The 67954-nt window shown below is 38.7% G+C and overlaps 1 protein-coding gene across 2 annotated transcripts; it reads left to right on the top strand.

Moving 5' to 3' along the window:
• The first annotated feature begins 36719 nt into the window (after positions 1-36719).
• Positions 36720-66235, top strand: LOC122228420 (monocarboxylate transporter 1-like). 2 transcript variants are annotated; one of them, XR_006206577.1, is made up of 6 exons: positions 36720-36799; positions 56609-56869; positions 57917-58060; positions 60969-61835; positions 64613-64975; positions 65640-66235. XR_006206577.1 is itself a non-coding variant. In XM_042953462.1 (5 exons), exons 2-5 carry the CDS (start codon positions 56653-56655, stop codon positions 64816-64818), a joined length of 1434 nt encoding a protein of 477 aa, XP_042809396.1. In that variant the 5' UTR covers positions 36720-36799; positions 56609-56652; the 3' UTR covers positions 64819-66235. The 2 variants fall into 2 exon arrangements, 1 of the variants encoding a protein (XP_042809396.1); XM_042953462.1 differs by having other exon boundaries at positions 64613-66235.
• Positions 66236-67954: the final 1719 nt, after the last annotated feature.

Raw genomic sequence — 67954 nt, 5'->3', positions numbered from 1 at the left:
TGCTCATGAGTGTTCATAACAATACTACCATAATAGCCAAAAAGCATTAACAACCCAACTGATGTTCATCAACTGATAATGGATAAACAAAATGTGGTATATCGATACAATGAAATATTACTCAACAATAAAAAGGAATGAACAATTAATATATACCATATGGGTGAATCTCAAAAGAATTATGCTGATTGAAAGAAGTCAGACAGAAAAGGCACATGATGTATGATTCCACTTATGTAAAACATCCTGAAAAGGCACATGCATAGAGACAGATAGTAGATTAGTGGTTTCCAGGGGCTGGGGACAGCAAGACTAGGAGTGGCTATAATAGGTACAGAGTTTCTTTGGGGGGATAATGAAGACATTCTGCGATTAGAGAGGGATGGTGATGATTGTATATATAACCTTGTGAATATTCTAAAAATCACTGAACCACATACTTTATAAAGATGATTTTTATAGTATGTAAATTATATATCGATTTTTTTTTAAATGTTTAGTGAGAAGTTGGAGTTCTGACAATAAGGCTTTTCCCATTCCAAGTTTTGCTTGTATCCTAAATCCTCCATTTCTAGCCTAAAGCCATTAACAGAAGGTGAGGAGAGAGCTAGAGTCATATCTGCCTCCAACTTTGTTCCAGAGTGCTCTCTAAAGGTATTAAGGAGCCTATTCCTACCATCTTCTTTGGACTCACCCTTCCTTTGCTTGCAGTATTGAATTAGACTTCAGTCTGTTCTCATAGGAAAAACTTTGGGGATGGCTTCCAAAAAATCTTGTGCAATATCTCCAGTTTTTTTTCAAACCTTTCTGGTTTCCTATACAAGTTCTGGTCTCTTAGAGTCTACTCACTCTGACTTTCCCATCCAATAGTTTTGCATGTGGAGTGCCTACTAACGTATGAACCAATTGATATAGATCTGTCATCTTGGATTATATGTTCCTGGAACTACTCTAAATTTGTTGCTAAATTTCTGTTTATTTTCTCTAGGCTTTGGAAAGTCCTTGGCAATGATTCACAGTTGTGTTTGTAATTCATCTCTTAACTTTCATTTTGTAAGATTCGCCAGGAAAAGGGGCCAAACAGAATCCTGGTAGAGTTGCTCCCAAAGCTTTTATGCAGCCAGTGGATGTAAGAGATAGAAAGGGTGGATGAAGAGATGAGTCCTCCTCCTCCAGAACTGATGTGCTCCTTTGCCCAGCTGCCAAGAGAGTTAAAGGCTGACAGATTTCAAGTAAGTCCCTCTCTGGGAATTGCCCTCAGCTGAAGAAGTCTACCTCACCTGACAACATGTCCGTCTCGGTGGCAGCCTGCACCACCACTGAAATAGTATAAACCTCCTTCCCAGCCTCAGTCTGGGACATTTCTGACAGTCCGGCTCTAAAGTTTTCACCAAGGGATTGCCCGAGGCCTTTGCTTTAAGTGCACTGCAGTTCAACTTCCCCTCTGCCCAGTGCAGCCCTTTTTGCTCCCCACAGGCACTGTTCCTGAGACTGTACTCCCCAGCAAACTCCTTGCATACAAATCTCCATCTCAAAGTCCATCGTTTTGAAGAAACTAACCCAGAAAGAGTCAAACATAAACTTGGAACAGAGAGGTCTTTAGGCACTATTAACATACTGACTTTTCTGTTTACTATATGACTCCCACTTGTTGGTTTTCCTTCCTTGTAAAGACTCTTCTTGCCTAGTCTGGGAGAATCATCAATAACAAAGACAGTAATAGCAGCAAAACTGACCGAGTGCTTACTCTGTGCCATGCACTATTCCAGGTTCTTTAGATAAAGTCATTTACTATTCACCACAACCCTCTAAGTTAGTTACTAATAATAGTAATTATAATTAAACTAACATATTTAATAACATATTATATATATGTTAATAATAATAAACTAATAATAATATTGCCCAGAAAAGGACACTAAAGCACAGATAGTGATTTCCCTGGGGTCACACAACGGGAAGTGGAAGTTTAGAACAAAACTGACTCCATTTGTTTCCATAAGCAGCAAAACTGCTAAGACAGAAGGTTGGGAAGAGGGGAGCAGCAGAAGGGGAAGAGGGGAGGGGCAGCCTGTCAAGTGGACAGGCTATGGCTGAACTTGTTGGTACATAAGAAGTTTTGACTGAAGGCAACAGATAGGGAGGATGGAATTTGTCTCATAGCCAGTCAGGTTCACCGATTTTTTTTTTTTTAGTCTAATTATTTTTTTTAATGTTTATTTATTTTTTAGAGAGAGAGAGAAGGAGCATGAGCGGGGGAGGGACAGAGAGAGAGGGAGACAGAGAATCTGAAGCAGGCTTCAGGCTCTGAACTATCAGCGCAAAGCCTGACGTGGGGCTCGAAATCACAAACTGTGAAATTATGACCTGAGCCGAAGTTGGACACTCAACCAAATGAGCCACCCAGGCGCCCCTTTTTTAGTCTAATTAAAGGTTTGCCTGCCTCTCACCCCTGGTTGGTGTTTGTGGCTTTCACTGTGTGTCTAGATGAATGTGACAATGTGAGGTGAACACTATGTAGGGCCATGAACTTAGAAACCATCCCTCTTACTTTTTAAAAACTACCTTTTAAAAATTGTGGTAGAGGGGCGCCTGGGTGGCTCAGTCAGCTGAGCATCCGACTTCAGCTCAGGTCATGATCTCTCAGTTCGTGAGTTCAAGCCCTGCATCAGGCTCTGTGCTGACAGCTCAGAGCCTGGAGCCTGCTTCAGACTCTGTGTTTCCCTCTCTCTCTGCCCGTCCCCTGCTCACGCTCTGTCTGTTCCTCTCTCTCAAAACTAAATAAACATAAAAAAATTAAAAACCATGGTAGAATATACATAACATAAAATTTACCATTTTGACCACTTTTAATTCAATGGCATTTAGTACACTCACAATGTTGTGTAACTATTACTGCTATCTGTTTCCAGAACTTTTTCATGATCCCAAACAGAAACTCTGTACTCATGAAATGATAATCCTTCATTCTTTCCTTCTCCCAGCCCCTGGTAAACCTTATATAAATGGAAGCCAAAGGGACATGCTCTGGCAAGAGTAGGTGACAGACAGACTGCTATCCAAGGTGCACGGGTAATGTTATGCACGACTACAGTAGCCTAGTGTTAAGAGTAGGCACTGTCTTTAGATGATCTGAATTTGAATCCTAACTCCACTGCTTCTTTTTTTTCTAATTAAAAAGAAGTTACAGGGGTGCCTGTGTGGCTCAGTTGGTTAAGCGTCCTACTTTGGCTCAGGTTATGATCTCACCGTTCGTGAGTTCAAGTCCCGCGTCGGGCTCTGTGCTGATGGCTCAGAGCCTGGAGGCTGCTATGGATTCTGTGTCTCCCTCTCTCTCTGCCCCTCCCCTGCTTGTGCTCTGTCTCTCTCTCTCTCAAAAACAAATAAACATTAAAAAAAAGTTTTTAATTATGGTAAAACGCACATAACATTAAATTTACCCTCTTAGTCATTTTTAAGTGTACACTCAGTCGTGTTGAGTACATTTACAGTGTTGTACAACCAATCTCCAAAACTTTGTCTTGCAAAAATGAGACTCTATACCAATTAAGCACTTCCCACTCCCTCCTCCCCCCAGCCACTGGCAACCGCTATACTACTTTCTCTATATATAAAGTTGACTACCCTAGGTACCTCAGATAGGTGACATCCTTTTGTGACTGGCTTATTTCACTTAGCATAATCACCCATGTTGTAGCATGTATCAGAATTTCATTCCAGGGTGCCTGGCTGGCTCAGTCAGTAGAGCATGTGACCCTTGATCTCAGGGTCATGAGTTCAAGTTCCATGTTTGGGGTAGAGCTTACTTAAAAAAAAGAAAGAAAGAATTTCACTCTTTTTTGAGGCTGAATAATATTCCCTTGTATGTACACACCAAAGTTTCTTTATGTTCATCTGTCGACGGACATTTGGGTTGTTCCCACCTTTTGGCTATTGTGAATAATGCTGCTATGAACATGTGCAAAAATCTGAGTCCCTGCTTTCAGTTATTTTGGATATATACCCGCAGTGAGATTGCTAGATCATGTGGTCATTCTGTTGAACTTTGTGAGGAAGTGCCAAACTGTTTTCCATTTTACATTCCCACCAGCAATGTATGAGTGTTCTAATTTTTCCACATGCTTGCTAGTATTTGTGATTTTCCTTTTTTTTTTTTAAAGGTTTATTTATTTATTATTTTTGAGAGAGAGAGCGTGTGTGTGTGTGTGTCCAGGGGGTGGGGTGTGGGGAGGGGAAGAGAGAGAGGGGGAGAGAGAGAGAGAGAATCTCAAGTAGGCTCTGTGCAGTCAGCACAGAGCCCAACTCAGGGCTAGATCTCACAAACTATGAGATCATGACCTGAGCTGAAATCACGAGTTGGACACTTAAACAACTGAGCCACCCAGGCGCCCCTCCTTTTTGTTTTTTGTGTTTTGTGTTTTTTGGTTTTTTTGATAATGGACATCCTAATGGTATAGGTCACGTGAAGTGGTATTTCACTGTGGTTTTGATTTGCATTTCTCTAATGGCTAGCCATATTGAGCATCTTTTCATGAGCCTATTGGCCATTTGTCTATCTTGCTTGAAGAAATGTCAAGTCCTTTGCTCATTTTTGAATTGGATTTTTTTGTTGTTGTTAAGTTGTAGGAGTTCCTTATATATTCTGGATAGTGATTCCTTTCCAAATATATGATTTGCAAGTATCTTTTCCCATTCTGTAGGAGAAAACTCCCACTCACTTTTGCCTTCTCTAAACTCTAAGGTGACGTCTTCAGATACCTTCCCCTAGTTGTGACTGCTCTGTGTTATCATCAAGTAGTTCTGTTTGCACCTCTCGTGATTTTTCAGCTGGCATGGAGACTGTGGCTATGATCTGTGCTTTGCCTGCTCCCTACCCACCTTGTTCCAACAGCACTTAACACAGTTCTGGGATAGGTGGTCCCCAGAGACACAGCCTCTCCGAACTAGAAGGAGTCCTGGGTATCATCTAATCACCCTTCCTCTCTGAGGTTCAGAGACCCACAGCTAGTTGGATGTAGAAACAAGACCTAGTCCCACAACGTGGGGTCCACTTGTCTCTTTCTCCCCTTTTCTCTCCATGTCCTCTCATATTCCACCCTCCAAGCTCACTGAATCGTAGGCAGTTCCACATATGCACCATGTCAGCTCTCTCGGTGGAACATATAGATTCTGGAGCCAGACTGCCTAAGGTCAGTCCGAGCTTTGCCTCTTCCTAGCTGTGTGATCTTGGGCAAGTTACCAAATCTCTCTGTTCCTCAATTTCCATATTTATAAAAATGGTACAATATTAATACCTACCTCATATAATTGTGAGAATTCGTGGAGAATACATAGGCACAGTCCCTGGTCTATAGTAAATACACAATACATGTTAGTTTTTACCATTATTGCCTTTAGGCCTTCAAACTTGCTGTTATCCTTGCTTAGATCAAATTCCCTTATCCTAGATGTTACCTCCTACCCTAAATATCTTTACCTAACTGTATTGTCTCCTCTGGAAAATCTTCCCTGATTCCTCTAGAGTGGATTGTATTAAGTGTACTTTCTCTGTTTTCTTAATATCTCTTGCTAAAATATACATCCTTACCGTATACTAGGTATTGCTATCAGCACTGGGGGGTTACAACAATGGACGAAAAAGGAAAAATATTTCTATCCTCAGGGAGCTATAACTCTAGTGAAGGAAAGGCTCATGATAAGATAATTATAGTATCTTAGTGATAAGTTCACCAAAGACAAATAAAGCAGGAAAAGAGATCTAAATGGTCAGGGGTTGCAATTTTAACTGGGGTTGCCAAGGACCACTAGAGAAGATCACACTGGAGTAAAGATCTGAGGAAGTGTATTAGTCAAGATTCAACCAGAGAAACTCCTAGTTAATGCTTGATTAAATAACTGGAGCCTATATTCTAACCAAGCTGACACATAAAACTGACCACGAGAGGAGGTGAATGAGCTAGGCATGCAAATATTTGGCGGGGGAAGTACTCTAGGTAGAAGAAACCTTGGTGTAAAGCCCGGGGTTAGAAGCACTCAAGGAGTATTCTGAGAACAGAAAATACACGAATGTGTTTGGAATCAGAAAGCAAAGAAGAGAATAGCCAGAAATGAAGTCAGAGAGCTACTGGGGGGGCCAGATCAAGCATAGCTTTATAGCCCATACTTCCGATCTTCTGATCCATGTAGGCCTTTGTGTTTACTGGTCGGTGGTGGTTTTCACTTTCAAAACAGTTTTATTGAGATACAACAGACCATAAACTGCACGTATTTAAAATACAGGGGTACCTGGGTGGCTCAGTCGGTTAAGCATCTGACTTTGGCTCAGGCCATGATCTCACGGTTCGTGGGTTCAAGCCCCACGTCAGGCTCTGTGCTGACAGCTTGGAGCCTGAAGCCTGCTTCAGATTCTGTGTCTCCCTCTCTCTATGCTTGTCCCCTGCTTGCACTCCGTCTCCCTCTCTCAAAAAATAAATAAAAACACTTTTAAACATTTTTAAAAAATAAAGTGTATAAGTTTTGACATATGTATACTCCAACAGAACCATCACCACATTCAAAATAGTGAAAGTATCCATCATGCCCAAAAGTTTCCTTGTGCCTTTTCCTAATCCCTTCTGCTGCTCACCACTGCATTTCTCTTTCCCCAGGCACCTACTGATTAATCTTTCTGTCACTGTAGTTTACATTTTCTAGAATTTCATATAAGCAGAATCATACAGAATGTATGTTTTTGTCTGTCTTCTTTCACTCAGGGTAATTATTTTGAGATTCATACATGTTGTTGTGTATATCAGTAGTTTATTGCTTTCTTAAAAAGTTGAAGTATAATTAACATACCATATTATATCAGTTTCAGGTGTGGAATATAACAATTCAACAATTCTCTCTACATTACTCAGTGCTCATCACGATCACGATGTGTAATCTTAATCTCCTTTATCTGTTTCCCCCTCCCCCGACCCCCCGCCCCCCCTCCATCTTCCCTAGTAGTTCATTGCTTTTTATTCCTGAATGGCATTCCAGTACGGTTATATCGCAATTTGTTTATACATTCACATGATGGAAATTTGTGTTTGTGATGCTTAATTTTATGAGTCAGCTTGACTGGGTTAAAAGATGCCCAATAGCTGGTAAAATGTAAAACTCATTTATTTCCAGCAAACAGTAAAGGGAACCAGGAGAGGGAGGAAAAGAACATAGTGACCAAACTCATTTAAACACTAAGTTTCTTCTCTGCAGAAAATCAAATTGCTTGACAGAGGGAAATGGCTTTCCCTTTTAAGATCAAATTGGGTTGGGGTTTTTCCTTTACAGTAGCTAGCCAGGAAATAGAATAATAAGCCTTTTCCTTGCAATGGAAAAAAGTTCTCAGTCCTGTTGACCTGACTTACATGAGTAAGGAGAGTGCCATCAGTGGAGGTGGGTGATGTAACAGGCACTGTGATAATGGGATGCTACTGGACGGCAACTTGGACAGGATCTCACCCCGTCTTTCTTTCCTGTGGTCTCCACCCCAGTCACTCATCTCTACACTCCCTCTTCTAACAGGATGCACAAAAACCAAATATATATTACTAGAAATATTAATGAATACTATCCCATTCCATTCTCACAATATCCACATGAGGTAGGGGGGTAGGTAGGTAGGCAGTTAGGTAATACTATCTCTATTTTATAGAGGAGGAAAGGGAGAATCAGAGATCACACAGCTAGCACAGGTACTGGGGTCAGGGTTGACACTCTGTCTCCTGACAATGGACCAGACTACCGCTATCCCTCAGCCTTGAAAACTTGGGTTGTTGTTGTCAAATTGATTCAACCGTCATCATTTTCTTCTGATTATCAAAGACATACATGCTTACCAGAAGACAGAAGGGAATACAGAAGGCTATTGAGAAAAATCATTTGCAAAATACAGTGATCTCTATTTTCTTTTTATATTTTCTCTATGACTTTGATAATCAGGGGGAAAACGTAAAACAATTTGATAGTAATAAGCCAAACTGTCCTTCATCCTGGCAACTCCCTCCCAGAACAGACTCTTAAGGAATTTCAACCAGAGAGGAATTGAATTGTGTGCACTTTGCTTCCCTGTGCTGGGAAGTCTTGCCTCTAAGATGTGTGGGATCTTTCATCTCTTTTTATTGTATTGTATTGTATTGTATTGTATTGTATTGTATTGTATTGTATTTATATTTGAGAGGCAGATTGAGACAGAGCGCAAGCAGGGGAGGGGCAGAGAGCGAGGGAGACACAGAATCTGAAGCAGGCTCCAGGCTCTGAGCTGTTAGCACAGAACCCAATGAAGGGCTCAAACCCATGAACCACAAGATCATGACCTGAGCCGGAGTTGGACACTTAACCGACTGAGCCACCCAAGTGCCCCTCATCTCTTCTTACACAGACTGTCCTTATAGATGGCAGAAGGGGTGGTGGTGAACCCACAAAAGTCTCAAGAGAGAAGGTGGAGGAGGTGGGGGCTCACTAAAAATGGATACATATTAAGCCCTGCTTTTAGGTACCTAAATATCACTTGAGGCCATGCAGACAGGGGAAAGCATGGATGACAAGCAGCATGAGTAGTATGTTGCTAAGTTACAATACATGACAGAAAACTCCTCTCAGATAAGCTTGAGCCAAAGAGGGATTTATTGACCCATGTACTCAAAAAGCCCAAAGGCCCCCTAACTTCAGGCAAATAAGTATCAGGGTCTCAAAGCATGTGTCATCCTAACTCACTCTCCCTCCACATCTCATCTCTGATCTCCTCTGTACTGGCTTCATTCTCACTCTGGCTGACTCCGTATAGGGGCAAGTTGGCTGCCAACAGTTCCGGGTTAATATCTTTTTACTTTCATATCTAGAAATCCAGAACTTCTTATCCTAACAGTCCAGTGAAAGTCCGAAAATTGAGTTTCATCGGCTTTGATTGGTCTAACTTGAGTTGCATGCTCATCCTAGAACCAATCACTGCAGCCCAGGAGATATTTTATCAGTTAGAAATGCCTTCGACTACCAGCAACAGAGAACTTGATAAAAGAAAGTGAAGTTCATGTCCCTTATTTAAAAAGCCATGGGGAATGCATAGCTACTGCTGATGATTCTATGGACTAACATCTTTGATAGTTCTTTGGCCTTCACTATTGTAAGAAGGCTAGTGCAGTTCCAAAGAAATAGATCACATCCAGGAAAAAGATGTTAGGAATAGCAAATGACCCTCTTTGAGGAAAGCAAAAGCTTTTCCAAAAGCACCCAGCAGACTTCTGCTCACAACTCATTGGCCACAAATGCTATCTCTACCTTCAAGGGAGGCTGGGCAGCCAAGTATTTTGCTCTTCCAGACTCGAGTGGAGTTAGGCTGGGGAGAAGGGGTGGGGGGTGGGAATTGGAATGGCCAATCAGAGTACTGCCTCTGTGGCAGACTCCATTGATTGGCTAGGCCTCATTTCTATGCCCACCTCTAAAGTTAGGGTGCACTCTTGTCCCCCAGGACCTGTGACCTGAGTATGATAGAGGAAAATTGGGTGCTATAAATATAAAAGGGGTAGTAAGTGCTAGTCAGACAAGAGTAAAAGCTATCCATTATTACATGTGTTTGAGGTTACTTGTGATCTGGCCTCCCCAGGAGGTCACAGTATCACTAGATATACATTGTCTTAGGTGATGTTTCAGGTCCCTTTCAACTCTAAAAGGTGAAATGATAATAGCTACAATTACACAAACACCTCCAATTTATTTGAGGCTCAAAAACTTCCTGCCTCTTTCATCCCTCCATCACTTGAGAGCATCTGCTGGTGCGTTAAAGAATACTTGTTTTATTTAGTGATTGTTTCCAGGTTAAGTAATATATACCAAGAATTAGTGTTAGGTGCTTACGCATGGATTATTTTATGAAGTTCTCTCCACAGCAATCCATTTACCGATGTGGGATGAGGATATTGTGGTTAGGTGACTTGTTCAAGGTCACTTTATAGTACGTTCCAAGCTCTAAGTCTCCTTACTCAGAAAATAGTATTCTTCTTGCCATAGCACAACCATAGCACGCTTCTTCAGAACAGACTGGGCCCATTCAAGTGACATCAAGTCAGTTTCTGAGTATTCCAGAAACTTTCCTTTCCTCCTTGTAAAAGTGAATGAAATGGCAATCACTCTTGGACTGAAGGCCCCGAGCTTGTTCAAGGCCCTCTGCCTTAATTAAGTGCAGTTATTTAAAATACCATGCATGGGTTTTGTGACTTTTTTCAGCTGGAGGCTCCAAGGGGTTCCAGCTGGCCTTGTGCTCTGAGGGCTATAAGTCTGCCTGGTGACTGGGGCAATGGCTCCCCAGGCCGCTGACAGTCCTCAGGGCAGTGGTGCCCTCTGCTATGTGCAGAGCTGGGGAGTTGGCTTTCCGCCACCACCACAGATAGCAACTGAGCAGGGTGTTCCTAGGGAGGAATTAGAAAGGCTAATCTGTCAAGCCTGTCGGGCCTAGCTGCCAGGGGCTTCCTCCACGTTCCTGTGTGGAGTTGTAGGTCATCTGAGTGCAATTTTCTGACTCCTCCCTTGACAGAAACAGATCTCTGAATGCAGCTTCTCCTGCCCTTGCTGTGCACTCACTATGAACTTTTTAGTGTGAGGGTGACCAGGAAGGTGTTAACTCTTTTTTAAAAATCCAGATTACAAAACTGTACAGGTGAGGAGGTAACAATGGCACATTCAGTAAAGCACTCTATAAAACGCACAAGGTTTACCTATTTGGAGCAAATTTTCTTTACATTGCATTGATCATTTGTGCAATAATCAGTGAACACTTATAGACTCTTCTAGCATTTATTGTTTGTTGGGGTAAGTTATGTCTATTACATATATGAAAAGGAATCTGAACTCATTTAAAAAAATTTTTTTAATGTTTATTTATTTTTGAGACAGAGAGAGACAGAGCATGAACAGGGGAGGGGCAGAGAGAGAGGGAGACACAGAATCTGAAACAGGCTCCAGGCTCTGAGCCGTCAGCACACAGCCCGATAAGGGGCTCGAACTCACGGACCGCGAGATCACGACCTGAGCCGAAGTTGGACGCTTAACCGACTGAGCCACCCAGGTGCCCCAGGAATCTGAACTCTTAATAGATACTAGTTTTATACCAATATAGACAGAAAAATCTCTACTACACTTCCTTCAAGCTTTGGAATTAATGTAATTGAAGAGTGACCTAAATTATAATGTGAGCTATTTTAAAATGGGCTAACAGGGCACCTGGGTGGCTCAGTCGGTTAAGCATCCAACTCCTGATTTTGGCTCAGGTTATGATCTCATGGTTCATGAGTTCAAACCCCACATCAGGCTCTGAGCTGACAGTGCAGAGCCTGCTTAGGATTCTCTCTCTCTCCCTCTCACTCTACCCCTCCCCTGCTCATGCGCATGCTCACCTCTCAGTTTCTCTCTCAAAATAAATAAACTTAAAAAATAAGTAAATAAATAAATAAAATGGGCTACGATTTGTGACTACTTATTTTGATCCTCAACCAGCAATCATTTCAATACCATGCAAACAAAATAAAATGTAGAAATGAATTATTATACAACATGCCAATTTTAAAATTTTCTATTTATAATGATCAAAAGTTTGTTCTGGTAAAGTCACTGACCTTAATATTAATAAGGTGATGTTATGAATTACAACCTATAAAATATATTTATTTAAATTTTCCTGTAAAGAAAAAATACTATCAACAAATATGGAACTCTAGTTAATGATACCTATGCTGAAGTATTTAGAGGGAAGTATATGAATGTTTGCAATTTCCTCTGAAATTCATCAGTAAAATAAGATGTATTAATAGATGGGTGATGAAGCAAGCATGGTACAATTTCGTGGTAGAATCTAGGTGGTGGGTATACAGGTGTTCAAAGTAAAACTCTTTCAACTTTGATGTATGTTAAAAAGTTTTTAGGGTGCCTGCATGGCTCAGTTGGTTGAGTGTCCAACTGTGACTCAGGTCATAATCTCATGGTTCATGAGTTTGAGCCCAGTGTCAGCTCAGGTCATGATCTCATGGTTCATGGGTTCAAACCCCATGTTGGGCTCTGTGCTGACAGCTCAGAGCCCAAAGACTGCTTCAGATTCTGTGTCTCCCTCTCTCTCTGCCCCTCCCTTACTCACACTCTATGTGTGTGTCTCTCTCTCTCAAAAAGTATAATAAACATTAAAAACATAATAACTTCATAACAATAATTTTAAAAGACACCATTACAGGGGCGCCTGGGTGGCTCAGTTGGTTGAGCGTCCGACTTCGGCTCAGGTCATGATCTCGCGGTCCGTGAGTTCAAGCCCCGCGTCGGGCTCTGTGCTGACAGCTCAGAGCCTGGAGCCTGTTTCAGATTCTGTGTCTCCCTCTCTCTCTGACCCTTCCCCGTTCATGCTCTGTCTCTCTCTGTCTCAAAAATAAATAAACGTTAAAAAAAAAAATTAAAAAAAAAAAAAAGGCACCATTACAAAAAGTAGTACACAATACAGACTGGGAAAGGTATTCTTAACAAATGTATCTGGAAAAGGACATAAATGCAAAAATAAATAACTACAAATCAACAATAAAAAATGAATAATCTTTTTTTTTTTCCAATGGGTAAAAGACAACAGAGAGGAAGACAAATCATAAGAGACTTAAATACAGAGAACAAACTGAGGGTTGCTGGAGGGGTTGTGGGTGGGGGGATGGGCTAAATGGGCAAGGGGCATTAAGGAGGATACTTGTTGGTATGAGCACTGGTGTTATAAGTAAGTGATGAATCACTAAATTCTATGCCTGAAATCACTTTTATACCATATGTTAACTAACTTGGATTTATATTTTAAAAAGTGGATAAAAGACATTTCATAAAAGAATATATATGAATGTTAAATAAATACATAAAAAGGTACTAAACATCATTGGTCATCAAGAACATTTACATTAAAACAACAATTAGAGACAATTTCCTATCCATCTGAAAGGCCAAAGTAAAATAGCCTAACAATGTTAAATGTTAGCAAGAATACAAAATAACTGGAACTCTCATAGACTGCCGGTAAAAATGCCGGTACATTTTCTTTGGAGAACTTAGTGGTTTCTTTTCTCCTCTTTTCTTTTCTTTTTTAATGTTTATTTATTTTTGAGAGCGAAAGCATGAGCAGGGGAAGGGGCAGAGACCTAGGGGGAACAGAGGATCCAAAGTGGGCTCTGAGCTGACAGCAGTGAGCCCCGTGTGGGGCTTGAACTCACAAACTGTGAGATCATGACCTAAGCTGAAGTTGGAGTCTCAACTGACCCAGCCACCCAGGCACCCCAAGAACTTAGTAGTTTGTAATGAACTTAAACATGCCTATACCCTATGACCTAACAATTCCACTTTTAGGTACCTACCAAAGAGAACTAAAACCATGTGTCTACACAAAGATTGGCACATAAATAGTCATAGCTGTGTGAATTACAAGAGCCTCAAATTGTAAACAGCCTAAAAAGTACATCAATAGAAGAGTGGGTTTAAAAATGTAATAAAATCCATGAAAGAAATAATGAATAAGCTGTACTTTATTAAAATTCAAATTCTATGCTCTGAGAAAGACAATATCAAGAAATTGGAAGACAAACTACAGACTAGAAGAAAATATTTTCAAAAGACACATCCTGACAAAGGACATACTGTTACCCAAAAGATACAAAGAACTCTAAACACCTGTGGCACCTGGGTGGCTCAGTCGGATAAGCATCTGACTTTGGCTCAGGTCATGATCTCATGGTTCATGAGTTTGAGCCCCGCATCAGGCTCTGTGTTAACAGCTCAGAGCCTGGAGCCTGCTTTGGATTCTGTGTCTCCCTCTTTCTGCCCCTCCCCTGCTCATGCTCTGTCTCTGTCTCTCAGAATAATACATAAACATAAAAAATTTTTGAAAAAATAAAAGAACACTGAAAACTCAACAATAACAACATAATTAAAAAATGGGCCAAAGACCTAAAGAGACAAGTCACCAAAGAAGATACACAGATGGCAAGTAAGCACATGAAAAGATGTTCCACATCACAAGTCATCAGGGAAATGCAAACTGAAACGGATACCACTAATTAGAATGGCCAAAATCTGGACCACTAACAGCACCAAATGCTGGCAAGGATGTAGAGCGACAGGAATCCTCATTCATTGCTAATGGGAATGTAAAGTGGTACAGCCACTTTGGAAAACAGTTTGGCATACTCTTACCATGTGATCCACCAACCACACTCCTTGGTATTTACCCAAAGGAGTTAAAAACTTATATCTACACAAAAACCTGCACATGAATGTTTATAGCAGCTTTATCCATAATTGCCAAAGCCTGGAAGCAATCAAGATGTCCTTCAGTAGGTGTGTAGATAAATACACTGTGGCACATATAGACAATGGAATATTATTCAGCACTAAAATGAGATGAGCTATCAAGCCATGAAAAGACATGAAGGAAACTTAAATGCATATTACTAAGTGATAGAAGCCAATCTGAAAAGGCTGCATACTATGTGTGATTCCAATTATACCACATTCTGGAAAAGGAAAATCTATGGAGAGAGTAAAAAGATCAATGGTTGCCAGGGATTTCTGGGGGTGGGAGAGAAAACAAATAGGCGGAGCACAGCAGACAGTGAAAATACTCTGTATGATACTATGAAGACGGACACATGTCATTATCCATTTGTCCAAAGCTATGGAATGTATAACACCCACAGTGAACCCTTAGGTAAACTAGGGACTTTGGGGGATTATGATGTGTCAATGCAGGTTCATCCTTGGTAACAAATGTACTACTCTGGTGAGTGATGATATGCATGTGTGGGGGTCAGGGATATATGGGAAATCTCTGTACTTTCCTATCAGTTTTATTGTAAATCTAAAACTGTTCTAAAAAAAATGAAGTCTTGGAAAAAATTGTGGTATATTCATGTAATGAAATACTACTCAGCAACAGAAAGAAACAAACTACTAAAACTAGCAATAACATGGATAAATCTTAATGCGGAGGGAAAAATGCCACACACAAAATAGTAAACAGAAGTCCAAGCCCAGGCTAATCTGTGGAGACAAAAGTCAGAACTGTGGGGCGCCTGGCTGGCTCAGTTGGCGGAGCATGAGACTCTTGACCTCAGGGTTGTGAGTTTGAGCCCTACACTGGGTGTAGAGATTACTTAAAAATAAACTCTTTTAAGAAAAGAAAAAAAGAACTGTGGTTCCTTAGGAAGAAGGGGAACAGACTGGAAAGGGCATGAAGAAACTTCCTGAAGTGACAGAATATTATCTTGTTTTAGGTGGTGGTTAGAGAAGTATATACAATTGTCAAAACTCACTGAGCTGATGACTTAAGATCTATACATGTAATTTTATGTTTAATATCACAGTTTGAAAAAAAAATCACAATTTGAAATGGAGCAGTGAGGGGAAAGAAAGGAGGAGGAGGAAACAGATGGGACTACTGTGCCCCAGCAGCTCTTGCCCTCAGCCTCACTTCCACCTTCTCTTTAGTAGCTGCAACTGCTGCCTAGTTTTTTGTTTGTTTGTTTGTTTTTTAACTTAGGGGTAGAGGGAAAAGGAGAGAAAATCCATGTGTTTTTTTTTGTTTTGTTTTTTTTTTTTTTTTTTTTTTTTATTGGATGTGGAAACTATGACAGTACATGTTTATATGACCAATGATTGCTGTGGAACTAATTTTAGTTGCTCTAAAATTTTTTCCAAGCAATTTTCAGAGTTGGTGTAGCATAGGGATGTTCAAAGCTATCCTTAGACCTGTAATATGAAAAATGCAGCTACTCAATACATGAGATTTTTAAAGCAATTTCTTATATGACAATACCTGCAAATCTTCTGATGAAATAATCACTACCTCTTAGAGCATGCAGGTAATGAACCAATACTACAAAGTACAAAGCGGAGTAGTCAAAACGGTGTGGTAGTGGCACAAAAACAGACACACAGATCAATGGAACAGAATAGAGAGCCCAGAAATAAACCCATGCTTATATGGTCAATTAATCTACAACAAAGGAGGCTAGAATATACAATGGGGGAAAAGACAGTCTCTTCAACAAATGGTGTTGGGAACACTAGATAGCTACATGCAAAAGAATGAAACTGGACCACTTTTCTACACCAGACACACACACACACACAAACTCTCTCTCTCTCTCTCAATGGATTAGAGACCTAAATGTAAGACCTGAAATCATTAAATTCCTAGAAGAAAACATAGGCAGTAATTTTGTTGACATCAGCTATAGAAATATTTTTCTGGTTATATCTCCTCAGGCAAGGGAAACAAAAGCAAAATTAGACTATTGGCACTACAGCAAAATAAAAAGCTTTTGCAATCTACAAATTTAATGCAATCCCTATCAAAATTCCAAGAGAATTTTTCACAGAACTAGAATAATCCTAAGATTTATACATAACCACAAAAGACCCTGAATAGCCAAAGCAATCTTGAAAAAAGAAGAACAAAACTTGAGGTATCACAATCCAGATTTCAAGATATACTACAAAGCTATAGTAATCAAAACAGTATGGTCCGGCACATAAATAGACACATAAATCAATGGAACAGAATAGAAAGCCCAGAAATAAGCCCATGAGTATATGGTCAATTAATCTTTGACAAAGGAGGCAAGAATATGCAATGGGAAAAAGTCTCACTTTTTTTCCCCACTGGACAGCTACACACAAAAGAATGAAACTGGACCACTTTCTTACACTGTATACAAACATAAACTCAAAATGGATTAAGGAACAAAATGTGAGACCTGAAACCATAAAAATCCTAGGAGAGAGCACAGACAGTAATTTCTGACATTGGCTGCAACAACGTTTCTCTAGATATGCCTCCTGAGGCAAGAGAAGCAAAAGCAAAAATACACTGTTGGGACTACATCAAAATAAAAAGCTTTTGCATAGTAATGGAAACAATCAACAAAACAAAAGACAACCTACTGAATGGGAGAAGATATTTGCAAATGACATATCTGATAAAGGGTTAGTATCCAAAATATATACAGAACTTATACAATTCAACACCAAAACAAACAAAACAAAACAAATAATCCAACTGAAAAATGGACAGAAGACATGAACAGACATTTCTCCAAAGATATACAGATGGACAAGAGATAAATGAAAAGATGCTCAACAGCATTTCATCAGGGAAATGCAAATCAAAACCACAATGAGATATCATCACCTCACATGTGTCAGAACAGTTATAATCAAAAACACAAGAAATAAGTGTTGGTGAGGATGTGAAGAAAAAGGACCTCTCATGCACTGTTGGTAAGAATGCAAACTGGTGAAGCCACTGTGGAAAACAGTATGGAGTTTCATCAAAAAATTAAAAAATAGAATTATATGATGCACTAATTCCACTACTGGGTATTTACCCAAAGAATATGAAAACGCTAATTCAAAACCATATATGCACCCTTATGTTTATTGCAACATTATTTACAATAGCCAAATTATGGAAGCAACCCAAGTGTCTGCTGATAGATGAATGGATAAAGATGCGGTTTGTGTATATATATATATATATATATATATATATATATATATATATAAAATAGAATCTTATTCAGCCATAAAAAAAGAATGAAATCTTGCCACCTGCAACAACATAAATGGGTCTAGAGGGTATAATGCCAAGTGAAATAAGTCAGAGAAAGACAAATACCATATGATTTCACTCATATGTGGAATTTAAGAAACAAAACAAATGAACAAACAAATAAAAAAAAGACAAACAGGGCAAACTTTCACTCTTCACATATGACATGATACTCTATATGGAAAATCCAAGAGATTCCACCAAAAAACTGCTAGAATTGATTCATGAATTCAGCAAAGTGGCAGGATATAAAATCAATGCACAGAAATCAGTTGCATTCCTATACATCAACAATGAAGCAACAGAAAGAGAAATCAAGGAATCGATCCCATTTACGGTTGCACCAAAACACGTAAAATACCTAGGAATAAATCTAACCAAAGAGGTGAAAAATCTGTACGCTGAAAATGATAGAAAGCCTATGAAAGAAATTGAAGAAGACACAAAAAAATGGAAAAGATTCCATGCTCCTGGATAGGAAGAACAAATATTGTTAAAATGTCAATACTACCCAAAACAATCTACATGTTCAATGCAAACAATATCAAAATAACACCAGCATTCTTCACAGAGCTAGAACAAATAATCCTAAAATTTGTATGGAACCAGAAAAGACCCGAATAGCCAAAGCAATCTTGAAAAAGAGAACCAAAGCAGGAGGCATCACAATCCCAGACTTCAAGCTATACTACAAAGCTGTAATCACCAAGACAGTATGGTACTGGCACAAGAATAGACACTCAGATCAATAGAACAGAATAGAGAACCCAGAAATGGATCCACAAACATATGGCCAACTAATCTTTGACAAAGCAGGAAAGAATAGCCAATGGAATAAAGACAATCTCTTCAGCAAGTGGTGCTGGGAAAACTGGACAGTGCCATACAGAAAAATGAACCTGGACCACTTTCTTACACCACACACAAAAATAAACTCAAAATGGATGAAAGACCTAAATGTAAGACAGGAAGCCATCAAAATCCTCCAGGAGAAAGCAGGCGAAAACCTCTTTGACCTCGGCCTCAGCAACTTCTTTCTCAACACGTCTCCAGAGGCAAGGGAAACAAAAGCAAAAATGAACTATTGGGACCTCATCAAAATAAAAAGCTTCTGCACAGTGAAGGAAACAATCAGCAAAACTAAAAGGCAACCAACAGAATGGGAGAAGATATTTGCAAATGACATATCAGATAAAGGGTTAGTATCCAAAATCTATACAGAACTTATCAAACTCAACACCCAAAAAACAAATAATCCAGTGAAGAAATGGGCAAAAGACATGAACAGACACAGATGTCTAAAGAAGACATCCAGATGGCCAACCGACATGTGAAAAAATGCTCAACATCACTCATCATCAGGGAAATACAAATCAAAACCACAATGTGATACCACCTTACACCTGTCAGAATGGCTACCATTAACAACTCAGGAACAACAGATGTTGGCAAGGATGTGGAGAAAGAGGATCTCTTTTGCACTGCTGGTAGGAATGCAAACTGGTGCAGCCACTCTGGAAAACAGTATGGAGGTGCCTCAAAAAACTAAAAATAGAACGACCCTATGACCCAGCAATTGCACTACTAGGCATTTATCCAAGGGATACAGGTGTGCTGTTTCAAAGGGACACATACACCCCCCAGGTTTATAGCAGTGCTATCAACAAGAGCCAAAGTATGGAAAAAGCCCAAATGTCCATCGATGAATGAATGGATAAAGAAGATATGATGTATATATATACAATAGAGTATTACTTGGCAATCAAAAAGAATGAAATCTTGCCATTTGCAACTACATGGATGGAACTGGAGGGTATTATGCTAAGTGAAATTAGTCAGCCAGAGAAAGACAAAAATCATATGACTTCACTCATATGAGGACTTTAGGACACAGAACAGATGAACATAAGGGAAGGGAAACAAAAATAATATAAAAACAGGGAGGGGGACAAAACAGAAGAGACTCATAAATATGGAGAACAAACTGAGGGTTGCTGGAGAGGTTGTGGGAGGGGGGTGGGCTAAATGGGTAAGGGACACTCAGGAGTCTACTCCTGAAATCATTGTTGCACTATATGCTAACTAATTTGGATGTAAAATAAAAAAATAAAAAATAAAACAAGTTAAAAATAAAAATTTAAAAATTTAAAAGAAAAAGACACAAACAAAAAACTGAATCTTAAATACAGAGAATAAACTGGTGGTTGCCAGAGATGAGTAAGAGGATGGGTGAAACAGGTGAAGGGGGTTAAGAGTGTACTTATAGTGATGAGCAGTGAGTAATGTATAGAAATGTTGAATCATTATATTGCATACCTGAAACTAATATAGCACTGTATATTAATTATGCTTCAATTAAAAAAACTCAAAAAAATAAAAAAAACATATTTTTACCAAAATAAACAGGTTTGAAGGTATTCTCTAATATTGAAACTGCTTATTCTTTTGCTTTTTTTGGCTCACAAACTTCATAACAAGCTGATTTCTCATCTCTCTTTTCATTCTATCCTTTTCAGATAGAACTTGCAACAATAACAACAAAAACAACCATATAAAATTTAATTAATTAATTAATTTTTTGAGAGAGGGAGTGCACACCAGTGGGGGAGAGGGAAAGAGTGGGAGAGAGAGGGAGGGAGGGAGAGGGAGAGAGAGAGAGAGAGAGAGAGAGAGAGAGAGAGAGAGAATGTTAAGCAGGCTCCACGCTCAGCACAGAGCCCAATGCAGGACTCGATCCAATTACCCCGGGATCATGACCTGAGCTAAAATCAAGAGTGTGATGCTCAATGAACTGAGCTGCCCAGGCACCCCAGAGAATCTCAAGCAGGCTCCACCCCCAGCACAAAGCCCAACATGGGGCTTGGTCTCATGACTGTGAGATCATGACTTGAGCCAAAATCAAGAGTTGGATGCTCAATCAACTGAGCCACCCAGGTGCCCCTAAATTTTTTATTTAACTTGCCCAGGCCTGAATTCTAAAGAACATAAAATATTTAAATGTGATATTTTTGGCCCTGTGTCATTCCTATTTTTTTTTCACAATAAATCACAACTTGTTAAGAATAGCCATAGGCAGTTCATTTTTCAGATTATTTACTCAAAACAGCAAAATGATTCAGTGTTTTCTTATGTCTTTGGAAAGAAGGTTCTGCAATTAACTAAATTTTAGTTAATATGCTCATGTGGTTTGGACTACACTGATGGAATTTATAATTGTGATTAACATGTAACATTTCAGTGCTTGACAAAATTCTAGAATTCTAATGAGTTAAAATACAGAGAAAACTTTGCTAATTTTAAGTATATAAAAGGGGAGGCAAGAAAAAGATTTTATGTGAGTTCATTTACCTTATTAAATAACAATAAGGACTTTGTCAACTTTGTCAGAAGAAGCACAAGATGAGGAGATGATGGGGGAGGCAAAGGAGAAGGAGAAAGAGGAAGGAAGGAGGAAGAGGAAGATAGAGAGGAGGGGGAAGAAATAGGAAGGGGAGATGCAGAGGGAGGAGAAGAAGGTAGGAGATATGGAAGGAAGAAAAGGGAGAAAATGGTGAATGAGAAGAATGAGAAAGTGACAAACACAGAAGATCCAAAGTAGAAAACCTGAAAGGAGCTTTTAAGTGTAGGGATTACATAAAGGTACAAATGATATAAGAAGGTAGATGATGGGTGCCTGGGAGTTTATAATACTATTCTGTTTACTTTGTATGCATTTTAAAATTTCCATAATAAAAAGATATTTTTTTAAAAGAAATCAAAGAAGGACACCTGCGTGGCTCAGTTGGTTGAGCTTCCAACTTTGGCTCAGGTCATGGTCTGGTGGTTTGTGAGTTCGAGCCCCGCATAAGGCTTGCTGCTGTCAGCGCGGAGCCCACTTTGGATCTTCTGTTCCCCTCTCTATCTCTCCCTGCCCTGCTCATGCTCTCTTTCTCTCAAAAATAAATAAAACATTTAAAAAAATTTTTTTAAAGAAATCAAAGAATGTAATTTACTCCATTAACAGAAGTAAAGAGAAAAAAACATGATTACCTCAGTAGATATACAAAATGCATAAAAGTTAACACCTGTTGATGATAAAAACTCTCAGCAAACTGAAAATTGAAAGGAAATCAATTAATCTGATAAGGTTGTCTATAAAATCTGGGGTTGACATCAGACTTGATGGTGAAATATTGAACACTGTCCTCTAAGTTGAAGCAAAGCAAAGATGTAGATTCTCATCACTACTATTCAACATTATATTGGTAGTTTTAGCCAGTGCAGCAAGGCAAGACAAAGAAAAAGGAGTAAAAATTATAAAGAAAAAGTAAAACTTCCTTTTCTGCAGATGACATGACTGTATATGTAGAAAATCCATGGGAAACTATAAACAAATTACTAGAAACAATAAGTGAATTTGACAAGATTGCAAGACACAAATTCAATATGCAAAATAAATTGTATATCTACTAGTAATAAACAATTTGAAAATGAAATTAAAATAAAACTATTTAAAATAACAAAAAATAAAATTTTATTTTTGGAATGATTTTATAATTATTATAATATATTTATAGTTTATACATTTGTGATATATTAATATGTATTTTATATATTAAATTATAATAATTTTTGGAATAATTTAATAAAATTGTGCAAAACCTATACATTAAAACAATAAGATATTGCTGAGAGACTAAAGAAGACCTAAATAGATAAAGAAATATACCATGTTCATGGATTAGAAGACTAAATATGGTTAAGATGAAATTGTTACCAACTCTTCTTTAAAATTCCAATAAAAACTTCAATAGGGCTTTTTCATTGAAATTTACAAGCTTATTCTAAGTAGGACTCAAAATAGTTAAAACAATCTTGAAGAACAGAAAAGCTCAAGGGCATATTCTACTTAATTTCAAGACTTACTACAATGAAAAACTATAATAACAAAAGGCAAAGTAGTATTGGCATAAGGATGGATGAATAAATCAATGATACAGAATTAAAAGTCCAAAAATAGGTCCACACATGCCTACCGTCACTTGATTTTGACAAAAGAGCCAAGGCAATTCAATGAAGGAAGAAAGTTTTCTAATAGTGCTGCAACAACTAGAGGATATCTGTAGGAGAAAAAAAAAAAAAGAATACAGACTATCCCCCACCCCAACTTCACTGCATATTATACAAAAATTAATTTGAAATGCACCATAACCCTAAATGTGAAAGTTAAAATTCTAAAGCTTTTATAAGAAAACATAGGAAAATATCTTTGTAATTTGGGAGTGGAGGAATGAGAGGTTGGAACACATTTTTTAGACAGGACACAAAAAGTGCTAACCATAAAAACAAACAAACAAAAACCCAGCAGTGAATAAATTGGAGTTCATAGAAATTTGAAACTCAGCAACAAAAAAGAACCAACTGAATGCATGCAGTAACACAGGTGAATCTCACAAATATAATGTTCAGCAAAACAAGTCAGACATGAGTTGTACATATTATATGACTTTGTTTTTATGAATTTCAAGAACATAGAAAACTAATTTATGTTGACAGAAATAAAAATAGTCATTGCTTTGGGCAAAGAGGATTGAGAGATAGTTTGAAAAGGTCCCAAGGGGATTTTTCTGAGGTGATGAAATGTTCTTTAACTTGATCTGGATGAAAGTCACAGGGATATATAAATTTATCAAAATTCATTAAGCTGTGCAATTAAGATCTTTTATTCTATGTAAATTATACCTCAATAGAGTACAGTTTAAAAATAAATCTTTTTGCAAATCACAGATCTGATAAGGGATTTGTATCCAAAATATATAAAGAACTCATAGAACTCAATAATATGAGACAAATAACCTAATTTTTAAAGATGGGCAAAGGATTTGAAATACATTTCTCCCAAGATATACAAATAGCCAAAAACCACATGACAAAATGTTCAACATCATTAGTCATTAGGGAAATACAAATCAAAACCACAATGAGATACCACCTTATACCAATTAGGATGGCTATTATTTAAAAAACACACACACCATCAGAAAATAACAAGTGTTGGTGATGATGTGGAAAACCTGGAACTCTTGTGCACCAAAGTTTTGGGAATGTAAAATGGTACAGCTGCAATGGAAAACAGTATTGCAGTTTTTAACAAATTAAAAATACATTTACATATAATCCAGCTACTCCACTTTCAGGCACACACCAAAAGAATGAAAAGCAGAGTCTCAGGGTGCCTGGGTGGTTCAGTCAGTTAAACATCTGACTTTGGCTCAGGTCATGTTCTTGCGGTCCATGGGTTTGAGACCCACGCCAGGCTCTGTGCTAACAGCTCAGAGCCTGGAGCCTGCCTCCCTTTATCTCTGCCTGCCTCTCTCTCTCTCTCTCTCTCTCTCTCTTTCTCTCAAAAAAAAAAAATTAAACAAAATTTTTAAAGGCAGAGTCTTGAAGCAATTCTTGTGCATCCATGTTCATAGCAGCGTTAGTCACAAAACAACTCAAGGGTTCATTAACAGGTTAATGGATAAATAAAATGTGGTGTACTCATACGTAATGGAATATTATCCAGCCTTAAAAAAGAAGGAAATTCTGACACATAGCTACAACATGGATTAACTTTGAGGACATTATGTGGAGTGAAATAAGCCAGTCACAAAAAGATAAATCAATAAAGATTCCATTTATATGAGATTAACTAGAGTCATCAAATTCATAGAGACAGAAGGTAGAATGGTGATTGCCAGGGACTGGGGGAGGGGAAAATGGGGAGTTGTTTAATACAGAGTTTCAGCTTTGCAAGGTGGAAAGAGTTTTGGAAATTGGTTGCACAACAATATGAATATACTTAACACTAATAAACTGTACAGTTAAAAATGGTTGAGAAGGTAAATTTTGTTTTGTATATTTTACCACAAGTATGAGTCAAAATTTAAAGTAAGAGAAAAAAAAAAAACGATTCCAAAACTAAAAACAAACAAGCCACATAAGTTACCACTATATATCCATTAGGATGGTAATAATAATAATAAATGCAAAATAACAAGTGTTGGAGGATATGTGGAAAAATTAGAATCTTCTGTTGGTGGGAACGTAAAATGGAGCAGCTGCTGTGGAAAACAGTTTGGCAGTTCCTCAGAAAATTAAGCACAGAATTAGCAGCATTATTCATAATAGCCAAAAAGTGGAAACCACCCAAAGGTCCACCATCTGACGGGCAGATAAGTAAAATATGATATATCCTTACAATGGAAAGTTATTCATCCATAAAAAGGAGTAAGTGCTGATGCATGCTATAACATGGGTGAACTTTGAAAAATACCACGTTATAGAAGGAAGCCACGTAGGTTCACATAATTGTATTATTCCGTTTTTTTTTATTGTTTTTTTTTTAAATTTTTTTTTAATGTTTATTTATTTTTGAGACAGAGAGAGACAGAGCATGAATGGGGGAGGGGCAGAGAGAGAGGGAGACACAGAATCGGAAGCAGGCTCCAGGCTCTGAGCCATCAGCCCAGAGCCTGACGCGGGGCTCAAACTCACGAACCGTGAGATCGTGACCTGAGCTGAAGTCGGACGCTCAACCGACTGAGCCACCCAGGCGCCCCTATTATTCCGTTTATATGAAATATACAGAATAGGAAAATCCATGGAGACAGAAAGTACATTAGTTGATGCCAAGGGATGGGAGAAGTGAGGGCAAAATTGAGACTAACTGCTAACAGCACAGGGGTTCTTTTGGGAGAGATGGAAACATTCTGCAATTAGTGGTGATTGCTGTTCAACATGGTGAACATACTAAAACCCACTTAAATGTACACTGTAAAATGATTTTTTTTGGTATTTTATGGAATATGGAATTTTGTAATGTTCATATACGAATTTATCTGAGGATTATAGTTCAATAAAACAAAAACTTTTTTATGTGTTATTATTGGTGATAGGGTTAAGAGCACATACCTGTTTCTTACCTAAGAGAGGTGTTGAAACAATATGGGAGGGAATGGAAGTGAGGCAGCTGAACTTACCAGTAAAAACACAACAGAAACCTAGTTTTCCTATTTTCCAGATAAAATATTTGAGGAATATATTCAGCAAAAGCAATAAATTTCCAATTTTGCATTTATAAGATCTGCTCCCCCCCTTTTCTTTAGTGGTGTTTCTCATCCTTGTCCTTAATTTCTGCAATTGAAACTTTCCTGAAATCGTCCTGAGTTTGCAAATACTTATTTAAGGCAGATTACCTTGCACCATCTCCAATTATTCTTAAAGTATAAAAAAGAAAAGTGCAGTAATGGAGATTTGTAAGATAAAATGAAAAGCCACTAGAGGGCACTATATCCTGTCTGGTTTGCAGTGAGGATTTCTATGAAACAATACTTTTTTTACCTTAAAGATTATGCTTCTCATGGTGAAGCCCAGAGCTGTTTATTTACCCCGTCAAACCCTTCATAAGCTGGGTGGCCTTAGGAAAGTCTTTGGCTTCTCTGGGTTTCACCTTCTACACCTACAAACGTGTGGGTTTGGCTACATGCTTTCCAAGTTCCTGTTGATGAAGTTGTGGGGTGATGGTGGGGTGGTCTGGAGTCAACAGCCAAGAAAGAATTCTTGAAGATATCTTTGGTGCAAAAGGTGATTTTATTAAATCATGGGGACAGGACCCACAGGCAGGAAGAGCTGCACTGGGGTTCAGTTATGACAGGTAACTCCTTACATACCCTCAGGTTGGGAGTGGGTCAGGGGTAAGAGTAAGTTGCTAAGGTATTTTGGAAGCAAGGTTTCCAGGACCTTGAAGGGCTAGCAGTTGTTAGGGAGATGCCACTTATTACAGTTTAATAAAACCTCAATCATGAGACACTTCAGATGTATACTGGGGGGGCCATCACCATGGAGTATGATTGCCAGCATATGTCTTGGGGCAGTTGAGATAAAGGAAGTAGACATACAGGGTCCTCGAGGTTGGGACAATGTCAAGCTAAGGTTCTCTTTTGCCCGTTGCGACGTGTCATCATCAACACAGCTGAGCTCCTAGAGGGACGTCACTCTGCTGGTTTCCAGGACTTGTCAGTGGGCTGGAGGCAGTAAGGGACTTTAATTTTTCATTTGCCTTAGTTTCCCACACTACCATGGCAAGCACTTAAACCCCTTTCCTTTGTTCTTGGGTAGCCAGTAGTGTCTGAGAAATATCACACATACCCCACCTGTGGGGGGTGGGGTGCCAGCCTGTATTTTGCCCTCAACTTGTCCCATGCTCCCTCATCACTGTCAACTCTATAATTCCTATTTTGTACTGCCTTAAAGCCAGGATAAAATCTAGCAAAACAGTAAGCATTGTACCCGCTTTATTTTACCACTTTCTCCAGCTTGCTCAAACTGGTCCCTCTTTCCACCTTCCCTATTTGTTTTTCCAGTTAATCAGCTTAGAGGCACTTTTGACCTTTTCCTCTTAAGCTCCATTCACTGACAACTTATAATATGATACATAAGCACTCTCAGAGCACTTGCCAAGTTTTCTGTTTTGATTCTCAAAACAAATAGGGCTTGTGTTATCTCTGGTGTACCTGGTGAGGAAACAGAGGTCTGGAAGATTTCAGTGAATTGCCCACAGTAACATAACTAATCAGTTATAGGACCTGCCCTTCCAACTCCAAAGCCTGTGCTCTTCATGACAAAATTCCCTGTTAGTGGGAACAACCTTTGTGACGTGTGAAGTTCCACATTTATGCTAGCAGTATTAGTTTTCTACCTTCCTGTAACAAATTGCCACAACACAGTGGCTTAAAGCAACATACATTTTTTGTCTTACAGTTCTGTAGACCAGAAGTCTAACATAGGCCTCGCTGGGGTAAAATCAAGGTGTCGGGGGTCTTGTTCCCTTCTGGATGTTCTAGGCAGGAATCTGTTTCCTTGTATTTCCCAGCTTCCAGAGGTCACCTGCATTCTTTGGCAGATATACCCTTTCCTCCAACTTCAAAGCTAGCAATAGCAAGTCAAATCCTTCTCACATGCATCATTCTGACCTCTCTGCCTCCCTCTTCCACTTTTAAGAATGCTTTTGATTATATTGGCCCCAGACAATCCAGGATAATCTCCATTTTAAGGTCAGTTGACCAGCAAATTTAATTCCATCTGCAACTCTAATTCCCTTTTATCATGTACTATAAAGTATTCACAGGTTCCATGGATTAGGACATGAACATCTTGAAGGGGGTGCTTATTCTGATTACCACACAGTCCTTCTTTAAGAAGAAAAAAATAAAGTTACAATCATAAAATTAGATATGATCCTATGAACACATATGCTAAACTTTATTAAATTCATGGAAAATCTGTTTCTCCTTATTTATTTGGTTTATTTATTGAGGTAAATTCATATAACATAAAGTTAAACATTTTAATGTACACATTTCAATGGTATTTAATACAGTCACAGTGTTGCACAAACAGCACCTCTATTCAGTTCTAAATAATTTTCATTCCTCCAAAGAAAACTCTATACCCATTAAGCATTCATTCACTTTCCCCCTACCCCTCAGGCCCTGGCAGTCACTAAATCTCTTTTTGTCTCTACAGATTTACCTATTCTGGATATTTCATAAAATAGAATCACATAACTTGTGACCTTTTGTGCCTGGCTACTTTCACTTATAATATATTTAAGGCTGATCCATGTATCAGTACCCAATTCTTTTTTATGACTGAATAGTAGTCCACATGTATGGCTATACCACATTTATTCAGTGATGGTATTCAATGATGGGCAATTCATTGTTTCCAACCTTTCACTATTATGAATAATGCTGCTATGAACATTCCTGTACAAGTATTTGTTTGAATACTTGCTTTTAATTCTTTGGATATATACTTAGAAGTAGAATTGGCAGGGGGAGGGCATCATATGGTAATTCTCTAACTTTTTGAGGAATCATCGAATTGTTTTCCGTAGTGGCTAATATCATTTTATACCCCCACCAGCAATGTACAAGCTTTCAAATTTCTCTGCATTCTTATTACTACTTGTTTTCTTTTAAAAAAAATTATTATTTTAGCCATCCTAGTGGATGTGAAATGGCATCTTATAGTTTGATTTGCATTTCTTTATTCACTAACAATGTTAAGTATCTTGTCATGTATTTGTTGGCCATTTACACGTCTTCTTTGGAAAAGAAGTGTTTTTGCTATTGAGTTGTAAGAGTTCTTTATGTATTCTGGATATTAGACCCTAATTTGCAAATATTTTCTTCCATTCTGTAGGTTTTTTCACTTTTTTAAAAAGACTTTATTATTTTGGGAGCACCTAGGTGGCTCAGTCGGTTCAACATCTGACTCTTGATTTCTACCGAGGTCATGATCTCACCATTCATGCATTCAAGCTCTACATCAGACTATGTGCTAACAGTGTGGGGCCTGCTTGGGATTCTCTGTCTCCCTCTCTCTGATCCTCCACCCCCCCTCAAAAATAAATATTTAAAAATTTTTTCACATTGTTTTAAAACAAAGATTTTATTATTTTTAAGTAATCTCTACACCCAACATGGGGCTCAAACTCACAACCTGGAGATCAAGAGTCACCTGCTCCACCAACTGAGCCAGACAGTACCCCTTTCACTTTCTTTTTTAGACAGGAAAAAAAGTTTATTTATTAATTTTTGAGAGAGAGAGAGAGAGGAGTGGGGGGATGGGCAGAGAGAGAGGGGGGCAGAGAGGGGGAAAGAGAGAACAGGGGGAAGCAGGCTCTGTGCTGATAATGTGAAGTCTGATGTGGGGCTCAAACTCATGAACCACGAAATCATGACCTGAGCTGAAATCAGATGCTTAACCGACTGAGCCACCCAGGCATCCCTCATTTTCTTGATAATTATCCTTTGATGCACAAAAGCTCTTAATTTTGATGAAATCCAATTTATATATTTTTCTTTTGTTGCTTTTCTTTTGGTGTTGTATCTAAGAATCCATTGCCAAATCCAAAGTCATTAAGATTTATCCCTGTTTTCTTGTTAAGAATTTTATAGTTTAGTCCTTACTTTCAGGCTGTTGGATAATCCACATTGAGTTGATTTTTGTATATGGTGTGAAGTAGGGGTGCAACTTCATTCTTTTACATACGGATATCCAGTTGTCCCAGCATGACTTGTTGAAGAGACTTTTCTTTTTCCATTGAATGGTCTTGGCACCTTTTTCAAAAATCAACTGGTTATAATAAGCATGAAACCTACAGATAACACAATGACACTAATTAGATCGATATCTTCCAATAATAACTCTGAATGTAAATGGACTAAATGCCCCAATCAAAAGACATACGGTATCAGAATGTATTAAAAAAAACAAGATCCATCTATATACTGTCTGCATGAGACTCATTTTAGACCTGAGGGCACTTTCAGATTGAAAGTGAGAGGATGGGAAACCATCTATCATGCTACTGAAAGTCAAAAGAAAGCTGGAGTAGTCATACTTATATCAGATAAACTAGATTTTTAACTAAAGACTGTAACAAGAGATGAAGAAGGGCATTATATCATAATTACGGGTCTATCCATCAAGAAGAGCTAACAATTGTAAATGTTTATGCCCCCAACTTGATGGCACCCAATTATATAAATCAATTAATGATCAACATAAGCAATCTTATTGATAAGAATATGGTAATTGCAAGTGACTTTAATACTCCACTTACAACAATGGACAGATCATCTAGGCAGAAAACCAATAAATGAACAATGGCCCTAAATGATACACTGGACCAGATGAACTTGACAGATATATTCAGAGCTTTTCATCCAAAAGCAGCAGAACACTCAGTCTTCTCGAGTGCACACGGAACATTCTCCAAGACGTATCACATACTGGGTCACAAAACAGCCCTCAATAAATACAAAAAAATTGAGATCATACCATGCATATTTTCAGATCACAACACTATAAAACTTGAAATCAACCACAAGAAAAAATTTGAAAAGCCTCCAAGTGCATGAAGGTTAAAGAATATCCTACTAAAGGATGAATGGGTCAACAAGTCAATTAAAGAAGAAATTAAAAAACATATGGAAGCAAATGAAAATGAAAACACAACAGTCCAACCCTTTGGGATGCAGCAAATGCAGTCTTAAGAGGAAAATACACTGTAATCCAGGCCTATCTCAAGAAACAAGAAAAATCCCAAATAAAAAACCTAACCTCACACCTAAAGGAACTAAAAGCAGAACAGCAAGGAAACCCCAAAGCCAGCAGAAGAGAAATAATAAAGATTAGAGCAGAAATAAACAATATAGAATCCAAAAACAAAAACAAAAACAGAACAGATCAATGAATCTAAGAGCTGGTTTTTGAAAGCATAAACAAAATTGATAAACCCCCATCCAGACTTCTGAAAAAGAAAAGAGAGAAAACCCAAATAGATAAAATCATGGATGAAAGAGATCAAAACCAACACCACAGAAATACAAATAATGATTAGAGAATACTATGAAAAATTATATGTCAACAAACTGGACAACCTGGAAGAAATGGACAAATTCCTAGACACCCGCACACTACCAAAATTCAAACAGGAAGATAGAAAATTTGAACAGACCCATAACCAACAAAGAAATTGAATCAGTTATCAAAAATCTCCCAACAAATAAGAGTCCTGGGCCAGATGGCTTCCCAGGAGAATTCTACCAGACATTTAAAGCAGAGTTAATACCTATCCTTCTCAAGCTGTTCCAAAAAATAGAAATGGAAGGAAAACTTCTGGACTCATTCTATCAGCCAGCATTACTTTGATTCCCAAACCAGACAAAGACCCCACTAAAAAGGAGAATTACAGGCCAATATCCTGATGAACATGGATGCAAAAATTCTCAACAAGATACCAGCAAACCAAATTCAACAGTATATTAAAAGAGTTATTCACCATGATCAAGTGAGATTCATTCCTGGGCTACCGAGCTGGTTCAATATTTGCAAATCAATCAATGTGATACATCACACTGATAGAAGAAACTATAAGAACCATCTGATCCTGTCAATGGATGCAGAAAAAGCATTTGACAAAAAACAGCATCCTTTCTTAATAAAAACCCTCAATTAAGTCGGGATAGGAGGGACATACCTTAACATGATAAAAGCCATATATGAAAGGCTCACAGCTAACATCATCCTCAATGGGGAAAAACCGAGAGCTTTCCCAGGAACATGATAGGGATATCCACTCTCACCACTGTTGTTTAACATAGTGTTGGAAGTCCTAATCTCAGCAATCAGACAACAAAATGAAATCAAAGGTATCCAAATTGGCAAAGAAGTCAAATTTTCACTTTTCACACATGACATGATACTCTACATGGAAAACCCGAAAGACTCCACCAAAAAGCTGCTAGAACTGATACATGAATTCAACAAAGTTGTAGGATACAAAATCAATGTACAGAAATCGATTCCTATACACCAATAATGAAGCAGCAGAAAGAGAAATCAAGAAATTGATCCCATTTACAATTGTAACAAGAACCATAAAATACCTAGGAATAAACCTAACCAAAGATGTAAAAGATCTGTATGCTGAAAACTATAGAAAACTTATGAAGGAAATTGAAGAAGATACAAAGAAATGGAAAAACATTCCATGCTCATGGTTGGAAGAACAAATATTGTTAAAATGTCAATACTACCCAAAGCAATCTACACATTCAATGCAATCCCAATCCAAATTGCACTGGCATTCTTCTCAAAGTTAGAAAAAACAATCCTAAAATTTGTATGGAACCAGAAAAGACCCTGAAGAGGCAAAGTAATGTTGAAAAAGAAAACCAAAGCAGCAAGCATCACAATCCCAGACTTTAGCCTCTACTACAAAGCTGTAATCATCAGGACAGTATATTATTGACACAAAAAACAGACACATAGACCAATGGAATAGAATAGAGAACTCAGAACTGGACCCACAAATGTAAGGCCAAATAGTCTTTGACAAAGCAGGAAAGAGTATCCAATAGAAGATCCAGGACTGTCTTTAGCAAATGGTGCTGGGAGAACTGGACAGCACCATGCAGAAAAATGAACCTGGACCACTTTCTTACTTTATACAAAAAATAATAAACTCAAAATGTATGAAAGACCTAAATGTGAGACAGGAAACCATCAAAACCCTAGAGGATGAAACAAGCAACAACCTCCTTGACCTCAGCCGCAGTAATTTCTTGCTTGACACGTCTCCAAAGGCAAGGGAATTAAAAGCAAAAATGAACTGTTGGGACCTCATCAAGATAAAAAGCTTCTGCACAGCAAAGGAAAACAATCAGCAAAACTAAAAGGCAACCGACAGAATGGGAGAAGATATTTGCAAATGTCGTATCAGATAAAAGGTTAGTATCCAAAATCTATAAAGAACTTATCAAACTCAACACCCAAAAAACAAATAATCCAGTGAAGAAATGGGCAAAAGACATGAACAGACACAGATGTCTAAAGAAGACATCCAGATGGCCAACTGACACATGAAAAAATGCTCAACATCACTCATCATCAGGGAAATACAAATCAAAACCACAATGAGATACCACCTTACACCTGTCAGAATGGCTACCATTAACAACTCAGGAACAACAGATGTTGGCAAGGATGTGGTGAAAGAGGATCTCTTTTGCATTGTTGGTGGGAATGCAAGCTGGTGCAGCCACTCTGGAAAACAGTATGGAGGTGCCTCAAAAAAACTAAAAATAGAACTACCCTATGACCCAGCAATAGTACTACTAGGAATTTGTCCAAAGGATACAGGAATGCTGATTCATCAGGGCACATGTACCCCAATGTTTATAACAGTGCTATCAACAATAGCCAAATTATGGAAAGAGCCCAAATATCCATCAACTAATGAATGGATAAAGAAGATGTAGCTTATATGCAGAATACTACTTGGCAATGAGAAAGAATGAAATCTTGCCATTTGCAACAATGTTGGTGGAACTGGAGGGTATTATGCTAAATGAAATAACTCAGTTAGAGAAAGACAGATGTTTTCACTTATATGTGGAATTTGAGAAACTTAACAGAAAGCCATGGGGGAAAGGAAGGGGAAAAAAAATAGGCAAACCATAAGAGACTCTTAAATACGGAGAACAAACTAAGGGTTGATTTTGGGGGAGTGGGGGAGAGGGGAAAATGGGTGATGGGCATTGAGGAGGCACTTGCTGGGATGAGCACTAGGTGATGTAAGTGATGAATCATGGGAATCTACTCCCAAAGCCAGGAGCACACTGTATACACTGTATGTTAGCTAACTTGACAATAAATTATATTAGAAAAAATAAAAAACTAGATTTCTAAAAATGAAAAGAAATAGTACCTAATATTTGGGACTTTTTGTAAGCCTAAAACATATTTTCAAATATGTATCTAGCCATAAAAAAAATCAATTGGTTATATATTTATGAGGCAATTTCTGGACTCTCAATTCCATTGTTTGTCTCTATATTTGTCCTTATGACAGTACCACTCTGTTGATCGCTGTAGCTTTGTAATAAATTTTATAAGAAGGAAGTGTGAGTCCTCCAACTTTGTTCTTTTTCAATATTTTTATGACTATTTGGGGTCCCGTCCAATTTCATATGGAATTGAAATTGCATATGAATTTGGAGATCTTTTCCACTTTTGCAAAAGGGGCTGTGGAAGTTTAATACAGATTACATTTAATCTATAGATCATACTGAGTAGTATTGCCATCTTAACAATATTAGGTCTTTCTATTCAGGAACATGGATGTCTTTCCATTTATTTAAATCAGCAGCATTTTGTGTTTTCAATGTATTGGTCTATCAACTTTATGTAGTAAGGAATTTGGCCTCATCTAAAAAGAGGTCTGGCCTTTGTCCAAGCTCCTGAGAGGTGACTTCTTTAACCCTTGAAACTTCCCAAGTGTAGAGGAGTGTCTTTGTAATTCAGGGTATGTCCCACAGATCAACCCCAATGGTTTATGCTAATGAAACAACTCAGGGTGGGGGCTGGCAAGCCAGAAAGAACAACCATGTGATTTGGAGAAGTAGGGCTTTGTGTCACATGATAACAGCCCAACCTCTGTGGTTGGGGGAAGTGGGGGCTGGAGATTTGAGTTCAATCATCTACGTGACGACTCATGTCAAGTAATGAAGCCTCAATAAAATGCTCAATACCAGGTCTTGAGTGACTTTCTCTGGCTGGCAAAACTGTTTGAACATTGTCACACATCATAGCTGGGAGAGAGGACTAGAATATCAAGTCCCAGATTCTCCCTATGCTACTCTTCCCTTGCCTGATTCCAATTTATCCTTTACCTGTGAAAAACATAACCTTGAGTATAATAATTTCTAGTGAGTTCTGAGTCTTGCTAGCAAATCAGTGACCCTGAGGGTGGTTGTGGGAACTCCCCAATTTGTGGCCAGATCGTTTGAACTGAGGGTGGCCCTGGGGACCCTTGAACTTACAGCTGGTGTCTAAAATAAGGGCAGTTTGGGGGTGCCGTTTCTTCATATTGTACTGTTGCCTAAATGCTTTGCAAACGCTTTAGTTAAATATAGCCCTAGGTATTTTAATCTTTTGGATGCCACTGTAAATGGAATTGTTCTCTTAATTTCTTTTTCTCTGTTTTTAACAAATGCTTATTCAGCACTTGCTCTATGCTAGGCTCTATCCCAATGCTTCACAAACACTAGTTTTAATCCCGTAACAACCCTAATTAGGTCCTTTGGTTTTTGAAACTCAGCAGTCTGGCTCCTGAGTCCATATTCTGAACCCACTACACTGCTCCTTTACAAGACTTCTTTGAGAAGTTTCCTGGGAATCACCCTATCCCATCTCTTCCCACTGCCATTTTATAAATTCACTTCTGAACCAGAGTCTCCCACTCTCTCCCCAACTTAACGGTCTACAACCAACCCTGAATGCTGCCGCCACCCTAACAGCCCCTAAAGCACCAGTGGCCTACTCCTAGGGTTGTTAGGGATTTAAATGTGTGTGGTAGGGGATGGGGGTGGAGTGGTTGGACAAAATCCCAGAATGCAGCAAATGCTCAACAAATGGCTCTTTCGAACCTCAGCCTCCTCAAAGAAACTAATTTCTTGGAAGGCAGAGGCCTTGATCTATACTTTTTTGGTATTTCTTAAAAGTCAACGTGATGTAATCACTTTGACACACTCTGGTCTCTGGACTTGCTCAAGAACCTCCAATGGCTCTTAGGACACAATCAGGCTCTGGAGTCTGACTTCAAAGGCTGGCTGCTGCTAGCTCTGTGACCTGTGTAAAATGCTTAATCTCTCTGAGCCTCGGGTTCTTTACTTGCAAAATGTAGTAGCCACATCACAGGGTCATGAGAATTCAAGTGAGGTGCCTAGCACAGAATCGGTCCCTCAAAACTGCTAGCTCTAATTAAATCCTGTCTCGAACATGCGGGGTCCAAACAAATTTGGCCTCCCAGATTCGCTGGTCTCCCCGTTTCCGGCATACGCACCTTCCCCCTAGAGAGGGGGGCCACCACCCTCTGACCCGCTCCTCTTTCCCGACTTCTGCGTTTAACCGCCACCATCCACCAAATGCCACATGCAAGTTCCCTAATTTCCCTCACAAAACTCATTTAAAGCGCTCTGACGGTTTGAGTGACTTCCCCCGAGTTCACCCAACTCTGCGGAGGCCACAGCCCGCGCTCGCACCGCCCGCCCCTCGGCTTCTTCCCGGGCCCGAGGTGCACCCGCATCCATTCACACCCCGCCCAGCCCCTCCTCTTCCAGCAGCTTCCCGGCTCCTCCGCGCGCCCGCCCGTCGCCCCCCACACCTGAGACCCCGGAGGTACGCCCCATCCGTCCTTCGCGGCTTTTCCCTTTTGTCTGCCAGAGACTGAGGGGTAGGCCGGCGCCGGCGTCCCGCACGCGTGTAAGTCACCGCGAGGATGCGGGGGACTCGTGGCCGGATGGGGGTTCCGCGGTCGCGGCCGCGTGGGGGCCGGACAGGTGTCGGCGCGCTGGGGGGCAGGGGGCGGTGGCCAGAAGAGCCAGCTCCGCCCCCGCGCGCAAGCTCCCGCAGGGGCAGCGTAAAAGGGAGCGGAGCCCACCCGCCACACTCCGCGTGGAGCGCTCCTGCTGCGTGGGAGTGGGAGCCGCGTGCGGCCCAGAGGAGCTCCGCCCCGCGCCGCCGCGTCACGCACACGCTCGGCGCCACGAGCCGCGCATAACGGTTAGTTGGGTAACGGCCGGCGGCGGCGCTCGGCGCGGAGCCTGCGGTGCCCCAGCTGCCCTGGCGGGTGGGAGGGAGCCTGGGGCGGTGGGGGTGGGGGGAGTTGCGCAGACCTGAGTCTCAAGGGAGGGAGGCGGTGGGCTGGGAGGTCTCGGACCCGGGAGCGGGAGATTCGGGCCAGTGGCGGAGGTTCGGGCAGGTGTGCAGGCCACCGACCGGGGAGAGGATGAGGTCGTGGTGACCTGAGGGAAATCGCTTTGTCTCCACCGGGAATGCTTTTGTTCTGGAAGAAACATGACCTGGGCTGTAAAATCAAATAGGGTTGACCAACCTCATGCCTCCGGGCTCTGTTGGTCAGATTGTGGCTCTGCGGCAGGTGATTCGGGCGGGAGGTTTTTCGTTTTTGGCGGTGTGGCATGCCATCTTTAACTTTCTAATCTTTAAAGTCTTTGTTTGTTTGTTTGTTTTTTATGTGATCTCCACACCCAAGGTGGGGCTCGAACTCCTCTACTCTTAGCTAAGCGTCGCTTGCTCTCCGACAGAGCCAGCCAGGCGCCCATATTTGGTCCTTTTTTAATTTATCCTGACAAACTCACTTCCCCCTGTTCTTGATTCTCTGTGACTGCTCTGCCCACAGAAATTCCCCTTTCTTCTCAAATCCTGCCTGTCCTGTTCTCCATTGTAATTTTTTGTATTATGGGAACCTTTATTATGGTTGTACAAAGTTTTGCTTACTTTCTCTCCTTCGTTTTGAGTTTCGTTACGGTAGTGACTATCTTTGTAGTTCCCATAGCACATAGTTGAACGGTAAGAGCAACTTTTGGGTAATTACTATGACCCATGTAGTACTCTTTTCTTATGGGTCCAGTCACATCAGTTACATTAGTTAAATTAGCCCCAAATCTTATCTGGAGTTAATGCAACCCTTTGTCATACCAATTGCAGTAACTTCTTGGGAGTCCTTTGACCCTTAAATTTGGGATTACCGTACCTGCAAATTAGAAATGCACATGCTTGGGGCGCCTGGGTGACTCAGTTGGTTAAGCATCCGACTTACCCTTTTCAGAGATCTGGGGTTCAAGCTCCACTTGGGGCTCAAGGCTGACGGCTCAGTACCTGGAGCCTGCTTCAGCTTCTCTCTCTCTCTCTCTCTCTCTCTCTCTTACATCCCTCTGCTGTGGTTGCAACACGTTGATGTTTTCAGTTTGTGATGTAGAAAACAATATGGCAGGGGAGCAGATCAACAATTTACTCTTGGTTTTTTTAGGAAAGTGGAATAGATTGTTGAAATTATTGTAAGTGTACTTTAAAGGAAGTGATTTTTAATGATAAGTATATTCTCGGGCTTATATTGTCAGCATTTTAAAACTCAAGTTTAACCTGTAATTGTATTTTCAGGTAACACAGTTTCCTTATTGATATTTCTTTAGTGTCCAAAAATGCTTTTTAAAACAACTTTGCAAATAAGCATTTATCAGTATGTAGTGTGAGTAATGTTTAGCTAGACAAACAATACTCAGTGTTTTGTGATTAGGCCCTCTACAGAAACAAAATAACTTTATTCCTTCTTTGAAGTAACGGTGCTCCAATGCAGCAGTAATAATGATCTTCAGATTCATTCATGGAATATTAAACAAGTATGTATACAAGAGTGAACTAGAAGGAGACAAATTTAAGGGTCTCAAATTTGGGATGAGAACTTTCAGAGTAATGAATAAAATTGTGAAATAAAATTTTAGTCTGTGGTCTTTAGTTACCAAAACCTATGATTTATTTTTTCGTAGAACAATAAACTATAAAACTGTTTTTAAAAACTATGAAGCTAATGATAGTGTTACATCTTTCTGTAAGTAATTCAACTTTTTTTTTTTTTTCCAAAGAAAAGGAATAACAACTTTCTCTGCTGTCTTCCTCTTTGTGATGCTTTTTCCCAGTTTGGCCTCAAAACTGTGTGAAGTGGATGCTAGCAGTGGTATATAGTAGCATTTCTATTCAAAAGGAGTAATGTAGATGACCATAACCTAATTACTTATTTGTTATTTTAAAAGAGCCAGTACATTTCTGCTTCAAATTCTGGGGTAAAATTCGTCATATATTAATTAAAATAGTATATTTAGGTTTTGACTTGGAGAGCCTACTTTGGATTGCTGTAGAAAATAGCGTTTGTAGCTTGTATTCTAAATTGTAATCTGGAATTCTAAGCAAAAGTCTCCTGTATAGTGTAAAAAACTGAAGGACACAGCCTCAACCCTCCCTTTTTTCCACTATTCAGAGTCTAATGTCCTTTTTAAAATGTGGGGGAAAAATGGGTCTGTATTTAGAAATCATGCCAAAATAAATTTCAAACCAGAAAGACAGGAATTTGTTAATCTGGCAGAATTGTGTTGAGTTCATGTCTGAGTTGTGAATTTTTTAATCCATAATTTTTCTTTTGGATCCTCAAGTTTATTCGCTTTCTTTTTCTTTCTGAGTCTAAGACACTTGCAGTTTTAAATATAATTATGACCCTGGAATAAAGTTTTTAATACAAGACAATGTTACTATTAAAACTGTGATGAGTCAGTTCTTAGTGACCAAAAACTGTGACTTTTTAAAAACAAATGGTGAGAAATCATAACTAGCAACTAAACTCAACATTTAATCGAATCCAGAATGTATTATATTAGCTGTTCCAAGTGAAACTTCTTGTATCAAACAGCTCTATTGTGACTGTCTATGTAAATTTAAACATAAATATTCATGAGGCATCTGGCTGGCTCAGTGGGTACAGTATGTGACTCTTGACCTCAGGGTTGTAAGGTCAGTGCCCCAAGTTGGGTGTAGAGATTGCTTGAAAATAAAATCTTTAAAAAAGAATTAAAAATTTAAGTATAAATAATCTGAGATGAATTAACCTTGTTTTTTTTTAATCTTAATTCAGAGGAAAAACATAAAATTCATGCCCTGGAGCATTTCTATTTAATGTAGTCTTAAAACCTGGATTGTTTCTTTTGAACTGAGATGTTATGGTTTCTCTAACTCAAATGAAAATTTTAGAAACCTTTTTAGAAATATTTTTATAATCCTACTTTCAGCATAGGTAGGTGAAATGCTTTTAGGACAGGTACTCTTTAGTTTCAAATGGTGCAGCAGTTTTATGGAATTATTTTGCAAATTGTTTCACATGTACTCTGAATTTAAAATGATCTCTACTGAGATGAGAATGGGTGCCTGAGGACTTCTTTACCAATTCTTCTTACACAGATTTCCTCTCCTTTACGAAAGGAAGGCTATCTCAGTCGTCCCAGTTCTTACTCTGGTGTACTGCCCCAGGCTATAAAAATCTTTGGGGAACAATCCAAACAAAGGGAAAAATCCAGAATGCATAACCCTAGAGAGAGAAATGTTGAAGGAGGCAGGACCATATTTCACCCAGACACAGACTCTGCCTTTGCTGATTGTCTTCTATGAATCTCAGAACTTGAAAGAGAGTAGCTTGTAATAGGAGTGTTCATCAACTCACTGTTTTGAATTCAAATGAGGTCAGATCTTTTCTGATGATGAGGACTGGCCAGTTAGGTTATAGAGTGACTGTTTTTCATAAACATAATGAACCAAGTGCCAAGGTTTTGACAATGATATATCTAAGGCACATATAACACATGTACTATATGCCAGAAACTACATTATGTGCAACCATTAAACTTACCGTTTTAGTAGTCAAGGTGTAAGGGGTACATATTTTCCAAAGTTCTTTTTGCGACAAAACAGTTGAAGATCACAGACTTGGGTGGGAGTCACTTGTATATACACCTACTTCCCTTCAAAGTAAATTTAGGATGTTCGGTTAAGAGAACATAAAGTGGTACAAATTAAGTCTTTATATCATTCAGTATTTTGCTTGTTTTTCTGCTTCACACCAAATATGAATCTTATAAAGGATTATAGTTGTGAAAGAAAATTCAGTAGCTCTGTCCAGAAAGACCTGAGGCAAAGGATATTATGGGATGCAACACTATTATCCAGAGTAAAAACAGAAACCTAGCTAGGGACCAAGTTCCTGAATCAGAACCAGCCAATTCCTTTATCAAGGATGAATTGTGCTTTGGGAAATCAAGGCCCAGTGGTGTTGGGGAAACTTTGAAATGGCTCCTACACTAACCATATCTCTTTTGTAGGGAAATGGACACTATGTTCTGTATTCTTTCAAGGATTTTCGCTTATCTTTGTTTGCTGCATCAGTGAATGGAAATGTGTGGAAAATTGTATTTGTAATAATTTCGTGGCATACTCTTACCCATTCTGATGAATAGTCAAAATAATTGGAGGAAATCTCTGAAGGAGATGACTCTGTAATTGCTATCAAGCCCTAGAACAATGGTGGCCTCCTGTTCGGATTTAATTCCATTAATTTCTGAGCTCTAGCAGCTACTTGGAAAATTCTAAATGTTAGGAGGAGACGTGTGGGCCATTTATCCCAAATCACTTTAGAGGACTTAAAGCAATCTGATTGGTGGAACTTCCAGGCCCTGGTCATATCTCAGTTCTATTTCTCTGGCCAGGAGGCCCTGGGAAAGCCTGGGGCAAGTCCAGAGCCTTTCAAGGAACACTGGAAGAAGTCTCAAATCCTGGAGGAACAGAAGCAATGTGAAAAGGTTGCCCAAGCTCTTGTTTTTTGTGGTAACATCAGCCTTATATGTGCATTGGTGTGTGTGTGTTTAAATGAGATTACAAATAAGGTAACATTTCTTAGATATCTGTGTACACATATACATATTATGGAGAATAACTAGTTCTGTAGGAAAATTTTTCATATCTTGTATTTTTAATTGACAATCTAAATAAAGCATTTTCTGGATATTGTGGATGACCATCGTTTTAAAAGAAAAGTACTGGGGCACTTGGGTGGCTCAGTTGGTTAAGTGTCCAATTCTTGATTTCTGCTCAGGTCGTGATCTCACAGTTCATGAGATCAAGCCCTACATTGGGCTATGTACTAATAGCATGGAGCTTGCTTGGGATTCTCTCTCTCTTCTCTCTCTGCCCCTCCCCCTGCTCATGTGCTCTCTCTTTCTCTCTCAAAATAAACTTTATATAAATGTTATTAACTACTTTTACAGATGAAAGAAAAATGTCATGTGAAGGCATTTTTTAAAAAAATTAAAGTGGTCACTGAATTTAAAATTCCTGTTATTTTTTTAGAGAGGCTACAAGTGAGCGAGGGGCACAGAGAGAGTGAGAGAGAGAAAATCTCACAAGGGGCAGAGAGAGAGAAAGAAGTGGGGCTCACCCGGGTCTTGTGTTTTACCTGAAGCGGGGCTCGTACTCACCCAATGTGGCACTGATTTGAACTTACGAACTGTGAGATCATGACCTGAGCTGGAGTCATATGCTTAATGATTGGGCCACCCAGGTACCCTAAAATGAATTCTTAATGAACTAGGAGTAAAACTTCTTATACATGATAGTACATCTACCAAACTCTGGAGTAAATATTTTTCTTGATGATGAAACATTGTATACATTACCTTTAAAATCACAAACAAGAATGCCAACTATTAAGGGCTGAATTATGTCACCTCAAAATTCATGTGTTGAAGTCCTAACCCCCAGTACCTCAAAATATGAGTATATTTGAAGATAGAGCCTTTAAATTGTTAATTAAGGTAAAATGATGCTACATGAGTAGACCCTAATCCAGTATTACTGGTATCCTTATAAAAAAAAGGAGAGACACCAGATCTTGCACACACAGAGAGAGAATGTGGATACACAGTAATAGGGCAGCCATCTACAAACCCAAGAACAGAGGCCTCCGAAGAAACCAAACCTGCTGACGACATCTTGATCTTGGACGCCTACCCTCCAGAGCTGTAAGAAAATAAATTTCTGTTGTTTAAGCCACTTAGTCTATGGTATTTTGTTACGGCAGACTGAGCAAACTAATACACCAATATTTTTAACATTGTACTGGATAGTGAGCCCAGCACAAAAAGATAGGGGAAAAAAGTGTCAGACTTAAAAAGGAGGAAACCAAGCTATAATAATCTCACATAACATGATTGTCAATGTAGAAAACCTTAAAGAATATACCAGTTAATTATTAAAAAATAAAATGTTTGCGGGGCGCCTGGGTGGCTCAGTCGGTTAAGCATCCGACTTCAGCTCAGGTCACGATCTCATGGTCCGTGAGTTCGAGCCCCGCGTCGGGCTCTGGGCTGATGGCTCAGAGCCTGGAGCCTGCTTCCGATTCTGTGTCTCCCTCTCTCTCTGCCCCTCCCCCGTTCATGCTCTGTCTCTCTCTGTCTCAAAAATAAATAAACGTTAAAAAAAAAAAAATGTTTGCAAATTTTTCAAATTAAAGAACAGTATTCAAAAATCAATTGTGGTGGTACTTATGGAGTAAGTTCTCTGAAAATCTCCTTCATAAAAGCAATGAGAAAACTGGCAAAAATTACTAAAATCAACTTTTCAGAACTCAATTAACCAAAGGCTTATAATAACTCAATGAAACTGTATACCAGAAAATAGTAAAATCGAAGAACAGCAAGATTTGTGGTGTTTAAACATGACCCATTCCCATCCTTCTCTCCCCAAGTCTATAAAAATGATTAAAAACAAATAACCTCACAATAACGGTAGTTGTGGACACCAGCAATCTAGTGCCCCTGGTGGGCAGAATGGGTTTGGAACCCTCTAAAAGGCCCTATTCTCAGAGAATTGTCATTATTTAACATGTCCAGGTCTCTCCCAGGGCTTATCTTTTTTTCATCTAATTCAGAGCTTGCTTAGTGTGAACAACCTTTTCTCCAGGACATTTGTTGAAAACAACCAGAGCAATTATTTAACATCTCAGCTGCCTGAGTTGGAAAAACAATTGGGACAAACAAAAAGCTGACCAAACAATTAAAAGGAAAATCTTGGGAATAAGATGTCCGTAGGGAATTTTTGAAAAGCTCTGATATAATCCTGGGACTCCAGAAGATCATGCACATGTACAAGACTGGTCCCATGCTCAGGAAGGACCTGAGAAAGCCTGGATTTACTACCTCTATCTGACCATGAAGCTCTGTATGAGCAGGAACTGAAGACTAAGGTAGAGACGTAAGCTGCCTGCTAGAGAGTTGAAAATATGCCACACCACACACATAATGCTCTTTTGCAATGCCTAGGAGATATCCTGATTCAAGGTATTTAGGGAAGTCTTTGTCCAGTTATTGATTTAACACTAAGCTAATTGAGCAGAGATTTCAGTGGCCACATATGACAAAACAAAACAACAACAATAAAGTTAACATACTTTGTTCAGGAAGTTATTTTAAAAAAAAGCAATAGCAGTGTCAACATAAGCCACAAAGAGCAATACCAACTAACCCGTGGGGAGGGAGGGAATCTGATTCCCACAACTGTGACATATGTTATGTAAGATGTCTTGTTATCAAAAACAACAACAAAAATATGTGACACACAAAGAAACAGAAAGTATGGTCTATACACAGGAAGAAAAGTCATTCAGTAGAAACTATTCCTGAGGAAGCCCAGATGTTGGACTTGCTAGACAAAATCTTTAAGTTATTATAAAGATGTTCAAATAATTACAGAAAACCATGACTAAAGACATTGAGAACAATGTCTTACCAAATAGAGACTATCAACCAATAAAGAGATAATTCTTTAAGAAAAAAAAAACAGAAGTTTTGGAACTGAAAAGTATAGTAACTGAATGCAATATTTATGAGAGGACCCCAAAAACAAACTTAAGCTGGCAGAAGAAAGATTCAGGAAACTTGAATATAGGTCAATTGAAGTTATCAACCCAACAAAAAGAAAGAAAAAAGAATAAAGAAAATGAATAGAGCCTCAGAGACCTATGAAACATCAACTGTACAAACATGCATAATAGGAACCTCAGAAGAGGAGAGAAGGGGCAGAAAAATATTTGAAGAAATAATGGGCAAAAATTCTGCAAATTTGATGAAAGCCATCACACATCTAAAAAGTTCCACAAACTCTTCAACAAGATAAACCCAGAGACCCACAAAGACACCCATTCTAATCTTCTGAAAGTCAAAGACAGAGAATCTTGAAAGTCGCAAGAGAGAAGCAGCTCATCACAAATGATTCTTAGTAAGATTAACAGCTAGTTTTTGTTAGAAACCATGGAAGACAGAAGGCAGTGGGATGGAATATTCAAAGTGCTGAAAGAAAGACTGTCAACCAATAATTCTATATCCAGTAAAACTATCCTTCAAAATAAAGGAAAGGGTAAAACATTCCCAGATAAAAACTCAGAGAAGTCATTGCCAAAGCCATCTTGAAAAAGAAACCGAAGCTGGAGGTATCACACTCCTGGACTTCAATATGTATTACAAAGCTGTAATCATCAAGACAATATGGTACTGGCACAAAAACAGACACTCAGATCAGTGAAACAGAATAGAGAACCCAGAAATCGACCCACAAACATATGGCCAACTAATCTTTGACAAAGCAGGAAAGAATAGCCAATGGAATAAAGACAATCTCTTCAGCAAGTGGTGCTGGGAAAACTGGACAGCGCCATGCAGAAGAATGAACCTGGACCACTTTCTTACACCACACACAAAAATAAACTCAAAATGGATGAAAGACCTAAATGTAAGGAAGCCATCAAAATCCTCCAGGAGAAAGCAGGCGAAAACCTCTGACCTTGGCCTCAGCAACTTCTTTCTCAACACGTCTCCAGAGGCAAGGGAAACAAAAGCAAAAATGAACTATTGGGACCTCATCAAAACAAAAAGCTTCTGCACAGTGAAGGAAACAATCAGCAAAACTAAAAGGCAACCGACAGAATGGGAGAAGATATTTGCAAATGTCATATCAGATGAAGGGTTAGTATCCAAAATCTATAAAGAACTTATCAAACTCAACACCCAAAAAACAAATAATCCAGTGAAGAAATGAGCAAAAGACATGAATACACACTTCTCCAAAGAAGACATCCAGATGGCCAACCCAACACATACAAAAAATACTCAACATTACTTATCATCAGGGAGATACAAATCAAAACCACAATGTGATACCACCTTACACCTGTCAGAATGGCTACCATTAACAACTCAGGCAACAACCGATGTTGGCAAGGATGTGGAGAAAGAGGATCTCTTTTGCACTGCTGGTAGGAATGCAAACTGGTGCAGCCACTCTGGAAAACAGTATGGAGGTTCCTCAAAAAACTAAAAATAGAACTACCCTATGACCCAGCAATTGTACCCAGGGGATGCAGGTCTGCTGTTTGAAAGGGACACAAACACCCCCCATGTTGATAGCAGCACTATCAACAAGAGCCAAAGTGTGGAAATAGCCCAAATGTCCATCGATGGATGAATGAATAAAGAAGATGTGGTGTATATATATATATATATATATATATATATATATATATATATATATATATATACACAATGGAGTATTAATCGGCAATCAAAAAGAATGAAATCTTGCCATTTGCAACTATGTGGATGGAACTAGAGGGTATTACACTACGCAAAATTAGAGAAAGACAAATATCATTAAGACTTCACTTATATGAGGAATTTAAGATACTAAACAGATGAACATAAGGGAAGGGAAGCAAAAATAATATAAAAACGGGGGGAGGGGACAAAACATAAAAGACTCTTAAATGTAGAGAACAAAGAGAGGGTTGCTAGAGGGGTTGTGGGAGGGGGGATGGTCTAAACAGGGAAGGGGCATTAAGGAATCTACTCCTGAAATCATTGTTGCACCATATGCTAACTAACTTGGATGTAAATTAAACAATAAATAAATTTACAAAAGAAAAGGCAATATACATGTTTGTAACATTTTTCTTTTACCTGATTTGAAAGACAGCTATATAAAGCAATGATCATAAAACTGTTTATGGGCTTATGATGTATAAAGATGTAATTTGTATGGCAATAATACTATAAAAATGGGGGGGTATACAGGAGAATAGTTTTTGTACACTATTGCAATTAAGTTGGCAGTAATCCATACAAGATTGTTTTAAATTAAGATACTAATTGCAATCCATACAACCACTAAGAGAATAGCATGAAATAAACAAGGTAATTGAAGGGGCACACTTAGGGCGCCTGGGTGGCTCAGTTGGTTAAGTGTCAGACTTTGGCTCAGGTCATGATCTTGCAGTCTGTGAGTTTGAGCCCTGCGTCGGGCTCTGTGCTGACAGCTCAGAGCCTGGAGCCTGCTTTGGGTTCTGTGTGTGTGTGTGTCTCTCTCTCTGCCCCTCCCCTGCTTGCTCTCTCTCACAAATAAATAAACACTTTTTTTTTTAATAAAAAATAAATAAATAAAGGGGCACACTTAAAATATCTGTTTAACACAAAAGAAAGCAGTGATGGAAAAATAGAGGAACAAAATCGACGTGAGACATAGAGAAAACAGGGAAATGGAAAACATAAATCCTTGCTTATCAGTAATTACATTAAATATGAATAAATAAAAAAACTCCAATCAAAAAGCAGTGATTGGCAGAATTTATTTTGCCCCCAAAGTGAAGAAAACCAACATCGTATTTTTATTAACTAACTGAATAGCAAATTTATAACACATTTTTTCCTATATGTTTTGACTGTGTACCCCATTTTTTAAAAATATTCAGTATGTTCGGGGTGACTGGGTGACTCAGTCGGTTAAGTGTCCAACATGGTTTTGACCCAGGTAATGATCTTGCAGCTTGTGGGTTCAAGCCCTGCATTGGGCTCTGTGCTGACAGCTCAGGGCCTGGAGCCTACTTTGGATTCTGTGTCTCCCTCTTTCTGTGCCCCACCCCCTTCTCAAAAATAAATAAACATTTAAAAATTTTTCAGTATGATATAGTGTTTTATTATTTCAGGTGTACAATATGGTGATTCAGTAATTCTATACATTACTCAGTGCTCATCACAATGAGTGTATTCTTAATCTCCTGTATCACCCATCCCTTCACCACCTTCCTTTTGTAACCACCAGTTTGTTCTCTATATTTAAGAGTCTTTTTGTTTGTCCCTTTTTTGTTTGTTCATTTGTTTTGTTAACTTCCACATATGGGTGAGATCATATGATATTTGCCTTTCTCTGACTGACTTATTTCACTTAGCATCATACCCTATAGATGTATCCATATTGTTGCAAATGGCAGGATTTCATCCTTTTTTTTTTTTTTAATGTTTATTTATTTTTGAGAGAGAGCATGTGCACATGTGTGCATGACTGGGGAAGGGGTGAGGGGCAGAGAAAGAGGGAGAAAGAGGATCCAAAGTGGGCTCTGCACTGACAGCACAGAGCCCGATGCGGGGCTCGAACACAAACTGAGATCATGACCTGAGCCAAAGTTGGACACTTAACTGACTCAGCCACCCAGGTGCCCCTTATTTGAATTAGCATTATGCCCTGTAGATCCATTCATATTGTTGTAAATGGCAGGATTTCATTTTTTTATGGCTAATAGTCCATAGTCCATATATATGTATGTATACACACACACACACACACACACACACACACACACACACACACACACACCACATCTTTAGCCATTCATCTACTGATGTACAACTGGGTTTCTTCCATAATTTTTCTATTGTAAATAATGCTGCAAAAAACATAGGGTGGGGCATATATCTTTTTAAATTAGTGTTTTCATAGTCTTTGGGTAAATACCCAATAGTGGAATTACTGGATCATATGGTGATTCTATTTTTAATTTTTTGAGGAAACCCCATACAGTTTTCCACAGTGGCAGCACCAGTTTGCATTCTGACCAACAGTGCATGAGGATTCCTTTTTATCCACATCCTCATCAACACTTGTTGTTTCTGGTGTTTTTGATTATAGACATTCTGACAGATATGAGGTGATATCTCATTGTGGTTTTGATTTGCATTTCCCTGATGATTAGTGATGTTGGTTATCTTTTCATATGTCTGTTGGCCATCTGTCTGTTTTCTGTCTGAGAAATGTTTGTTCATGTCTTCTGCCCATTTTTCAGTTGGATTATTTGTTTTTTTGATGTTGAGTTTTATAAGTTCTTTATATATTTTGGATACTAACCTTTTATCAGGTATGTCATTTGCAAATATCTTCTCCCATTCAGTAGGTTGTCTTTTTGCTTTGTTGATTATTTCTTTCACGGTGCAGAAGGTTTTTATTTTGATGTAGCCCCAATAGTTTATTTTTGTTTTTGTTTCTTTTGCCTCAAGAGACATAGCTAGAAAATTGTTGGCTGATGTCAGAGAAATTACTGCCTGTGCTGTCTTCTAGGACTTTTATGTTTTCAGGTCTCACATTTAGGTCTTTAATCCATTTTGAGTTTATGTTTGTGTATGATATAAGAAATTGGTGCAGTTTCATTCTTTTGTGGGTAGCTGTCCAGTTTTCCCAACATCATTTGTTGAAGAGACTGTCCTTTTCCCATTGCATATTCTTCCCTCCATTGTCAAAGATTAATTGACCATATAATCATGGACTTATTTCTGGGCTTTCTATTCCTTTCTATTGATCTATGCATCTATTTTTGTGCCATTACTATACTGTTTTGATTATTATAGCTTTGTAATATAACTTGAAATCTGGGATTATGATACCCCCAGTTTTGTTCTTCTTTTTCAAGATTACTTTGGCTATTTTGGAGTCTTTTGTGGTTCCATACAAATTTTAGGATTATTTGTTCTAGTTCTGTTGAAAATGCTATTGGTATTTGATGGGGATTGCATGGAATCTGTACACTGCTTTGGATAGTACAGACATTTTAACAATATTTGTTCTCCCAATCCATGAGCATGGAATATCTTCTCATTTGTTTGTGTCATCTTTAATTTCTTTCATCAAAGTTTTATAGTTTTCAGAATGCAGGTCTTTCACCTGCATGGTTCAGTTTATTCCTAGATATTTTATTATTTTTGGTGCAATTGTAAATGGGCACAATTGATTTTTTAAATGATCCAACTATGTGCTATCTAGAAGAGACACACTTTAGATTCAAAGACACAGGCAGATTTAAAGTAAACATGAAAAAAATGACATGTCATGAAACAGTAACCAAAAGAAAACAGGAATGGCTATAAGAATATCAGGCAAAATCAGGGCACCTGGGTGACTCAGCCAGTTGAACATCTGACTCTTGATTTTGGCTCATGTCGTGATCTGACAGTTCGTGAGTTTGATCCCCATGTCAGGATCTGTGCTGACAGTGTGGAGGCTGCTTGAGATTCTCTCCCTCCCCACCCCCTCTCTCTCTCTGTCCCTCCCCCACTCACAGTTGCTCTTTCTCAAAAATAAATAAGTAAGCATTTTTAAAAATCAGGCAAAATAGACTTTAAGACAAAAATTGTTACTACACAAAACGAAGGATATCTTATGATGATAAAAGGGTCAATCCATCAGGAAGACCTAACAATTATAAATGTATATAAACCTAACAACAGAGCCTCCAAAGTACATGATGCAAAAATTGATGGAATTAAAGGGAAAAATAAACAATTCGAGAATAATAGTTGGAGATTCAATAGAGTTTCAATAGAACAACTACCTAGAAAGTCAAGGAGCATACTGAAGACTTGAGCAACACCATAAACCAAGTAAACCAAAAAACATAGAACACTTCACACAGCAACAGCTGAACATACACTCAAGTATTCATGGAACCTTTTCAAGAACAGAACATGTATTAGGCCACAATCATGTCTCAATAAATGTAAAAGGACTCAAATGTATTCTCTGACCACAATGTAATGAAATTAGAACTCAACAATAGAAAAAAAAAATTGGGCACATGGGCAAATATGTGGAAATTCACACATTCCTAAATAACTAATGAAGAAGAAATCATAAAAGGAAATTATGGAACACATTGAGATGAATGAAAACAAAAATACAAACAAAAATACCTAAACTTCTGGAATATAGCTAAAATAGTGCTTAGAGAAAAATTTATAGCTGAATATGTCCATGTTTAAAATGAAAAAATATCTCAAACTAATAACAACCTTTTATCTTAAGAAACTTGAAAAACAAACTAAATGCAAAGCAACCAGAATAAAGGAAATAATAAAGATTAGAAAATAAATAAATGAACTAGAAATTACAGCAGGAGAAAATCAATGAAAACAAAGGATGGTTCTTTCAAAAGATCAAGAAAATTGACAAACTTTTAGCTAAACTAACCAAGAAAATAAAAGAGAAGCCTCAACCAGAAATGAAAGAGGGTACACCATGTAATAAAGAATTAACCTCACCCATAGAGAGATCTGGCTTTTGCCCTTGGCTACTGTCATATTATCTCTAGACCTCTGAAACTTCCTGCCTAATAGGAGTGTCTTTCTTTGTCTGGAACATTTGGCCATATTGTATCATTTCCAACCTTCAAAAGAAATGGAAACTAAAGATATTAGCTTACCCTATGGGAAAAGCTGGAGACTAAAGGTTATCCATGTGAGTAATATGTGATCAAGCCCAATTGAAAATTCTGGACACTAAAAATTCAGGTGAGCTTCCATGGTTGGTAATACTCTGTATTGTCACACACTGTGTCTGGGAAGACATAATGCTATCCATGACCATGGGAAGAGGATGATCAAAAACCCTGCGTTTGGAGGCATCACAATCCCAGACTTTAGCCTCTACTACAAAGCTGTAATCATCAAGACAGCATGGTATTGGCACAAAAACAGACACATAGACCAATGGAATAGAATAGAAACCCCAGAACTAGACCCACAAACGTATGGCCAACTAATCTTTGACAAAGCAGGAAAGAATATCCAATGGAAAAAAGACAGTCTCTTTAACAAATGGTGCTGGGAGAACTGGACAGCAACATGCAGAAGAATGAAACTAGACCCCTTTCTCACACCATTCACAAAAATAAACTCAAAATGGATAAAGGACCTGAATGTGAGACAGGAAACCATCAAAACCCTAGAGGACAAAGCAGGAAAAGACCTCTCTGATCTCAGCCGTAGCAATTTTTTACTTGACACATCCCCAAAAGCAAGGGAATTAAAAGCAAAAATGAACTACTGGGACCTCATGAAGATAAAAAGCTTCTGCACAGCACAGGAAACAATCAACAAAACTAAAAGGCAACCAACGGAATGGGAAAAGATATTTGCAAATGACATATCGGACAAAGGGCTAGTATCCAAGCTCTATAAAGAGCTCACCAAACTCCACACCCAAAAAACAAATAATCCAGTGAAGAAATGGGCAGAAAACATGAATAGACACTTCTCTAAAGAAGACATCCGGATGGCCAACAGGCACATGAAAAGATGCTCAACGTCGCTCCTCATCAGGGAAATACAAATCAAAACCACACTCAGATATCACCTCACGCCAGTCAGAGTGGCCAAAATGAACAAATCAGGAGACTATAGATGCTGGAGAGGATGTGGAGAAACGGGAACCCTCTTGCACTGTTGGTGGGAATGCAAATTGGTGCAGCCACTCTGGAAAACAGTGTGGAGGTTCCTCAAAAACTTAAAAATAGACCTACCCTATGACCCAGCAATAGCAGTGCTAGGAATTTACCCAAGGGATACAGGAGTACTGATGCATAGGGGCACTTGTACCCCAATGTTTATAGCAGCACTCTCAACAATAGCCAAATTATGGAAAGAGCCTAAATGTCCATCAACTGATGAATGGATAAAGAAATTGTGGTTTATATGCACAATGGAGTACTACGTGGCAATGAGAAAGAATGAAATATGGCCCTTTGTAGTAACGTGGTTGGAACTGGAGAGTGTTATGCTAAGTGAAATAAGCCATACAGAGAAAGACAGATACCATATGTTTTCACTCTTACGTGGATCCTGAGAAACTTAACAGAAACCCATGGGGGAGGGGAAGGAAAAAAAAAAGAGGTTAGAGTGGGAGAGAGCCAAAGCATAAGAGACTCTTAAAAACTGAGAACAAACTGAGGGTTGATGGGGGAGGGAGGGAGGAGAGGGTGGGTGATGGGTATTGAGGAGGGCACCTTTTGGAATGAGCACTGGGTGTTGTATGGAAACCAATTTGACAATAAATTTCATATATTGAAAAATAAATAAATAAAAATTAAAAAAAAAAAAACCTGCATTTGGACTTCTCCCAGACTCTGCCCTGTGCATCTTTTCCTATGATTAATTTTATCCTGTGTCCTTTCCCTGCAAGAAATTATAAACATAATAGTTTTTAGTGAGTTCTGTGAGAGCTTCCATTAAATTACCAAACCTGAGAGAGTTTTTGGAAACACTTCACGGTTTTCCCTACCAAATTTACAATTGCTGTTAAAAGTGTGGGCAGTCTTGTGAGGACTGTTCCTGGTTGACTAAACTCTTTGTATATCATTACAGAAATAAAAAAAGGATTGTAAAGAAATACTATAAACATGCTAAAAAAATTATAAAACCTAAATGAAATTAACAAATTTATATTTAAAAAAAAACTACCAGGGGTGCCTAGGTGGCTCAGTTGGTTGAATGTCCGACTTCAGCTCAGGTCATGATCTCACCGTCCATGAGTTTGAGCCCTGTGTCGGGCTCTGCACTGACAGCTCAGAGCCTGGAGCCTGTTTCAGATTCTGTGTCTCCCTCTCTCTCTGACCCTCCCCCATTCATACTCTCTCTGTTTCAAAAATAAATAAACGTTAAAAAAAAAACAAAACTACCAAAGTGACTCAAGTAAATCTGAATAGACCTATTGTAATTAAAGAGATTGAGGTAGTCATCAAAAAATCCCACAAGGAAAACTGGAAACCCAGATGGCCTCACCAGTAAATTCTGTGAAACATTTAAAGAAGAACTAACACCAATCCTTTACAAGCTCTTCCAGAAAATAGTAAAGAAGGGAACATTTCCCAGCTTGTTCTTTGAAGCCAGAATTACCCTGATACCAAAACCAAAGATACCACAAGGAAAGAAAACTACAAACCACTATCCTTTACTAATATAGTAAAAATTCTCAACCAAATAGGATTAAACTGAATTCAACAGCATATAAAATGGGTTATATATCATGACAAACAGAATTTATCTCATGAACATGGGAATTCATATGCGGATCAACATATAAAAATCAGTCAGTATGCCAAACCATATTAATGAAATAAAGACCAAAACCACATGATCCTCTTAATAGACTTAAACAATGCATTTAACATAATCCAATGCACTTTCATGATAAAAACACTCAACGATTAGAAATAGAATGAAACTCCCAAGCTTAATAAAGATAATCTACAAAACAAAACAAAACAAAAAAACAAAAACATAGGTAACATCATACTTCATGGTGAGGTAATAAAATCTTTTCCTCTAAGGTCAAAAATAAGACAAGGATGTCCACTCACATGACTTCTATTTCACATTGTACTGGAGGTTTTATCCAGGCTAATGATGCAATGAAAAAAACAAAGCATTCACATTGTAAAGGAAGATGTAAAATTATCAGAGATGGCATGATCTTACATACAGAAAATCTTAAAGAATCCACGCACATCGACACATAAATCTATTAGAAGTAATGAATGAGTTAAGTTTGTAAGATGCAAGATTCGTATTCAAAAACTAATTATATGACAATACACCACCAATGAAAAATCCAAAAGCAAAAGTAAGAAAACAATCAACAATCAATTTACAATACCATCAAAAAGAGTAAAATATTCAGGAATAAATTTAAACAAGGAGGTTCAAGACATGTACACTGAAATCTTCAAAACATTGCTGAAAGAAGTCTTAAATAAATGGAAAAACTTCCTGTGTTCTAGATCAGAAGACCAGAAGGCTTAATATTATTAAGATGACAGTACTCCCCAAATCTACATTCAACATTGTCCTTCTCAACATCTCAGCCTTTCCCCCCACCCCCTTTGGCAGAAATTGACAACTGATCCTAAAATTTATATAAAAATGCAAGAACTCAGAGTCATCAAAACTACCTTGGAACAGAACAAAAGTGGAGGACTTATGCTTCTTCATTTTAAAACTTAATGAGGCACCTGGGTGGCTCAGTCAGTTGAGCGTCTGACTCTTGATTTCAGCTCAAGTCAGGATCTCAGATTTCTTGGGATCAAGCCCCACATCTGGCTCTGCACTGACAGCCCAGAAACTGCTTGGGATTATTTCTCTCTTTCTCTCTCTCTGTCTGCCCTACCCCCTCAAAGTAAATAAATAAACTTTAAAAAAATAAAATTAAAATAAAGAAAACTTAGTATAAAGCTACAGTAATCAGGGGGCACCTGAGTGGCTCAGTTGGTTAAGCGTCCAACTTCGGCTAAGATCATGATCTTAGTCAAAGAATTTGAATAGACATTTCTCCAAAGAAGACACTTCTCCAAAGACATATATCCAAAGAAGTTATACAGATGTCCAATAAGCACGTGAAAGGTGCTCACCATCAGTAGTTACTAGAGAAATGAAAATCAAAATAATGATGAGTTACCACTTCACACACATTAGGATAGTTAGAAATCATAGACATAAACAATGTTAGTGATGATGTAGAAAAATTGGAACTTTCATACATTGCTGGTGGAATTGTAAAATGGTGCAGCCATTTTGCAAAAAAAAAAAAAAAAGAGTTTGGCAGTTTCTCAAAATGTTAAACAGAATTACCATATGACCTAGCATTTTTACTAAGTAAAAGTGAATTGAAAGAATTGAAAACCTGTCCACACAAAAGACTATGCACAAAATTTCATAGCAGCATTATTCATAATAGCACCAAAGTGGAAAGAACTTTTTAAAGAATTGCTGTATGTCTGGGGTGCCTGGGAGGCTCAGTCAGTTGAGTGGCCGACTCTCAGTTTTGGTTTAGGTCATGATCCCAGGTTTGTGGGATCGAGCTCCACAACAAGCTCCACACTGAGAGTGAATCCTGCTTCAGATTCTCTCTCTCCCTCTCTTTTTCCCCCTCTGCCCCTCTCACCCGCTTGCATGTTGCATAATCTAAGAAAGAAAGAAAGAAAGAAAGAAAGAAAGAAAGAAAGAAAGAAAGAAAGAAAGAAAGAAAGAAAGAAAGAAAGAAAAAGAAAAGAAAGAAAGAGAGGGAGAGGAAGGAAGGAAGGAAGGAAGGAAGGAAGTTGCCATATATCTAGTGAGTTTTATGGGATACTAGTATGTCCTTCCTGAAATTTTTTTAAATATTTATTTATTTTGGGGACAGCACAAGTGGGGGAAGGGCAGAGAGAGGGGGACAGAGGATCTGAAGTGGGCTCTGTGCTGACAGGCTAACAGCGGTGAATCCGATGTGGTGCTCGAACTCACAAACTTCGAGATCATGACCTGACCCGAAGCCGGATGCTCAACTGACTGAGCCACCCAGGTGCCCCCTTCCTGACACTTCTAAGTTAGCCTATAAATTCTAGGAACATAAAAACCAGGTGAGGATTGGAGAATATATTTTGAGAAAGGAGAGAAATTATAAAGGAAATACTACATTGTGAAACTTTTATAGTGTGTGTATTTGTGAGTTTTGCATGCAGATAAGTCAGATGAGTTATTTAGTTGTCTCTGGTAATGTGGAAAATTACTAATCTATTATTAAAACAGGTATGTTTATAAATTTGAAAAAGCAAAACATTTATTGAAAAGGATTGAAAGGGCTTGGGCATACAGTTCAAGTGGTGATGAGTTTTTAACTTCAAGCCTATAAAAATTGGGGGCAATACTCTAACTCTTGGACTTTTTCTACTGTGTTCACAGAGTACAAGTACTATTGAAAAGCTTTTCACTTATTTTATAACATAAGTTTAAGGGGTTTTATGGAAGTGCTTTTTATTGACCTACTTGTTATGTACTATTTTAATTTCATATCCTTTAGATATTTGGATTTGCACTGCATTTTGGAATTCATCTTCACTTACAATGTCACCATCGAATGGAGGTCCAGTTCGACCCAGCCCCCCAGATGGAGGCTGGGGTTGGGCAGTGGTTACTGGAGCTTTTATTTCCATTGGCTTCTCTTGTGCATTTGGCAAATCTATTTCTGTATTTTACAAAGAAATTGAAGAAATATTTAATGCCAGCACCAGCGAGGTGTCATGGATCTCTTCTATTATGTTCGCTGTCATGTATGCTGGAGGTAAGTACCCAGAAGGTCTGTTCTTTTAGCTTTCAAAAGGCGGACAAAAACCCCATATTGAATACTTTTTGTTCTTGATGCCTTTCTGTGTAAGATACTTGAAATGTTAGTTTTTGAGGCTATGCGATTTGAGTCATATTTTTCATTCCCTTTAACAATAAAGGCTACATACAACTGTGAGCTGTTAGCTCAGTTATACTGCAAAGCAGATATCATTATGAAGGATAACTTTCACTAAAAATGTTTATGTGTGGTTGCTGGTATATGGAATGTCAACTGATGTTTTATGTTTTAATCATATATCCTTGCTAAACTCTTAATACTTCCAATAGTTTATTGGTAGGTGTTTTGTTTTTTTTTTTTTTTCAAAATTTTAAGATAGACTAACATATCTTTTGCAAATACTGATAGTTTGGTTTCTTCCTTTCCTTACACCTTTTTCCCCTCTCTCTTACTGCGCTGGCTCGGACCTCCAGTATAATGTTGAAGAAAAGTGATGGTAGGCATTCTTGTTTTGTAGTTCTGTTTTGGTTTTGTTGTTTTCTCTGAGAAACAAAGTACCTTTTAGCTAACTTGAAAATATGCTCTAAAGTCAGAAGTTTGATCAGGCTCATACATCTCATCATGTTCATGTGCATTTGCATCAGATGATCATCTAAAAAATTAAAAACAGAGCAAACTTGCTACATATATATATGTCAGTAATATCCTAGATACATGAAGAATCCTATAAATACTTATTTGCAGCCTATTTTGCCTTAAAGGAGATAGGTTAGGTCTTCCATACTTCAGTTAAAATCCATCCAATATGTTGTAAGTGTATAGATATACAATCAATGCTAGATTTTTCCCATTACACAAACCTGTAACTCTGATATAAAATAGAAAGCACTATTTCTTACCAGTGTCTTCTGTTTCATCTGTTTATTTTGTGGGGTGGGGTACTTATGTCTTGGCATCCTTTCGTGTCAGTAATGCCTTGTGCAGGTGTGGATGGGAGTGGGGGGGCTTCTCCTCTATGTTACTGAGTTACTCGCTCTCTCCCAGGTCCTATCAGCAGTATCCTGGTGAATAAATATGGCAGTCGTCCAACCATGATTGTTGGTGGCTGCTTGTCAGGCTGTGGCTTGATTGCAGCTTCTTTCTCCAACACTGTACAGGAACTTTACTTGTACGTTGGATTCATTGGAGGTGAGTTGCTACTGATGTATTTTGAAGCATTAATTTTTATGCAGATTATTTGTAGCATTCATCTGCCAATTCTTTTGAGAAATGAAAGTTCTTAGAAAAATGATTGGGTTACCATTTTTAAGAGCTATAGATATGTTAATTTCATAGTACCAGAAAAACATGTCTTTAAAGAAAGTTCTGGGGGCGCCTGGGTGGCTCAGTTGGTTGGATGTCCGACTTCGGCTCAGATCATGATCTCGCGGTCCGTGGGTTCGAGCCCCACATCGGGCTCTGTGCTGACAGCTCAGAGCCTGAAGCCTGTTTGGGATTCTGTGTCTCCCTCTCTCTGACCCTCCCCCGTTCATGCTCTGTCTCTCTCTGTCTCAAAAATAAATAAACGTTAAAAAAAAAATTAAAAAAAAAAAAGAAAGTTCTGGCACTTTGGGTGGTTATTTTAAGTTGATTTATTTATTTTATTTATTATTTACTTTATCTCTGCTAAAACAGAGAGAGTATAAGCAGAGTGTGGCAGAGACAGAGAGAGAGACAGAGAGAGAGAGAGAGAGAGAGAGAGAGAGAGAATCCCAAGCGGGCTCTTCTCTATCAGCTATCTGCTATCAGTGCAGAGCCCATTGTGGGGCTCAAACTCACAACTGTGAGATCATGACCTAAGCCTATATCAAGAGTCAAACGATTAACTGACTGAGCCATTGGGTGGTTGTATTTTACTGAAAGTTTTTCTTTCTTCCTTTTTTTTTCAAGCTTAAGAAACAGTGGTGATAGGGTGTGACAAGTTGCTGAAATGGGGGTTATCGTCTATTCCCACTCATTATCCTTCCACCCAAGAAGAAGTTGGCTCAATTTAGAGTAAGAGAAAATGTCAGATACAAAGCAAGAATTTTCTGGTTGAGAAACCATATACGTTTTCAAGGGCTTAAGGACACACATGAGAAAACCTCCCTTCCCCCTTTCTTAATAGATACATTTGGAAAATGAAACTACTAAGGATAAAGAATATAGATCACCCATTACTCTACAATTCAGAGAAAACCATTAATATTTTGATGCTCGTATTTTTTATGCATACACATGTACTTTTCTTAGAAAATAAAGGGGATAAAATTATGTATAATGTTTGTAACTGGGTTGTTTTACATAATAGTGCATTATGTATATAGTCCCCCATTTCACTAAATATACTGTAGCAGCTACTATTTTCCATTGGATGGATATACCATAGTTTATTTCACCATTCTGGAATAGAAAGACCTTTAAGTTGTTTATATTTTTCACTATTAATAAACCATATTTATATGATAGTACTTCTCTATACATCTTTGTGAACATGATAATTTCCATAGGACAAATTTTAGAAGTAGAATTACTCAGGGAAAAGGTTTTTGATGTGGTTTTTGATATTGTTTTAGAAAGGTTATAATAATGTACAGTCCCACCTGCAGGATGTGAGATAATGCCAATAACAGGTATCATCTTTTTGGATCTGTACTTTGACTACATTCATGAACATTTTAAACATTTAAATATTTTAATCCATCTAGAGCATGTGAATAACATAAGGAACGAACAGAACTTAATTGTTCTCACTTGGCTATTCAGCCTGTTCATTACTTCATTTATTAATTCATTCAATAAATATTTATTGAGTCCCTATTGATATGTCAGGGACTGTTTCCAAGCTCTGTGGGGATAGAGTCAACATGACAGACAAGGTTCTTCCTTTGTAGTGGAGGGAAGCAGACAATAAACAGACCAACAAATAAATGAATAGATAAATACATATTAGCTAGTGAGAAGTGCTTTGCAAAAACTTAAAACAGAGAATTTTGGTGAAGGATTGAATGACCCCTAAAGGGAAGGCCTCTCAATGGGTTATCTTGGGTTGAGATGTGAACGATAAGTAGGAGTTCTTCCTCTAGATTTTGTGAAAATCTAGAGGAACAGATGCCCTCAGAATGTCTGAGAATATACTGAGATGTGGGTAGGGAGGTAGGTAAGGGCCAAATCATGGTGCTTCCTAATCCAGGGTGAAGAGCTGTGGATGGCAGTCAGTGGAGAGACTGAATGGGTGGCATTCTAGTCTGGTTTCCCTGGGAAGGGAACAAGAATGGGAGAACACTTAGTAGGTTATTGGGATACTTGTCTCAGCTCCATTGGTTGAAAAATCTACTCTTCCCTATTTATTTAAATGTATCTTTTGGTTCTGTTTCTGGACTTTTTGCCCAATTTCATTGATCAGTTTTTCCTTTTGACTAAGTGCACACTGTTCTAATTACTGTAGCTGTAACTGTAGCAAATATTTATATATCTGTTAGTGTTGGTCCCACCAATTATTTACCCTTTTTGAATACTTCTAATGCATTTGTTCTCCGGGTATATTTTAGAGTCATTCTACCTCATCTGAAAAATTGAATACGTTAGCATTCTCATAGAAATTACATTACATTAATGGATCTACTAACGTGTATTAGCATCTTCACAGTGTTGTGTTTTACTGTCCCAAAATGTTTTCTCTCTCTTTCCATCCCTCCCTCTTTCTTCTTTTTCTGACCTCAGCCCCACCATTTATGTCTTACTTCCTGAATTTATGAGATTTATCCTCTCTCCTTTTTGTTTTCAATTATCTAAATTATGAAATTAAACTAAGGAGTCTACATATATTATTCTTATTGTTGCTAACATCAAAGAATTATTTTAATGTTATATTATAAATCTAGTATTTGCTGCATAAAGAGACTTTATGTCTGTATTTATTCGATAGCAGCCCACTTAATCATCTACTTACTAGTTATAATCACCTCTCTTACAATGATGATTTTGACCTCCTGCCATTCATTTTGTCTAGTTGATCAATAACAAATATGTTTCTGACATTTATTCTGGTATGTAATTCTTTTCCTCCCCTCCACAGGTCTTGGGCTTGCCTTCAACTTGAATCCGGCTCTGACAATGATTGGCAAGTATTTCTACAAGAGGCGACCATTGGCAAATGGACTGGCCATGGCAGGCAGCCCTGTGTTCCTCTCTACCCTGGCCCCCCTCAATCAGGCTTTCTTCAGTATCTTTGGCTGGAGAGGAAGTTTCCTAATTCTTGGGGGCCTCCTACTAAACTGCTGTGTAGCTGGTGCCCTGATGCGACCAATAGGGCCCCCGCCAACGAATGCAGGGAAAGACAGGTCTAAAGAATCCCTTCAGGATGCTGGAAGATCTGATGTAGAAAAGGGGACAAATAATGCAAGTACAGATTTTAATGGCAGAAACCCCAAAGACGAGAAACAATCAGTTTTTCAAAGAGTTAACAAAGTTATAGACTTATCCCTGTTTACCCACAGAGGCTTTCTACTATACCTCTCTGGGAACGTGGTGATGGCTTTTGGGCTGGCTACTCCTTTAGTCTTTCTTAGTAATTATGGCAAGAGTAAACATTACTCTAGTGAGAAGGCTGCCTTCCTTCTTTCCATTCTGTCTTTTGTCGATATTGTAGCCAGACCTTCTATGGGACTTGTAGCCAACACGAAGTGGATAAGACCTCGAGTTCAGTACTTTTTTGCTGCTTCTATTATTGCAAATGGAGTGTGTCATCTGCTAGCACCTTTATCCTCCAGCTACATTGGGTTCTGTGTCTATGCGGGATTCCTTGGATTTGCATTTGGGTGGTTTAGCTCAGTATTATTCGAAACACTGATGGACCTTGTTGGACCCCAGAGGTTCTCCAGCGCTGTGGGATTGGTGACCATTGTGGAATGCTGTCCTGTCCTCCTGGGGCCGCCACTTTTAGGTATAGTATGCCTTACTACCTCTTTGGTCCTCTTAACATAAAACAGGCATCGAAAATTGGGAAGGTGATAAAAAGCAGAGATTAGTGAGCCTCTGGGCGGCAGAGAGCAAGCATGTCTCTTTTTTTTTCCTTTTTCTTTTTTTATCAGTAGGCTCCATGCCCAGTGTGCAGCCCAAGGAAGGTTTTGAACTCACGACCCTGAGAACAAGACCTGAGCTGAGATCAAGAGTCAGACACTTAACCAACTGAGCCACCCAGGCGCCCCAATATTTCTCATCTTTGTGGCCTCAGTGTTGGCACAATGCTTGGAACAGCATAATTCCTCAGATACTTACAGAATCAAATTACATTGAACCATCAAGCTGAAAGGAGAGTGAAAACAATTACAAACTTAAACATTCATTAAGATAAACTTTTCTGATTATAAAACTAATGTGTATTATAGAAAAACATATAATATACACTCTACCTTTAAAATACTTCGGTAATTTCATTTTAATTTTGGAATTTATCATAGTAGTAATATTTAAAATAATAATAAGAGTTACCAGGCTAGGGCTCACAGTGTACCAGGGACTGTCTAGATAATTTCATATACCCTGTCATAACTCACAAGTCTATAAGGTAAGACTGTTAATGTCCCCTCTTTATCAACGAAGAAACAGAGGCTTTTAAAAGTGAAATAACTTGCCCAAGTTCACACAACAAGTAAGTGACCATAAAACTTGATGGATTATTCTTTGAGAGTACCGAATTGTTTACAATTTAAAATAATTTTTTTAACGTTTATTCATTTTTGAGAGAGAGCGAGAGAGCACACGTGCCAGCACGTGAGTGGGGGGAGATGTGGGGGTGGGCCAGGGGACACAGAATCCGAAGCAGGCTCCAGGCTCTGAGCTGTCAACACAGAGTCCAACATGGGGCTCAAACCCACAAATTGCGAGATCATGACCTGAGCCGAAGTTGGATGCTTAACCAACTGAGCCACCCAGGTGCCCCTAAAATTACTATTAATGTAAAATGCAGTAGTAATTGGGACTTCCTCTGAATATGACTCATGCTTTTTAGATTATGCATTATAACTAAGGAAGGATTCATAAAAGAAAATCCACTACTGATTTTTCTAGACTCCCAGTCCTCATTCCTCCCTATATCCAATGAGAGTCCAAGTCTTATAAATTTCTAAATCTGTAAGCTCCTAAATCTCTCTCTAGTTGGCCCACTTTTTCTGTCACAACACCACCCCATCCACAGTTCCTGTCCCCTATCTGGGTTGCTCCAGCAGCCTCCAGGCTGGTCTACCCATATCCACTCTAGCCAGCCTACAATCTGTTTTCTACTCTGCAGGCAAATACAAACTCGATATTCCAGCTGATGAGATCTTTCCAGTTGCTTCCCATTGTTCTTGGGGTGGAGAGCAAATTCCCTTGTGGCCTACAAGGCGCCCCCCAGCCTGGCTTCCAATCTCTCCAGCCTCATTTCCTGTCACTCACCTTTTGTTCTCTCTGCTCCAACAGCCCCGCCCTTCCTCCTTCCCCTCTTACACCCCAGCTTCCTACCACCTGCCTTTGCACTTGCTGTGCTCTGGCCTCATCCTTCTCCCATCCCCTCCTCCTAGATGGGTCCCATCCTCCTCTAGGTCCCTGCTTCATTTACACTGTAAGAGAAGCTTTCCTGACCCGGCTTGCTGCTCCCAACCCCCTATTTTCTGCTTTCAAACACTCCTTGTCACGGCTTGTATAATTATTTGATTAACATTTCTCTTCTCCACTGAACTGTGGATGTTCTCTCCTCTGCTCTCCCTTATCCTCAGGGCCAGCAGCCCAGTGCCAAGTGTATGTGTCAGCCCAATAAATATTGCTGAATGAACAATGTCCTGAGTTAGAAAAGCATATGGAATCATATTTGAATTGGTTGTATTAAGTCTTCTTGGGTGTTTATTCCTTAACTAACCAATTGGGTGAGATGCTAATAAATTTTACTATAACAAGGATTTCATGGCCAAAAAATTTTTGGAAACCCCAAGTTTGATAGATTACCAGAGGACCTTGCAAAGCCTATTTAATATGCACATGGTGAATCTTTACCAGAAAAGAATATGTTATGCCATTCCCTAAGTTTGACTTTGGGGAACACTTAGGAGGTTACAGGTGCAGCTTCAGTGTCAGACTTCCTGGATTAAAAGCCATGTTATTTCACTTATGAGCTCTGTGACCTTGGGCGAGTTACTTAAGGTCTCTGTACTTCAGTTTGTACATCATACAGCGGGAATGATGACAGAATCTGCCTGTTATGAGGATTAAGCACTTCGAATGGTGGAAAGGTGTTGCTGTTAATTGTATAGCACAGGCCAAGTGTTCCCAGGGACCGCTCTTTGGGAAATGCTGATGTCAGCGAAAGAGCATTGGCCAGGAGACTGCAGTTAGCTCTGTGGCCTGGGGCAAGACTCCTAAACCTCTCTTGAGCAACAAATTTTTCCACTGTGAATCCAGAGAATTGATTCCAGATGATCTGTAGGTCTTTCCTGGCTCAAATTTGGAAAGATTTCATTATTTTCAAGTTGCTAAAAATAACAAAATATGCAAGGCCATCTAAAACCCAAGTATGACATCATAAAAGATGAGATAATTTTTAGCAGTTCTTTTTTTAGACTAATTTGTCATTTATGGGCTCTTTGAGGATTGGTTGACATCTTTCTGAGTAGATCCTTCAGCTTCATTTGGGAAAGGTATACTTGTTCACTTTTGCCCACATAACTGTGTTTTGGATATCTTCAGGTCGTCTGAATGACATCTATGGAGACTACAAATACACATACTGGGCGTGTGGTGTGATCCTAATTATCGCAGGCATCTATCTCTTCATTGGCATGGGCATCAATTATCGGCTTGTGGCGAAAGAACAGAAAGCAGAGAAGCAGCAGAAAAAGGAAGGTAAAGAGAAGCCAAAAGAAGTTATTAAAGCAGCAGACTCTAGAGGATAGAGAGGCACATGAGGCCCCAAAGAGGAGAAACATCCAGTCTGAACCATGGATAACCAGAGAAGCTTTGGACTAAAAACATCTGAAAAATTCTACTGAATCTTGTTCTATTGGCACTGCTCACCACAGCCAGTGGACATTTGTGTGGAAGTCATACCAGGTACCCACTGATGGAATTTTTGTTTCATTCCCTCACAGAAGTCATAATGTATATGTCACATCCTTTGGGGCCAGGGGATTTACAAAAGATAACAGATGAAAATGCTTTTATTTGAAGTCATCTTTGTTAAGATATACTTTACATACAATAATTAATCTCTTTTATAAGACTCAAGTTTAATGAATTTTGACAAGGCATCTATATAAATAACTACCACCCCAATATAGAACATTTCAGACAGCCAAAGTAATTCCCTCTTGCCCCTCTGCAGTCCATTCTTTCCCTTCCCTACATCCCCTGGCAACCACTGGTCTTATTTCTGTCCCCTATAGTTTTGCCTTTTCCAGAAGGTAGTAAATGAAATCACATAGTATGTAGCTAGCATAATAAGAAATATATATTTCATCTTTGTCCCTAGTTTCTGGTACAGAGCTCCTAAAACCCTTGGATTTCTGGGTGATGAGTGTTTTCTGCATTCTAGTTAGATAACTGGTGTCTAGAACCCCCTAGATAGCTTCAAGATAGGGACTGGTCTCCAAAAAGACCAAGGCTTTGATCAGAGGGTTGGGACTTTCAGCCCCTCTGAGCTCTGGGGAAAGGGGAGGGGCTGGAAGTTAAGTTCAATTACTAACAGCCAGTGATTTAATCAACCATGCCTACACAGTGAAACCTCCATAAAAACTCCTAAACTGCAAGGCTTAGAGAGCTCCCTGGTTGGTGAATACATTGACGGGCTGGTGTTCGGAGGGTAGGATGCTCGGACAAGACACGGAAGCTCCACGCCACGCCTCCCCACCATACCTCATCCATTGAGTCCTATGCATCTCTTTCATTTGGCTGTTCCTGAGTCGTCTCCTTTAGAATATATCAATAAACGTAAGCAAAGTGTTTCCCTGAGTTCTGTGATCCATGCTAGCAAATTGCCAAACCTGAGAAAAGAGTTGTGGGAACTCCCAACTTACAGCAAGTGGGTCAGAGGTACAGGTAAACAACCTGGGACTTGTGGCTGGAATCTGAAATAAGGACAGCCTTGTGGGACTGAGCCTTTGAACCTGTGGAATTGGACACTAACTCTAGGTACTTAGTGTCAGCATTGAATCGAACTGTAGGACCTAGGTTAGTCTGGAGAGTTGTTGGAAAAATGGTCATTGTGGAAAAAATTGAATGTCAGAAGTGTTGTAACAGAGTAACCTTCTATGTCTGGCTTCTTTACCTAACATAACGTTTTATGACTCATCCATTTCATTGCATTTATACATAGTTTGCTGCTTTTTATTGCTGAGTAACATTTCTTGGTGTGAATGTACCATAATTTGGATATCTGTTCACCAGTTGATGGACTTCAGTTTTTTCCACTTTTTGGCTATTATAACTAAAGTTTCTATAAGCATTCACACAGAGGTCTGTGTAGACATATGCTTTCATTTCTCTTGAGAAAATGCCCAGCATTGGGGTTGCTGGGTCACGTAGCAAGTTCATGTTTAACTTTTAAGAAACTCAAACTATTGTTGAATTGGCCAAACCATTTTGTAATCCAACTAGCAAAGTATGAGAGATCTAGTTATTCTGCATCCTTGTCAGCACCTGGCATTGTCAGGCTTTTTGCTTTTAATTTCTCCTACAACTGATGATATTGACCATATTTTCTTCTTTTTTTAAAAAATATTTTTAGTGTTTATTTATTTTTGAGAGAGAGACAGAGCACGAGCAGGGGAGGGGCAGAAAGAAAGGAGACACAGAATCTGAAGCAGGCTGCAGGCTCCAAGCCATCAGCACAGAGCCTGACGTGGGGCTCAAACCCACGAACCATGAGATCATGACCTGAGCCGAAGCCAGACACTTAACTAACTGAACCATCCAGGCACCCCATTATTGACCATATATTCATGTGCTCGGTCATCTGTATATTTTTAGCAAAGCCTTGTTTTTTAATCCTGACATTTAACAGAGTCTTAAGGCACTTATTTAAGTGCCTTACTTGTTATGATGTGCACTGGGTGTTATATGTCAATGATGAATCACTAAATTCTACTCCTGAAACTAATATTACACTACATGTTAACTAACTAGAATTTAAGTAAAAAATTGAAACGTCAAAAAAAATTTAGTGCCTTGAATTTTTGTCTTTCAAACTCTTCAGAAAACTTTTCCTGACACATCTGACAGTGAAATGAGCACTATATTTGAAAATCCTTAAATGTGTGGTAATGTATTTAAATAGACGGTTATGAAGTCTAATAGGATGGAAAGATCCTTATGTTCTAAGCATGATACAATGTTAAATGTAAAAAGCACAACACAAACTGGTTAGATCAGTATATATAATGTACTTTTACAGGAAAGAGGGGGAAAGGAATACACACAAAATTCCAACCACACTTGTATTAGGATGGTGACTTTTCCTATATTCATTTTCCTTAATGTGAATGTGATAGTTACCCTTTCACTAATAACAGGAATTTTCTATGAAAATAAATCTAATGATTACTATAAGATATTGATTGGTTGGTTGATTGATTGATTGCTTTTTGCTTCCTTAAGGGTTGGATTCTGGCGAAAGGGAGGTAAATGTGACATTGAACTTAAAAACACAAAACACAAATAGCCTCAAGTCATGAGGCTATTTTGCTGGTACAGAACAGAAGCTATGGCATGTAGAGAGTCCACAGTCTGTCAGCCACCAGTGCCTTCCTGGAGATAGTGCTCTTTGGGACAGTATTCCTGTAGTTTCCCTTCTGATCATCATTCATCTTCAAGTGAATGTTCATCTCAGGAAGCCTGAGCAATCAGCACTTAACATGTCACAGGGTTACAGTTGTTCTAGAACATCATTTTACTGAGATCAGCATCAGAAAAAGCACAGTGTTACAAAAAGGGTAATAATGGTCAAAGGAGGAAGTTGACCATCGACCTTTACATACATTCATTTAACAGATATTATTTACACTTACCCTGGGCTGGTTCTAAGCACTGTTGTAA

This window comes from Panthera leo, chromosome C1, assembly GCF_018350215.1.
Source record: "Panthera leo isolate Ple1 chromosome C1, P.leo_Ple1_pat1.1, whole genome shotgun sequence".
NCBI lineage: Eukaryota > Metazoa > Chordata > Mammalia > Carnivora > Felidae > Panthera > Panthera leo.
Note: the sequence above shows the minus strand (reverse complement) of the source record. Positions and strands in the feature narration are given on the sequence as shown.

What these genes read in the sequence shown, in the direction of transcription:
- LOC122228420 (XM_042953462.1), top strand. Translation starts at nt 56,653, where the DNA reads ATGTCACCATCGAATGGAGGTCCAGTTCGACCCAGCCCCCCAGATGGA. An exon ending in GTACGTTGGATTCATTGGAG is followed by an intron (nt 58,061 to 60,968) that starts GTGAGTTGCTAC and finishes TCCCCTCCACAG; the next exon opens with GTCTTGGGCTTGCCTTCAAC. An exon ending in CCTGGGGCCGCCACTTTTAG is followed by an intron (nt 61,836 to 64,612) that starts GTATAGTATGCC and finishes GGATATCTTCAG; the next exon opens with GTCGTCTGAATGACATCTAT.